Consider the following 72089-nt stretch of genomic DNA (forward strand, 5'->3'; position numbering starts at 1 on the left):
GGGAGGAAATCAGGAAGGGTTGAAGAATTATTGCTAAAGGGATAGACATGGAGATGTGTTTTGATTGTGAGACTAAATGAGAAAAAAGAAATTTTTTTGGTTAATATTCGTCAGACAATAAACCCCACAAAATTGATTTCAAAGACGAGATGGGTATGTGGACGAAGGTTGAGTGATGTGTGGTTCATGAATGAAGTTTTTCCTTTTTTTCTATGGGGGTAGTTGAAAAGTTTTAGATTTTTTGTTTTAAAATAAGGAAATTGTGGAGTAGACTTTTTATTTTTAATATTTATTTATATTTTTAGAATTCTTATTGTAATTTTCTTTATATTTTTTTACATTTTTTTGAGAAATTTTAGATATATATTTTTTAAATTTATTTTTTAGAAAAAGAATATACTTATCAATTTTTTAAATTTATTTCTATTTTAAAATATTTTTTTAAAGCAAAGAAATCGTTATGACTAGTTATCGATTTGTGCAGATTTACTCAAAATTGGTTCATTTACTTTTTGATTTGCTTATTTCCAATTCTTCGTTAATTTTTTCAATTAATTCGGTCAAAAATTAGGTACAATCACGAATTTAGTCCCTTAATTTTTACAATTTTTATCAATTTAACTTATGTTTCTTAATTTTTCTTTAATTATTAATATATATATATATAGAAAAATTGAAAAATTATAATTTTTTTCCACATGTGGCAACAAATTGAAGATAGAAAAATTCCCAAAATTTACTATCGATAGATTTTAACTTGTAATTATCATTTAGCAACAATAAGTAACGTGTCTATAAGTAATTTAGATTATAAACCACTGAATTTAACTTCAACTTTCAAATCAATCATAAACTTTGTATTCAATCAAATTACATCATTTGATTTTAATTATTTTCAACTTAAGTCACTGTTAAATTATTTTAATGAAATAATTAAATTAACATTTCTAATTTACATGTTTTTTAACATGTCAACAAATTCATACCTAATTAGAATTTTAAAATAATTTTTTTAGATATATTTTTTTTAAGTTTGATTAGGTGAAAAGATAGAGTTTCAATTATTTATTTTTTTCTTTTTAGTGTGGATAACAATATTAGAATAAATATTAGATTAACACTAAATATAAATGTTAGATTAATATTAAATTAATAAGATATCATTTAGGTGATTATTATACATACTTCAAAAAATAATATAGAAAAGATAAATCATTAAAAATAAAAGAAAATGAAAAGTTTTACCTTTAATGAAAATGGTGTTTCATTGGTTTTCAAGACCCTTGCACCAAAGAAGGTGGTGGGCCTCTAGAAAATTAGAGAAAACCATGCAAAAAAAAAAAAAGGGGCATGAAGACTTTCTCTCTTTTCTCCTTTTTGAGTTTCTACTTTTTATAAAAAAGAGAGAGTGGATGTTCTGTTTGTTAGTTTGGATTACGAAGGGAAGTCAAGAGAGTGGAGGGAATATGAAAGAAGAAAGTGGGAAGAGTTGAAAGAGATGGATTTTTATAAAAAAATATTATTAAGAAAGTTTTTCAATTGCGTAAGAATAAATTTGTAGTTAATTGAATAATAATCTCCAATCTAGTTATTGATACCAAAATTTGGTGTCTTGTATCATTAATTTCTTAACACATTTAAAAAATTTTATAAAAAAAAAATTAACTAGTATATATTTTTTAATATTTAAATATTTTTATAAATTTTATAAGGAAAAAAAAAGTATAGATCAAATTGATAACAGATGTAAAGATTGAAGAGCTAAATTTTTTATTGTACCTAAATTTTTAATAAAGTTAACGGTAAAAATCAACAAATAGATTGAAAGTGAGCAAATCAAAAAGTAGAAGACCAATTTTAAGCAAATAAAAGTAAATGAACTAAATGCACAAATTGATAAATATAAGGGCTATCATCAAATTCAACCCTTCTTTTACATGCCACGAAATGAATGAAAAAGAAGATTTGTCTTGACTTTGTAAGGAGTGATGATTAAAATTTTTGTCAAACACCCGTTTAACACTGGTTCGAATTGCGTTACCCCTAAGACTAAGCAAGAAATCGAGAAAACCAAAAAATTGATTCAAACCGATGTATTCTGTTCGACTCGAGTTTTGTATTGTTTAGTTCGTTTTCGAGTTGGTCTTATCACCCAAATCGCACAATTCAGTTCAAATTCAGTTTGTCCATGTGAAACTTGTTTTATCCAAATCAAACTGAATGAGAAAAAAAAGGGATAAGCTTTAAAAATAGTCACTTTTGTTTGTCTTAATTTATATTTTAGTCACTTATGTTTAAAATATTACGTTTTAGTCACTTACATTATCGTTTTGTTACGAAGTGATCACTCTATCGTTAAACTCCGTTACCTCCCTAGCGGCAGTCTTACGTGGTAGCTAAAATGGGTTTTAAATGCCAACTTGGATGTCCGGTTGTTGGAATGAAAAAAGGTTTTTATTTAAATAAATCTAATTTGGATTGCCATATAGGACATCAAGTTGGCATTTAAAATTCATTTGGACTGCCATGTAGGACCATTGTTAGGGAGGTAACGGAGCTTAACGATAGAGTGACTACTTCGTAACAAAACGATAACGTAAGTGACTAAAACGTAACATTTCAAACATAAGTGACTAAAATGTAATTTGAGGCAAACAAAAGTGACTATTTTTGTAGTTTTACCCAAAAAAATCTATGTTTAAAGGAATAGTCCCAATAAAACAATAAATTGACCATTTCAATATCTATATAGACTAACTGTGGGTTTATATGGGTGATTGGGTGTGGTGTGGTGCGGTGCGTTTAGCTTACTTTTTGTCTCATATTGCTATAGCATCTAATCTCACCGCCACCGCTATTTTTACACTAATCGCAAGTAAATGCATCGCCCATCCAAACTCACCCTAATTCATTTAACTCTGTTATTATTATTATTATTATTGCTATTACTCCTCCATCCTCATCCCTATAAAAAAAATAAGGATTTCTTCAAAACCCTAAAATAAAACTGATTACATATGCCGGCTCAAATACATATTTGGTTAATTCTCGCAGTAGTCCCTTTATATTTCTAATTCTTTGCAATTCAATCCATAAATTCTATCATATAATGGATTTTGAATACTTGTGTGTGTTTAGATTTCTGGTTAATTTTCTCATTAGTCATTGTATTTAATTCTAATTATTATTCAAGACTTAAAACATGGCTTTCTCCCTTATTTTATCCTCTAATTCAACCATTACTCAAACGGGTAATGCTCTCAAAGTGATTTAGATGGAATGATTTACCAAGGCTATATGAGAGTTTAGGGGATTGGTGCATGGATTGAAGGAGAGGACAACTTCTTTCTCTTTTTATTTTATTTTATGGAAACTACTTTAATTTGCCAAAATTCTGTATCGTAATTTATAAAAACTGAAAAGTTAGTTGAATTAGATAATAATTCTTGCCCTTGACCTTGACCTTGCCCTTGACAATTCAACAATTTATAATCTATTAAAGTAGCCGGAGCTGGGTGACAGAAATTGGATTGCTGGTTTTAGCAGAACTATTGGCTCCTGTATACCTTTACAGGCTGAATTATAGAGTATTGCAGGTGGGATTAAGTTGGCTTGGGACTTGGGATGTACTGGGGGATGTGAATGCCATCAATACTCCTCTCACTATGATTAGGAGCATCCATGATTTAAGGAATAGACCACAAGAGGTCACCAACTGCAAAATCTACAGAGAATCAAATCAAGCTGCAGACTACATGGTCTTTATAGATTTGATCAGCCTCCTTCAGGAATGATGTAGATGGGCAAATTGCGATTAGATTTGTCTGGCTGTAACTAAATTCTTCAGTTCAGTGATTATAAATTAACAGTTCAAGTCAACCTTGACTAATAAATAGATTAACTTTTGAATTTTTTTTTATAATATACATCGATTAAATTATGACAAATTAAAATGATTCACTTTCTTATAAGAAATTTATAAATAAATGTTTAATTTATTAGCTTTTTTTTTTACCAATGCTTTTAGGATTATTGATTCAATAAATTTTTTAATTGAATCAACCCATTCATAACAATTAATTTAGTACTCAACAATAAAATTTTTAATTGAATCAACCCATTCATACCAATTAATTTAATACTCAACGTATTCTTAATCCAACTGAATCGGTAATATAGCCCAAAAAGAGGCTGCTTTAATTCAGTCCAATAGGCTGCACTAAGGAAAAAAGCGGGACCCAAACCGAAGGCCTACTGAATTCCATGTGTCACCCAAATAACAGAGGGTGGACGAGATTTTGGTGCCTCCCTAAAACCCTATTCACGCTGCTTTCACTCTCTACACCCCCTCCATAAATCTTCACTCTTCTGCCTTCCACTCTTAAAAAACCTCGACAAACCCTAAACAGCATTTCCCAGAAGCCAAAACCAGCGTGTAATTCTGAAAATGTCCGGTTCACTGGACATGTCCCTCGACGACATCATCCGAAATAAAAGCAGATCCGAAGGGCATTCTCGTGATTCCCGACGCAAGCCACGTGCCCCCGCCCCGGGACCTGATCGTCGTGGCCCCATCCGCGACCAGCCAAGAATCAACCCGTACCCAGTCAGACCAGTAAGTTCCTACACTCCAATGACAAAAACAAATAAAATATGTAGTTTTAAGTACTATTTTTCAATAAATATACAACATCTACTTTGTTACGTATGTACATATATTCCGTTGATGGAAATTGAAAATGTAAGCTTTTTAGTGAATTTTGCGATAACATTTTTGATAAATAACCAGTTATTTGAATATTGGGATGCAGGCTCTCTCTCTCTCTCTCACACACACACACACACGCACACGCACACGCACACGCAGACACACGCAGACACACGCACACTTGTTTTAACTTCTAACTTATGAAAGTTTATTTAACTGTTAAGTCTATACGCGCTTGCGAACGCGTGTTCTTCACGCGCGCACCATGCTGCAACTGCAGATGCAATTAGAGGTGCCCGCATGGCAGGGACAGTTGGTTTCGAGTGGAGCACTGGATGTGGAGGCGAAGCTATATATATCGAACTTGGATTACGGTGTTTCTAATGAGGATATTAAGGTTGTTTTTCCTTTCCTGTTTTCAATTGTTTGTTTGTTTATTATCAGTATGTTGTTATACTTACTCTTGTATTTTTCCAATTGCGATGCTTTGTTGGTTAAAGAAAAATGTGGATTGATGTGTTTAGTTGCTAAAAGAATATGATTGAGGCTATCATCGGAACAGAGTAGTTGTTTTGGTTGTGAGAAATTATATAGAGGTTCATATTGCATGGTGATGGAGAATCTGTATAATGGGTGTTTGTCTATGGAGTCTGACTACTAGGTGATCCTGATGGGTTATCTTGAAAACATGTTTTTGTTAAACAAGGTTGTGGATTTGTGAGTTTAGTTGTTAGAACAATATGATTCAGGATCATTGGATTTGGATTAGTAGTTTTTATTGTGAAAAATAGTAGAGGTCGATGTTGCATGGTGATGTGGAATTTGTAATAAAGGTGATCATGAGAGCTGAGTCGAAGTATTTTTTTAGTACTTCCCTAGTATGGTTCGGGCAGAAGGAAAGTGGGTTGTGAAAGTTGCTAGTTATGATACTAATATTTCAGTTTAGTTGTTTGTTGCAATCTGAGATGGTTTGGTTAAGTAATGCAAGGGGACTGGCTTGTATGGTGCTTGAGATTGTGAAGATCGTTATGATAAATATAAATTTAAATTCATGGAAACTGTCAGTTAAAGACTATTGATGCATATTTTAGTGGAAATATGGCTAGAAGCTTCAATGCTTTTTCTGATATATATTTGTATTCAACGCTTGCTTTTAAGTCTGAGTAATGTAGGTGGTGTTACTGATTTCTGACAGTTCAATATAGTAATGTATTGGGACTCAGTTATATAGCAGGTTGAGATTGCGGAGATGGTTGCAAAAAGATGAATTTGAATTCTTTGAAACTGTCCATTCTTAATTTACTGGAAACATTGCTAGAAACTTCAATTGTCTTTTGAATGTATTATGTTTCCTTCTATTATCTTTCCTCTGTAATGTTATTCTGGTACAAGGAACAGTTGGCAGTCTTCTTTCAGAAGTTTGTTTGCTAGTTAAGATAAAAATGGTGCTGCAGAACGAGGAATATGGGAGTTGAGATTTGGAGATGAATTATGATAATATGAATTTGAATTGATTGAAACCATTTTTTATGGTCTATCTATGCATATTTTAGTGGAAATGCTGCTAGAAACTTCTCTCTGCAATGTACTGTACCTATCCTGCGGCTTATTTTTCTTCCCAACCAGCTTTTTGAGAAAAGGTTTACCTTTGTTGTTGTTCTCTTTGTTGCAAATTAGAGGATTTATAGTTATTTGTCTGGTTTTGTCATAGTGGCTTCTTCGATTTGTAGGTGCTTTTCTCTGAGGTTGGTGACTTGAAGAGGTACTCAATTAATTACAATAAGAGTGGGAGATCAAAGGTATCGACTGTTGTTCAAGTTTGAAGCCATTTTGAAATGTTTCATAGTTGCTGATCTCTAGCCTGCCCAATCTTTTTTTCTTTACTGCTGAAAATGCTTAGTATCTATTTTAGGGAACTGCAGAAGTTGTCTTTTTCAGACAGGCAGATGCTTTGGCAGCTATCAAGCGATACAACAATGTTCAACTTGATGGAAAACCAATGACAATTGAACTTGTGGGAGCTAATGTGGTTATGTCTGCGTCCGTCCCTCCAACCAAAAGCGGCATTCTGAGAGCACCAAATATGGCCTCTAGAAGGTCTGGTTTGCAAGGGTTTTTTGTAGCTATTTGCATGATAATCATTGTCATACGTCTTGCTTTTCATCAATTAACTTGGTATCTTGAATCTACTTGATTGTACCTTGAATGTTCTGTTTGGTCCATGTGCTAACTTAGGCAACCCATCTTATTCAGACTCGAGAGTGAGTGTTGGATACAAGAATGTGTATGATAGAAACATGGTCAGTTGTTTTCCATGTATTTGTAGGATTGTTCCCCCATACCCATGCTTGAGTATGTTTTGGATATTGGTATTAGATGCAAGTATTTGAAGAAAAATGAAAAGTTTTGGAATGCCAGATAACATGGTAGGTAATAAACCAGAGAGATGAGATGGGCACTAAAGGATGGTTTGGCAAAAAATTGGAAAAATTTCATGGAAAACTCGCTTTCATGATATGTTGTTTGGATTTGGATTTGGGTGAATGTTGAATATGGGAAAGTATATATTTAATTTGTTACTAAGTTGTTCTTTATATTTGAAGAGTCCTTGAAGACTCATATTTTCATACTCATATTTGGTTATTCGTCGTCAAATATGATAGTTGGACATGGGCAAGGGTATGCCAATACTGATTAAGTTAAGACTAAAATATGATGTTGTTTGTTCCTTGGGACAGGGATCTAGAAAAGATTGGTGTTGGAAGGGGATGGGTTCGTGGTGGTGTCAGCCGCAGATTTGGTCGAGGACGTGGACATGAACATGAACGAGATGGACCAATTGGTAAGAAATTATCTGCAGAAGATCTTGATGCTGATTTGGACAGGTACCATTTAGAAGCTACAAGAATTAAATGATGATATTTTGCTTGTTCCATTACTCTTAGTTTTTGAGGGGAAAAAAACAGAAGAGGTTATTTCATTTGTTCGATTACTCTAGTTCTTGAGGGGAAAAAAGAAGAGGTATATGGTTGGAAAATGGTCACTGACATTAAGAATGTTGAAAGTGCAGATTCTCTCGTGTTTTTTATTTTCCTCGACTTCACTAGGATAAGTTCTTGTTTGTATAAAAAAAAAAGTAATTAAATGTAATTTTCAGAAATTTAGAATTTTGTCTTTATATTTTTATTTTAGGAATTTAATTTTTCTATTTCTATTCTTAGATTTCAAAATTCAAGTCTACTGTTAAATTTTTTAAATTTATTAATGCAAAATTTTGAACTAAGAAAATTTTTGTAATATTGCAGCTAAAAAAATGATGTAATAAATTTGAATTTAACAAAATAATTTTAACAGTAAAAGGAAATAAAAATATAGAGAGAAATTCAAATTTATGAAAAAAGTTTATGGTATATTTTAACCAAAAATAAAAGTTTTCATGTTAGTTTTAGATTTATCATTTGTTATTCTCAAAAAATTAAAAATAAAAATTATCATTTGTCGCAAGGTTGATTTATATGGACTTTTTATCAAAATACGCTATTGAACTCTTTTAAGTTCTGGTATATCATTAAAAAACTCAAATCTTCTGAAAATTAATGATTTAATTTTTACATGTTAATTAAAAATAATTTGATAGAATCTTTTATTATGAAAAAAATGTCTTTAATTGATATTATAAAAGATTAAAATTAAAATATTTCTTAAACATGATTGTTAATATATTAAAGGGTAATCTATAAAAATAGACACTTTTGTTTGTCTCATATTACATTTTAGTCACTTTTGATTGTTAATCTTTGTAATCTACAAAGATTTTCTTCTACTTTTTGAAATTATTTGTAAACATGTATTTTATTTTGTGTCAGTAGACATCTCATAAAATACAACTAGAAACATGTTTTCATGAACATGTTTCATTCAAGCTAATTTTAAAATTTTTAGAAAAGGATTGTTACTTTCATTGTTATTGTTCCTAATTATTATATTTTCTAGTTCTTTTACAATTCTTGAATAATTGGTTGCTCAATTAAATTTTTTCTAATCTGAATCAATTTGTATATTCACAATCTCTTTGTGGGTATTCTAGATTATTCTTTCTTATTGCTGATTTTAACTATTTTGATCTTAATAATAATTTTTCTAGTCAAATGAAAAAAAAACCCATTGAAAAAAAATAAGAGACAGAAGGAAAATTAAAAAGAGGAGATGGACAGTTTTTTAGTTAAAGTTTAGGTTTAAAATTTTAATTAATTAAATTTTTTTAATTAAAAATCTATTTTCATCCCATTTAGAAATCTAAGTTGGCACCTAAAATCCAATTGGACTGGAGCCTAGAATTACTGTTAGAGAGATAACGAAACTTAACGGTAGAGTGATCACTTCGTAACAAAATAATAACATAAGTGACTAAAATGTAACATTTTAAACATAAGTGACTAAAATATAACTTGAGACAAACAAAAGTAACTACTTTTATAAATTACTTATATTAAATAATAATCCATATAAACATTTAGTGTAGGTATTAACATCGCATTTTTTATTCCACAAACAATTTTAAAAATTTATCACATATCTTTTTTTAATATTTTACATACCAAATATTATTCCATTTTATAATCTAAATTCAATATTCAAATTTTCTTCTACCACTTAAATTTTTTAAGGAAACTATCCATGATTACTTCAAATTCAAATAAATTCTCATTTTTTAATTTTTAAAATTATAATTCAGTTTAATATGTTATTTATTAAAATAATAAAGAAAAGAAGTTTCTTGTCAAAATCAAAATCTAGTACTATTAATGCCAACAATAGCCAATTTTACACACCCTTGAGTATAATTATAATAGCAAAATATAACCTGATAGCATTTAAACAAATTTCCATTAATACCATTTTCGAGTTTCTTTTACACCAACATACAATTCCACATAATTTAACAAATAAATAATGAAAATGATGGATGAGAATGCAGGAATTTAAAAATTCTTCAAAGAGATTAGGGAAATATTTTACAGAAATGATTTTCAGTGAAGATTATTATACAAACAACTCATAGAATATAACAATCAAAACTAATACATGAAGCAAAATTCGCAGAACAAATTTTACAATAACAGCCAAATTCACATACTTACATTGTCAAAATTATGTAAAACACTTAACAGGTATACTTTGGAGATGCACCTTAAAAACAGACATCCAAGGTGATACCTTCACTACAACTGGGATAGCGTTCAAGGTCGAACTTCAGTCCTATATCTAATGGAAATTAAGTATCCTTTGTCCGGTGACAGGCCTTCCTGAGTTAAGTCGAGGTTTTCTTTTATCACTAAGGATGGCCTTCAAAAAGTAGCCAACCATGAACCATATGAAGTTAAAAAGGAAGGCCATGCATAATCTAACCATGAACCAGGAGGAGTTTCTTCTAGTTGCCCAGAAATTCTTCGGCTTTGTGTCAAGTACATGAATAACTGTTCAAAATGAATCAATATATATTATTACAACGAGCAACCAACACAGGGTGCATTTCAGGGATTATTTCAAGTGACTTGAAAATGAACTAGTCTTCAAATTTTGATTTCCGATATTCCAAATAATTGAGAAACAACTATTGATCTAAAATCCATAGTTAAGGAGCAGGAAGGAAAGGATGGTTTAAATATTTTAGCAATAACTGTATGATGACGGAAAGGCATTATTTGATTCAAACTTTCAAAATAAATGAATGAATATGCATGAATGGACAACTTTATAGTGACTAAACTTAGATGGTAATACCTGTAGATGTGTTCAATGCCATGAAACTAATAGCTCCAGTCACTCCATTTTTTTCCCGGGCATTCCTGCAATTTTACGGTCTCAAAATTAGCACCAATCATTATATAACCTACAAAGTCTAAAAGTGCATTAAATAGTGTCTCAAATTGTAATGGAAATAAAGTAGGCACTAAAAGTCTCACCTTCTCTACTTTTATAGCAGATCTAGGAGCACATATAGCATTGTACGAAGACTTTCTGACATCTGATCACAGCTCGTAACTTTAATTGTAAGGAAGCCAGTCTTGGAATTTCTCACACTTAGCCTAAATTTGAAAATTTTGCTCTTTGAAGTTTTGAACTACCTTATGATTTCAGACAATCTTATGCAGGTTAACAGAATCACATGCATCAACAATGGACTCGAAAAATCAGGCCAAATGTTGCCGATTTGAAAAACCACGAGCCAAGGAATGTTGGGTTAATGAACACTGCAGTATGCAGGAATGTGTATTAAAATTGGCAAAGAATCATCAACTATGACCGAGCTTAAAGATCATTTGACAGCTGAAATATCCCGCACATCTGAAGATATGGATTCTCAAGCAGCTTTTCATTGTTACTCTGTAGATTAGGCACACAAAATAAAGACTTCAGTAACAGATAACTTAATAGTCATTACAATAAAGCATGTAAACCGCATACAGAAAACAATGGATAAAATAAATAATCAACCTTTCCTATCAGCACTTCAAGAAATGGACACTAATAAAATGTTCAACTGGAACATAAGCGAACTATATGTTGCAGTCATGTTATCTAACAAAAAGTACAGCAAAAACAAACCAACTACTGGCACAAGGATTGGCTGACCCCACCATAATCTATACATATAACAAGGAAACTGATTCAAGTAGAAATGTAGTTGGCAAAAATATTGTTTCTTACATAAGGTTTAATCGAATTTGAAATTAATTAGACAAGGAAAATGTAATGGAAGTGTTTCTTTCCAGTGGAACATGCCATTTTAGGGAATTTGTAACCAAACTAACCTTCCATATTCATGCAGAATACATTCTCAAACGTAAGTGCTTTTTAATTGTGATAAAGTGACTTATACTGAAAATAGAGGACTCACTTACCTGTTGAGCTTTAAAAACAAGCTTCTGTAGCATGTGTTGGTACTTTTCTGGTTTTTCGGTCATCATTCTCTGCGAGGTTCCCATACTTGAACAGTTTAGTGCAAAAGCATAACCACGAGTGGGAGGGAAAATAAGAGGAACAGAAAGAAAATCAGAAATACATGGGGACACATAATACAGCTTTCTTACCTTCAATAGGAAAGCTGAAGAGTAATATGCCACCCTGGAATCAGTATCTTCCAAAAGTGCTCTGAAAGAAAGAACAAAAAAGAATGCATAATTCTGGCATGCCATTAGGTAAGCTTCTGTCAGTTCACTCTAAAGAGCAAAGAAATAGAGTTTACCTGAAAAAATCTTCTCCGCCAACATCCTGAAAAGCTTTAGGATCTGCAGTACATTTACCAATTAGAAGTAAAAGAAGGGTGGCCCGAATATCAGAAGTAGCACCAGGTATGTTCCCTCTTCCTTTGCTTCCAACAGCAACACCTAGAGCAATGTTGTCAGTTGCAGCACCCGCAAGTTGAATCAAAGGCCAATATAACAAAGCAGCTGGTACACGTGCAACTAATTGCATTGGCACAATGGCTTGTCCTCGGAGTAGTGATGCAGCCATAGAAGCTATCTCATGTATTGGAGAATTACCGTGGTAGCCAGATTTGCTATCAGTTTCTTCCATTAATTCGTCCCAACTACAGCTTGCTTGTTTAGGTAAGCGCTCAGAAGTACTAGTATTTCTAATTTCATCTGTGCGGATGAGAACTTTAAGTTGTTTTATTCCTTCACCAAATGGCATCACAGTTGAATGGAGAACTTTCAAGCACAATTGAGAGAATAGAATGTCACACATCTGTTCACCAAAGAGAAGAGAATAGTGACACTTAAAGATGCTAAAGAGGAAATGGTATTACATATAAATCACAATACATAAATAATGGTGAAAATCATTAAAATTTTGTGAGAGTGAAGTTAACAATAAAACCAGCTAATCAATCAGGATTTTGATCAAAGATAAAAGAGAAGAGCATGAGGGGCATTTTCCTCCAACAAATATCCAAGATGGATCTTCTTACCCGTCATTAAACATTGTTTAATCATTTGAAAAAAAAAAAAAAACTCACTAAAATTTTGTGAGATGGGTTTAAAGCTCTCCAAGCAATTTATAATTATATACCTTTAAAATGTTTATGCGGTCTGTTTCATTTATAGCTACCAAGGACAAAGCACGGCTCATGATGTCAATCACCGCATTTGCTTTCTCAAGTCGGGAATCACTATGATCAAGGCAAAAATCTGTATCGCTTGACTTTTGCATTTCACTCTCATCTAACAAAAACTTGCACCGCATGAGAAGCCTTTCCAGAACAAATAAGAAGCCCCACCTAATATTGTTGTTTTTTGACTTCAAAAGACCACACATCAGCCAAATAGACAAAGGTATGTCAGAATGATCACAGAAATCATGAGCACCAGCATAAGCAATTTTATTCTGCAAGCTCTTGATATTAGACCATATACTCCCATTCCTTGACTCACTTATTTCAGCAATAAGCAGATCTCCCAACCAGATATATCCATTTTGGCGATAAGAGATTCTATCAGAATGAAGAAGAGAATGCAATATGGTCCAAGCAAGCCTTGCTTTCATTCCAGCACCATTTTGCACAGATGAACCCTCAATATCATCCATGAACTTGTTGGATTTAGTTATCTGTTTCAGATGCAAGAACTCCTTGTCCAAATGAGTAAATGAACTTATTATTGCATCCAATTTCTCTGTAATATTTCCCAACAGCTGCAAAGGAAAACAAAAAATAATCAGAAAGCATACTTTCAATACAAGGTCAATTATCAATTTATCAAAACTCTGCAAAATGCAAGTAGAGATGATGAGAGCCAGAGGCAGATTTAACATGATAATTCTAAAAAGGATCTCCCCTCCCCCTGATTAGCTATCAATTTCAATTAAAAAAAGCATTTAAAAACATTTAATTAAACCTAAAAATTCATCATACTTATAAAATTTTCCCAATTTTGCACTATTAAATGATATTTAATGAAAATAGCAAAAATATTCATGAGACATTACCATATTTAATCGCTCACTGTTAGGGTATCTAGACAATGCAGCAGAAATTGATCTTCTCAAAAGCTCCCCAATGCCTTCCACCCCCAGCTTAATAGAAATATAAAAAGCTTCAGGTGCATCAGCCAAAGCAAGCAGCGTAGCAATGGGCTGACTCTCATCATGACTATATTCAGAAGCTCCTGTTGATATGCATGTTTCATTTATTTGATGCAAAACATAGTCGAAAAGCACCAAATATAGATGTTTTCTTTCTTCTCTTGTGGTTGCCAATGAATACTGCACATGTTAATTTAAAAGAGAAAACATACATGTTAAAATATTTCTCAATCAATATGGATAAGTTTTCGAAAGTATTAATACAATGAAAGGAAATATAAATAACGATCAAGATTTAAGACCACCTATACGTATTTCATTGACCTCCATATTTTGTGAAGTACTGGAAACTCATAATGGAATTAGTGATTTGACAATCATCAATCTTTCCTAGGTTCAACAACTTTGTAAACAAGCACATTGCGAGTCGATCTTATTTCTATATATGACCATATCAAACTAATCAGCATACCTCAATGAAGATGAAATCAATTCCTCCAATCAGGTTAACCTGGTCAACAAGAAAGCTTGCAGCACTTATGATGGATGTAGTAGCTTCATCAGGTACTTGATAAAACATGTTTGTTAGGATAGAAATAAGCTTGCAGTGAACAAGTTCAGCCCAAGAATTAAACCGGCTAGTCTCTACAAGTGCCTTGACAACCTAAAGACAAACACAAATGAAGAGATCGTAATGAGATGGATTTATTGCCATAATAATACTAAGTTACAATATGTTAAGCTAAAACCTTTTAAACAGACAACTGTAACTGTCTTAAAATTTCCTCAAAAGGATGTCCAACCAAATATTAAGTCAGATTTGATTGGAAGACAGTAGTAGTATGGTTTTGAGAGAGACATTGTGGACGGGAAGCATAATGGGGGAAAAAGTGAAACTTACCATTAATCAATTCTGTCAGATTTCAGAATATTTGAGTATATCAAATATGATTCTAAAAATATTCTATCCCTAACTTTAAGGTTGTACAGTATCCCTACAATTATTCTGTTTTCTAGTGTAAAGTTACCTTAGTTAGGCTAACTATGTGTATAAATATGTATCTAATCTCTTGTGGAAAATAATAGAAAATATCCTGTTTTTCACATGGTATCAGAGCCTGTTATTTAGCTCGATTTCTGGGATTTTTTAGCCGGTTTCTTTAGCCTGTTTTTTTTTTCTGACTCCCAACCAGTCCTCAAGTCTATAGAACTTGTTCAGACACAACATGACTGAAACTGTCAAGACCAGTAACACTGGGGAGGGCTCAGAAATTTCTGTAAACAACTCAAATCCAATGAGTGAGTTTCAGAATATCCAAGTACCCTACAGGCTAAATGGAAAAAATTATCTGAAATGGTCCCAACTGGTTCGTACCTTCTTGAAAGGTAGAGGAAAGCTGAGTCACTTACTCGGAACTGGACCTAAAGAAGGGGACCCTAAGTTTGATGCTTGGGATGAACAAGACTCTATGGTAATGTCTTGGTTATGGAACTCTATGATGTCAGAAATCAATGATACATGCATGTTTCTTAGCACATCCAAAGAAATATGGGAAGCTGGGAAGCAGACTTATTCTAAAGTTCGAGATGCTGCTCAAATCTATGAAATCAAGACTAAGATTTCATCCACCAAGCAAGGAAGTCGATCAATCACGGAGTATTCCAATCTGTTGCAAAGTTTGTGGCAAGAGATGGATCATTACCAGTGCATTCAGATGAAGTGCAGTGAAGATGCAGCACTCCTGAAAAGGTTTGTTGAAAAGGATCGAATTTATGATTTTCTTGCTGGACTGAATGTTGAGTTTGATGCAGTAAGAGTTCAAATACTTGGAAAAGAGGAACTACCATCACTAAATGAAACAATTGCAATTGTTCGTGCTGAGGAAGAAAGAAGAGGAGTTATGGTGGAGAACAATCAAGTGGATAGTTCAGCCTTGGTTACTAATGCTGTAAATGAGAGGAGATTTGGCTTGGAGCAGCCAACTAGTGAAGATAATAGACAGATAGAACGTACAAAGTCTTTTAACAAGGATTCCGTATGGTGCACCTACTGCAAAAAGGCTCATCACACTAAAGATAGATGTTGGAAACTCCATGGGAACACAGACAACAAACAAAAATTTTTCAGAAAAAGGTGGACAATCAAAGGGACAAGGACGAGCAAATACAGCTAAACAACTAAATAAAAAAAACAATTCTCAAGAATTACCTATTGAATTCAATAAAGAAGAAATTGAGAAGTTAAAAAATTTGCTGGGATCATTGGAAAAAACTTCTTCAACAGGTACTTGTAGTTTGGCCTTTCCAGGTATATCCTCTCCTCAAAGTTCTAAAGTCTCAAATACAGATACCAAAAGTTCTTGGGTCATTGACTCAGGAGCTACAGACCACATGACCCACTCCTCACAAAAATTTGTTTCATATACACCTTGTTCTAGTAGTAGAAAAATAACAGTAGCTGATGGTTTTGTGATCACAGTGGCCGGTCAAGGTGATATTGTTATAAACAAAAACCTTACTCTTAAAAATGTCCTTCATGTTCCAAAATTATTTACCAATCTTTTATCCATTAAAAAAATTACCAAAGACTCTAACTGTAAAGTGGTTTTCTATCACAATTGGTGTCTTTTTTAGGAACAGAATACGAGGAGGATGATTGGACATGCTAAGGAAATAAATGGCCTATACTATCTTGAAGAATCTAGTGAAGAAGTTAGTGTTCTGAATTCCTCACCTTTATCTCTCATATCCGAGTCTATTAAAACCAATAAAGACCAAATTTTGCTCTATCACCTTCGCCTTGGTCACCCATCGTTTAGAGTCCTTAAAATTATGTTTCCTTCACTATTCAAAGGATTAACTGTTGAAAAATTTCATTGTGATATCTGTGAACTTGCAAAACATAAACGTACCTCTTTTCCAGTAAGCAATAAAAGAACATCCACTCCTTTTACTCTTGTTCATAGTGATGTTTGAGGGCCATCCACTATTTCAAATATTTCTGGAGCTCGGTGGTTTGTATCCTTTACTGATGATTGTACTCGTGTGTCTTAGATTTTTCTTTTAAAACAAAAATCTGATGTTAGGTCAGTCTTTCCAATTTTTTACAACATGATCAAAACACAATTTGGGGCCGAAATAAAAAGGTTTAGGTCAGACAATGCCAAGGATTATTTCAATCAATTCCTCTCAACATATTTTCAAGAAAGAGGCATTATACATGAGTCATCTTGTGTTAGTACACCCCAACAAAATGGTGTAGCCGAAAGAAAGAATGGTCACATTTTAGCCATTACAAGAGCCCTATTTTTCCAAAAAAAGTCCCTAAACAATACTGGGGGGAGGCTGTTCTAACTGCTACTCATTTGTTAAATAGATTGCCTACAAAGGTCCTTGAATCTCAAAGTCCTATGCAAGTTCTAGCCAAATTTTTTCCTGATTTCAATACCTCCAGTAATCTTACTCCCAAAGTATTTGGCTGTGTCGCCTTTGTCCATGTTCATTCTCAAAATAGAGGGAAATTTGGTCCACGGGCTGTCAAGGGTGTCTTTCTTGGATATTCTTCCACTCAAAAGGGGTACAAGTGCTATCATCCAGCCACAAAAATTTTTTTTGTAACAGCTGATGTTACTTTTGCAGAACAAGAAAATTTCTTCACTCGTCCTTATCTTCAGGGGGAGATCTTATTCACAGAAGATAAGGACAAATAATTCTTTCTTCTTGACATTCCAGCTCCTGTCCAGCAACCAAACACTCTCATTCCAGCTCTAAACACTCCCATTCCGGCTCCCGTCCAGCAATCAAACACTCTCACTCAGACCTTGCCTGCTACCCAACCTGCCCAACTTGAAACAATGACCCCTATACAACCTGAAACTGAGCCTAGTACACCCAAATCACCAAGAGGAATTCAGGACACTACTCGTCCGTTACTGGTTTACTCAAGGAAGAAGGCACCAGTGCAAGTTCAATCATCTTCTTCTCCTATACAACCTGAGGTAATTGCTGAACCTACTTTGAATTCTAATACTACAGATTTAGATGATTTTCCCATTGCTATTAGAAAGGGGACTAGAGCTTGTACAAAACATCCCTTGCACCTATTCATGTCTTACAAAAACTTGTCCCATAACCACAAAGCCTTTCTTACTAGCCTAAATTCTATTTCCATTCCTAAAACTGTATTCGAGGCATTAGAAGATGAGAATTGGAGAAATGCCATGAAGGTTGAAATGGAAGCTCTTGAAAAAAATAAGACATGGGACTTAGTGAAATTACCGGAAGGAAAGAAACCGGTGGGATGTCGCTGGGTGTACACAGTGAAATATAAGTCAGATGGTTCTTTGGAGAGGTACAAAGCAAGGTTGGTTGCTAAAGGGTACACTCAAATGTATGGGATAGACTATCTTGAGACATTTGCCCCTGTTGCAAAGATGAACACTGTAAGAGTGTTGTTGTCACTAGCGGCCAACCGAGGCTGGAAATTACAGCAATTTGACATCAAAAATGCCTTTTTACACGGTGACCTTGAGGAGGAAGTCTATATGGATGTTCCTCCGGGATCCGGTCCAAATACAGGACAGGCAATTTGCAGACTAAAAAAGGCTTTATATGGACTAAAACAGTCCCCGAGGGCTTGGTTTGGAAGATTTACCAAAGTGATGCTCAAGTTGGGGTATAAACAGAGTCAAGGAGATCATACTCTGTTCGTAAAACATTCATCTTTAGGGGGAGTGACTGCTTTATTAGTCTATGTTGATGATATTATTGTGACTGGTGATGATCTAGAAGGAATGAAGAAGTTAAAAAAATGCCTAGTAAAAGAATTCGAAGTCAAAAGAACTAGGTAAGTTAAAATATTTCCTTGGTATTGAAGTGGCACAAAAATATTTCCTTGGTATTGAAGTGGCACACTCTCAGGAAGTAATATTCATATCTCAGCAAAAATACATAGTTGATTTGTTGACAGAAACAGGCAAGTTGGGTTGTAAACCAGCAGAGACACCCATAGAGGTGAACCACAGACTCGGAGATGTATTAGAAGATACAGCAGTTGATAGAAGGTCATATCAAAAACTTGTGAGGAAGCTTATTTACTTGTCCCATACCAGACCAGATATTGCCTATGCAGTAGGTGTTGTAAGTCAATTTATGCCCAATCCTAAGGAATCACATCTTAGTGCTGTATATCAGATTCTACAGTACTTAAAAGGCACGCCAGGCAAAGGAATCTTATTTAAAAAAGGAGAAAATTTAACCCTTGAAGCCTATACCAATGCAGATTATGCAGGATCTATGGTTGACAGAAGATCAACGTCTGGTTACTGCACTTTCCTAGGAGGCAACCTTGTGACTTGGAGGAGTAAAAAACAAAACGTTGTGGCTAGATCTAGTGCAAAAGCTGAATTTAGGGCAATAGCTCTTGGAGTTTGTGAGTTGTTATGGCTAAAGATTATATTGGAAGACTTGAAGATCAAGTGGGAAGGTCCAATGAAGTTGTATCGCGATAATAAGTCTACTATCAATATCGCACATAATCCAGTTCAACATGATCAAACGAAGCACGTTGAGGTGGATAGACATTTCATAAAGGAAAAACAGGACAATGGCTTAATTTGCACTCCATTTGTGTCCACTGATGAACAACTAGCAGATATACTTGCCAAAGGATTGTCTAGGAAGTTGTTTCAGAAATTAGTAAGCAAGCTGAGAATGGATGATATGCACTTCCCAGCTTGAGGGGGAGTGTCAGATTTCAGAATATTTGAGTATATCAAATATAATTCTAAAAATATTCTATCCCTAACTTTAAGGCTGTACAGTATCCCTACAATTATTCTGTTTCCTAGCGTAAAGTTACCTTAGTTAGGCTAACTATGTGTATAAATATGTATGTAATCTCTTGTGGAAAATAATAGAAAATATCCTGTTTTTCACAAATTCCAAAAAACATCTTAAATCTTTTTATGACACTGATTCTGTTTCCAATGAGGCAAACCAAATATCCATTCCAAACTGGGGGTGCATAATGCAAAAGAAAAAGTGGAAACTAACTAGGGTCAATAAACTCATTCAGCATATTCAATTTTTGAACAAGACATGAGTTCTCTACCCAGTGAGAGATACGAAATACCCATCCCAATATTCTCAGAACCCATACAGATAGAAATGAATCACATATCTAGCAAATCCTACAAGCCTCCAGTCATGCAAGACCACTATGTAGAGAGAAAAATTGCTTATGCATGATCCAAAAAAAGTGGCATCAAGATTATCCAGAGGAATTCTAATGCTAAGATTACATATTGCATAGATTGGCGGTAGAAGATAATTCATCCAAAAGAGTTTAAACTATCTTGTGAGGAACTTGGCTCAGCTAAAGCATGCCCCAGAAGTTCAACATGGTAGAAGCAATAGTGGTATGATATCAAGGAATAATATTTGGTACACTGCCGGCAGAGTTTTTAGACTCCCCAAGCAGGGTCAGGGGGTTGACAAGTGTCCTATAGGCGTATAGTAAAATATTAAAATAAAATAAATATTTTAAAAAAAAAGACGCATGGCAGTTTTTTAAGGCTGCTTGTGGAAAAAAAAATAATACACTGCAAGTGTACCAAATACTAACCTTAATATCAATTGGGAAGATCAATAAGTCGACTAGGGTGTTTCAATTTTTTTCATTTTTATGTTTAAGGATACTGCCAGTCTGCCACTTCTACAGGACAAGATGCTTTCAAATATGGAATACATATACTACACACAAGTGAACTTCCAAATTTCCTCCACTTTCATACACACACAAACACAGAGAACATTCTCATTGGTTAACTCAAGGTGCAAAACAATATGGTAGATAGGCAGGGTAAACTGACTCACCCTAATGTCAAGTCCTTTTAATCGATTTCTCCGGATTTTGCCTCTATCACAGACAAAATACAGTAAGCAGCTTAGAGCAGAAGCCCAGACAGATTCTTCCTTCTCTACAGTCTGCAACAAGTATGAAAGGCATAAGACCATAAAGAATACTGAGGATAAATACAAAAGCATGGTAATAGTAATTTTTTTCTCTTTCTTTCTTTTTCTTTATAAAAAAAAAGGTGCATGGATGGGACATTCATTAAATCAAAGCAGCCAAAGCAAACAATATTCAGTTCAAAGACTGCCTGTACCTGAACAAGAAGAAGAAGTATCTCATATAAAATGTTTAAAATCCAAGATTCAAATTTATCAATGGCTGAGGAGGTGCCCAACTTCTTGGCAGAATCTATTTTTCTTATCCCTTGCATGGTAAACTGATCTTCACTATTTAAAAGCAATTCTTGAGCATACTCTTCTTCAATTGAAGATTTGTCATCATTTACCATTGGCTCCAACAAGTGAGCATGGACTCCAAGGTTTATAATTAAATCAAAAGCCCGCACCCTACAAGCTGCTCTTGGAGAACTAAGCATTTCCTGCAAGAAATTTCATTATAAAAAGGTAAGAATTAAGAGATGCTCTAAAAATTCTTAAACAATAAAGAATTGAAAATGTAATTGACACAAACCTCAAGCATAGACAGAGTAAGGGGAGCAGCAACTCCAGAATCCAAGACATACCTAAAAACAGAATTTTCAACAACTGCCTCCATACTAGTCACCAGATAGAAACTTAAAAGATAAAAACAAGCATAGGAAGAAAATGAAACAAAATCAATCACTAAAGTTTTTTTTACTTATTCACTTTAAGCAGTCTGCTATTTTACTCATTCATCCCCATATTTAAATGAATAGAAAGGAAAAAAAGAAAGATTTATAAAAATTGAAATTCAGGACCAACCCCTTGGTGATACTTATAATAACCTACTCTTGTAATGGATCAGATTTCTGGGAAAGAAAACTCAACGATACTTTTAAAAGTACAGGAGATTTCCACTACTTATCCAAAGGTGATTATTGCGCTTTCAACTAAATCTTGGGTTAATATTTCTTCAAATAGTATTGTCTTTTCAATTAATTTTCATTTATCTTCATATTCAATTTAAAATCATTAAATTAAATTTGAACCACAGATTAATTTTAAGGTGAATCATATTTCAACAAAATAGAGAAATCTCCACTATATTTTACGTACTGGAGAGGACGTTTACCCCAGTTAACACCTAAATGATTATTTTACAGAAAAATATTGTTAAATAGGATTGATTTAGTGAAAAATTCCAAGTGCATCATGATACCATGCGTTTGTGATTGCAGGATAAAAGAAAAACAAGTTTTTCACCCTCCAAACAGGGATGGTTTTGACATAACTTATGCACCTCAGGCTAAAATCAGCACCATCAACCAACCAGATCTAATATGCAGAAAGTAACTGGAACAACTATTGTAGCATTAATAATGTGTCTATAAGCAGGGCATGAGAGAGAGAGAGATGGTTAAATGTATGGCCAAAATAAAGGACAAAAGAGGTCCAAGAAAAGAAAAAAACAGAAACATACATGTCAATGACCAGCTTAATAAGGACGCTCACAGCCACATCCATTGACTGCTTTCCACTGTTATAACTTAATCTAGAAGATATTGTCAAGGTATTAGCACTTCTGGAAGATGTCTCAGAGCAGACAGCAGCAATAACCTCAGATACCTCAGCAGGATTTAATTGCAGAGGTTGTTGTTCACTAAAGCACACAAACATATTCTATGAGGAAACAAAATAAACATATGCTGGAAACCTCTTAAAAAGAACTCCTCAATATGAGCTTTCCAGAGCTCTAATGTTACACAAAACATTACACAAAATATTACGGAAGTTCTAATAGTTTTGAAATAGAGCAACGTTTTGTGTAACTAGGTAATATTTTCTGCAATTAAACATTACAAAAGTTGTAATAATTTGTGTAATTGGGTAATGTTTTGTGTAGTTGGAGCTAATGGAAAGCTTATTTTAGAAAGCTCATCCCAAAACTTGTCACTTTGCAACTCATCAATGTTGTGAATTGAAATTTCAAAATAAATACAACCATCACCAACTAAAGGATGTCAAATTGCACACCTGTAATGACGGTACTGGAAAAGTGGCCGGGCACGTGGGCGAAACATGCTTGCTGGAGAATCATCCCTGCAGAAATATCAAATGCAAGAATCCAAATTGTTGTCACACAACTTTATTCAAAGTTAAGACTTAAAATATGCAAAACTAATTTGCTATGTCTCAGGCTATCCAACTTAAACAAATTGACCAAACCCCAGTAAAAACAGTCATAATACAGTTAGGTATAGGAAAAAGTTTATTGACAGCTAGAAGACTCTTTAACATTTAACTTGAAAATCCGGTCTCTTGAAACCACTGCATTAAAGCTACCCCGTTTACCACCTTTACCAGCCATTGAAATTCAACTAAGTTACGTTTGGCACAGCACAACCATATCAGTCATACTGATAAAAATTGAAAGGATCCATATGCATGGTGTGAATAATATAATGGTAAGTGAGACTAAAAATAAAGCTGTCACCGCAATAATTTGAGAGAAGTGAAGAGCATGCCATATTTGACGAGGTCCTCCTTTACTGCGTTTTAATGCTGTTATTGCTCTCAAGTGGGAGTGAGCTGCAGCAGAATTGGTAATTGTTGTGACTGATGAGGGCTGTAAGAGTTGATCAAGATAAGGCATATCAGCAGTGCCAAAATATTTCCATGGTTGACCCTTCATTTTAGCTTCCATGTCTCCAACAAGTAAAGCAGCAGCTCCTACTTCTACAAAATTATGTGTTCTCATGTCTTGAATATTCACGGACCGATCACTGTTTTTTGATACAGACTTTTCAAGCGTTAAATTTGTCTTAGAAGCAAAGGAACACATGAAAGAACAAAAATCAATAGCTAAAACATACAAGTGACTTATAGAGGGAGAAAATAATGCCAAAACGAACTATTTCAGCAATAGAGGTATGCACAAAATCAATTACCTTTCAGAATACAATAATGACAACTGATGATCCCCAAGCCAGCGCCATTTCAGAACATCATTTGCAAGATATTCAGGATTCTCTATTCCATCAGCTTCCTCAACGTTCAACAAGTTTGAAACAGATAAATTTGTAGCATCTTTCTTCTCTGAAGATTCTCCACCGTTCACAGGGCATAGCTGGGAATTGAAAGATCTACTCAACAAAGATGAAAGTGTAGGAAGCGACTGTCTTGAAGCCAAGGTAGCTCCAGCAAAGGCTGCAGGCTGGAATGACCGCTTTGGAATATGTTTAGCCAATAGGGATCTCACATAATTTAACGATTTTACAAGTGCCGCAGAAGCAAAACTAGATACAGGCAACAAAGGCGAAGAACTTGCAGATGATGTTGATGTTGTTGATGAAATAGATTGTTGATTTAATGATCGAGACCAAGGCGGCAACCGTCGATTTAGACTAATGTCACATTCAGCAATTAAGTTTACACAAAACTGATCTATTTGCAGCAGCGTCTCCTCACTGGGCTTATATCTGCAGCCAATAGAACAAACAATGAAATCCTAAAAACAAAAGAACAATATAAAATAGAATCTACAAATCTAAGAACCTCGGGTCTTTATAAATATTTCCAGTCAGTCTGAAACTGGATAGAAACCACAGCAGGTCCTAATTTACAAAGTGACTAACCTAATTTTATGAGCACCTCGTAGGTGTCAATTCTGGTACATATCAATATCATATGCCAAAAAAAACAGTCCAACACTTTCCTGGTCTACAACAAATAGTGAAAACACAAGCTCAAAGCAAGACTAACATACCTTAAAAGGTACCGCTTCAGGAGTGCCACGCACCTTCCCACCACAGCTGGGCTGTCACAAATTATATTCAGATTAGCAGCAAAGAGAGACAAACACTGCACCGAGAATAATGCTCAAATTACAAGGAAAAGGTAAGTAATCATGCATGACAAGCAATAATAATCAAATCAGGAACCAAATGTGAAACAATTATGGACCTGAGAACAATGAGCACAACAATAGTGTACCATTTCTTATTTCTATGTTTTTCTTTTCTTTTCAATTTATATGCAATTCAGTTGTCTAATTATATTGGAATAAATATTATATTCTTCTGAGGCCATTGCCAAGAAATTTCCAAATACTTCATCCAAACATGATTCATTGGTGTTTCTAGAATGAATTACATACAAGATATGTTCAGCTAAAACTCAATGCATAAATTCAGTGTCAACACTCATATGCAAGAAGCATCAGAAGCCTTCAATAGTCAGTCAACACATCAAGAAAATTTCTTTTAAGCCTTTCATTGGTGCAAACTATTTAAGTTACCACCAAACTATTGTTAATCACCAATAGGCATTACCCATAAATCCTTAAAATCTACATCTCCAACCTCTTTTCCACCATACATGTCAACAATCCCATCTCTTTAAGCCTTCTATCAGTGCGGACTATTTAAGTTACTACCAAACTATCATTAATCAGCAATATGCATTACCTATAAATCCTTAAAACATATCTCCAATCTATTTACCACCCATACATGTCAACAACCTCATTGCTTTCAGAAACTCTTTGAGGTTCAAAGTTTGCTATTCAAAGTATAAACAATCCTCTCTGGGATAAAAATAATAATGGCACCATATGATCATTTAGCAGAATAGTTTGTATAATGGGGATAAATTAGAATGACAAATGGTATAAAATAACAGAGGTAATGTAATAGATAAAGAATTACCTGCGTTCTCTCTCTGCAATTGTATGCTCTAAAATAACGATATAAGCCTGGTCAGTTGTTGAGGGAGCTGCCAGATAGTCCTGTCATTGTTAAATAGAAGACATTCTGATTTTATAAGTTCAAATACCAATTCCAAAGTTGAGGTTAAAAGGAAGTCCTAGTACTGAAATACTAAAATATACATACACTCAATCAACACTCCAAAAAATATGACATTAAGATACCGTAAGATTCACATATAAATTCCACATGTGAAGCAAAAGGAACTTCTAATACCAATATATAGTGCATATTTCTAAAAAGAAATTCTCAACATTTACACGTGTAATATTGTGAACTGAGATTTGCTTCAGTAGCAGCCTTGTGTTTTAACAATAACAATGCTGATTCAAGTTGGATTCAAATAAGGAAAGCAAATTCAGGGTTACATTTGGAACCCTGGAACAGAGGGGAACTTTACCATTGTTCCAATACGAGATTATGAAATTCCCTTTCCTACCTCTACACATTGTTAGTGAACTGTCATCTCAGATCATAGTAGACTCAGCTTAGTTTTTGACTAAGCAACAGACGCTTACAATAAATTATATTAGAAAATAGAGATATTAAGATGCTACTTAATGTTGATTCTTAATTAATTAAAGTAGTCTGTAACTGTAAGTAAAGCAATGCTAAGAAACAATTACTTGCTCAGCCGAAACACTGCCAAGATATTACTTTGACTACTTGCTTTGTGATTCCTCAAAGCAAAAAGCAAATTACTAAAGAACTCAAATTTAAAGTTCAACTTATGCATATAACAAAATGCAACTGTTAGTTATAAACGCAACATTTCAGTAATTTGGTCATTCTCATTCTTAATGAAATACGATTTCCAGCCAATTAAAGAACAACGAAGGCAAAGCTACGAAGAAAAATCACAATTTTCACTAATATATAACCATTTTTCAACCACATAAAATCTCTAGCTTCATATAACAAATCAAATTTCCTAAATGCTTTGCCACCTAAATAAACGTTAAAAAGAATTATATATATATTTCCTTTTATTGTTCAATACACAGCATTCAAAAAATCCTAAGTATATAGGAGACAAAGATAAACAATAAAGATTCGAGATCTAATAATCAAACAAACAAAAAAAAATTTAAAATTCAACCAAAATTACGAACCCGAAGCGTCCTCGAAGCTTCAGTTAAAACCAAAGGACCCCCTTGGTGATGCGAGCTAACTCCTCCAGCCACCGCCGCCGGCGAAGAAGACGAAAGACAATCTGCCACTGCACGACGTAACGGCTCCGGTGGCTTCTTAAGCGACGAAGATCTAAGCCTCGACACTCCACTGCCTGCTCCTAACTGAAGCCTCGAACCCCCCGGGCTCCAACCCGGACTGAAAGTTGTAGCCATCGGACTTAGGTTGCACTCCGAATCTACGCACAACCGTCTGTCAAACTTAAGTCCAATTAATAAAAAAACAAAGAGTTTTTTAAGCAATTAAGATCTTCTTTTTCCTCCTCGATTCAATCGTTACTACATTTGAACAGAGAACAAAGAAAGAGAGAAAATTGTGGAAATCCTTTAAAGTTGGCTAAGGAAAAAAGTGATTTTGAGAAAAAAGTAAGTGAGTATTAGCTGTAAGTATAACTGTATAAGCCTAAACCTTTGTTTTATTTCTGGAATTGGAAATGTATTATGAGCTGGCAACCTCTTTTTCTATTTCCTTGTGGTTTTTTTTTTTTTAAAGATTAAAATGATTAATGTTTGGTTTTGGTTAATTCAAACATTTCTTTTTTTTGATAAATTCAAACTTCCTTTTTAGGGTTTTTTAATTAGAATTTGTAAATTTTAAATATATTTAAAAACGAGTTAATATTTGTAAAATACTTTATTTTTAATATATTTAAAAATAAGTTAGCTTCCAGTTTTTTTTTTAAATTTACAAGCAAAGTTTAATATATGATAATTTATTTTTAATTCTCTTAGGACACATCAATCTTACCCTATTTGATAATTTTCCTTCACAAATATGTGTCATTAGGATGTAATCTAACTTTATTCGAAATTTGTGATTCGAGCTCAATTTTTATTTTTTTTTAAATTATTTATTTAATAAAAGATATACTCCATTCTCCTACTTATTTTTAATCTCTATTATAATTTGTTCAAACTTTAATTTAAATTATCTTTTTAATATTAATTAAAAAAATTCCATAAAAATTTAGACTCATGAGTTAATCTGGGTCTGACAGTTGGCTAAATTCAAAACATAACTCATGTGGTTGATCTCAAATTCAAATATTTTTATTTAAATTTAATTATAAAAATATTTTTTATATTTTATAATATTTTTATAATACATATTACCAATAAAAAAATTTAATATAATTAAAAAAATTAAATGGGTTGGGAAATGTTGTTTAAGATTTGTTTGATTTCATGTGATTTTTAGAAATTATATTTTCAAATGTTTGATTAAATTTATGTAAAACATTTTTTACTGTTTAGAAAAATTACTAAAAGTTTTATCCAAAAATAGTTTTTTTTAACAAATAACACATAAATATTTTCACATTTAAATAATATCTATTTTCATTAATTAATTTATAAAACTAAATTTGAATATCAATTATAAATCAATAAACAACATTAATGAACAAAAATAACTTTATAACAAATTGTCAAACTATTATAATTTTTTTTATCATAATTGTTTATAATATTGCTTGCGTGGATGCTTTATAAATGTTTGATATCTCAAATGTCAAGGTCTAGAGTAATTTTCATGAGCAATTTTCCTTGACAATTTCATAAGACATTAACAATGCAATTTCACTTTAATTTCCTTAATTACAATTGTAATTCCTATAAATTTATAATTTTTCATTTGTTTATTTGCTCTTTACAAAATCAAGCAACAAATATTTTCAATAAAGTTTTCATATAAAGCATACAAATTATAAATAAACTTAATCATATAGTTAAAAATGCTCAAATGTTGTCAATTGATTCTTAAGCTCAGCTAGCATCAGCATTGTTGCCAGTGCAGGAGGACGTGAGTTTGAGTGCCCTAAAACGTATTATCCTTCTTAAATTGGGGAGGGGTTATAAATAATTCTAGGCATTGTAGAATAAAAATGCTCAAATGGAATGAGAAATATCATTAGAATTCATAAAAGCTTAGAACAAAGCTCAAAAGAAGTTTCAACACCTAAATCTCTAATAAACAAAAGTTTTAACATATCTTAAGATTCTTTGTTTTAGCTAGCAATGCTTTGGCTTGTTGCTCATTTGGTGAGATTGCTAATACCACAACCAAAGTCGCGACGTTAAGGGTCTGTCATTTCGATGCCACCTACTAAAATTACAACACCATTGAGCATTAGTTCACAACAACTTAGCATATGTGTTCAATTTAAGCCTTTTACTACTATAAATATACCTTAAGCAATTTCATTTGCTTATATTCAATTTAACATATACTATCCAAAGTACCAAAATGACCATTCACGATACAAAATGACTCAACCTTAGGTACATGCCTTGTATTGAAAACAAAAATAAACTATACAAACATTGTTGAGTCGAGAGCTACGACATGGATGATTATTCACTCTTCGAAATCTTGAAACCTACGAAAACTTGCGTATGAAATAAACAAACCGTACGTTGAGTGATAAAGCTTAGTGGTACTTTCATGATTCAAGTCAATATTATAATCAAAGTAACATGTCAAGAGATACATTCAAAACACAATTTAGCTTTCATCATCATCATTTAATATATCATGTCTCATGTATCACAACTTATATCAAACTTTATTTAACATGTCACATTCATATATACACTCCTATACATTCCATCATCATCTCATATATGTCACAACATGTCTCAATCTCATTTCCTTTTCTCATTTCATTTCCAAATCTATTGATTAATTTCATATCAATATTGGCTCTCAAGGTTTGTGTTAACCATTTTGAATGATCTTTCACATGCTTTCATTTGTCATATTTCATATATATACATGGCATACCATTTTCATCAACATTTCATAACAACTATCATTTAACAAAGTTCATGCTTTATAATCCATATTAATCGAACACAGACTCAAGACAGATACATGGATCATCCAATCACCACAATAATTCAACACCTAGTGCCTTATCAGAACGTTCGAAGTATAAATTGTGCTTTGCTCCCCGCCGGTATAATCGAAGTAAAACATGCTTTGCACCTCAATGGATATTCGAAGTATAACATGTGCTTCATGCCTCATCAATATAAAACGAAATATATCTCATACAGTAATTTCATGGCATACCAACTATACCCGATTCTGCCCGAGATAGTTAATAGCATAACTAATGAATCAATACATATATATTCATATTCATTTATCATAGTTCATATCATACTCGTTTATGCTATGATCAACTTAATTCAATTCCTGACATTCTAAATCATCATATGCCAACCGAATTATTAGACATGGAAAATACTTACCTCAAACAATCAATTTGTAATATATCATGTATATACATATATTGAACTCAAATCATAAAAGTACAAATTGTATTTTTTTCACTCATTTACGACTCTCGTCTTTCCTTTCTTTCGAGATGACTAGACGTCATCTTTAGCTATGTTGAATAATTCAATTATAAAAATTGTTAGATCTAGTGTAACAGCCCTCACCCGTATTAAACACCGGAATAGGGTTACAGAGCATTACCGGACTTATAAAACAATTAAACATTCACTTTGCATACATTTTCACATTTCATGCAATTATTATTCAATCTCAATCAATATGTCTCTAAAATGAGCCTACGAGGCCCAAAACATGTATTGGAAATGGTTCGAGACTAAACCAATAACTTTGAAAACTCATAGAACACTTAAAAAAATTTTCTCAAAACAGAGGACACACGCTCATGTGGCCCGGCCGTGTGTCTCACACGGCCAACAGACACACCCATGTCACAGGCCTTGTGGACATTCGAAATGGATGCACATGGCCGTGTCCCAGCCCGTGTCCGACCCCGTGTAACTCTCTGACTTGGGTCACACGGTCAACACACACACCCGTGTAGCTAGTCCGTGTGCCTTAAAAATGGCCATACACGCCCATGTGCCAGACCATGTGCTAGGTCGTGCCAAACTTGTAGAGTATACTGACTTATGCCACACGGCCAAGTCACATGCCCGTGTGTGAAGTCGTGTGGAGCATACTGACTTGATTTCAATTTCAACACCAGGGACACACAACTGTGTAACATAACCGTGTGTCACACATGGCTGAGACGCACGCCCATATCTCTGCCCATGTGGACAAAAATAGGCTATTTACCAAGCTATTTTTCCACCCAAACTTATGCTCACCTACATCAAACTCAAATGCACCAATACATAGCATCAATAGGCATTTAAACCAGCCAATTCAAACGTAAATCATGCACATTTTATACTTCCATTTTACATATACACAAATCACCAAAATATGTTATACTATTTGTACCAAACTTTACTTCCTCATTTCATCAATATGACCATTATCAGCATGCATCATTTGATCTATTTTCTCAAGCATGTTAATCAATCAAAATTTGGCTATTAAATATCTATTATGCAAACTATCCACAAGCATCACATGTCCAACTTTCAAAACATCACACAAGCCACATACATATATATATATGATTCAAACATACCAAAATAACCCAAAATAAGCCATCACTCATGGCTATATATACAAACCAAAATATAAACATTTACAAGTCATTTCAAATGGCACAATACATTACCAAATATACCAAAATGACCAAGTCCCTATACATGCCATATACTCAAAACATAAGCTCAAAAGGTACCAAGTAATAGTAGGATAATGGACGATGTCTCCAACGATCCTGAGTCTGAGCTAGCTTTAAAGTCACTGTAAAACATGGAAAACTAAACAAAGTAAGCTATATAGCTTAGTAAGCTCGTATGAAATAAACTCAATCTTATCATAAATATACAAATTATCAATTTGAACATATCAACATGTAGTTTATTTAACTAACAAACCTTTCACATTTCAATCACAATATTATATATGAAATTTGCAACTTCTTCGATTTAAGCTTGTATGGTTCATGTACATACCTGTACCATATCGTATCAATCTCATACACAACCATGTTTTCTATTTACCCGTTGAACCATTCGGAATACTATCAGATACATAGGAAACTTGCACCTAAGTGCCAATATCATGGCCCGAAGCCAACTAAATCTCATATCATATATACGGCTCACACTAGAGCTATCAACTGGCCACCTCACACAAGTTGTCAGTCGAGATATAGCTACATGGTGCTGCTCACACAAGCTGTCAAGTAACCGCAACACATGCCGGTATACTCAGCCACCGGTAGGATGTACAGGACCAGCACCCGGATCACATAATCACAATAATCCCCTAATGACATGTCACTAGTATTCAAAGCTATTCCTAAGGTTCAACCAGGATTTCTAATGCTGAATCATCGTCAAATCATTGTCGAATATATACGTAGTCTCGTATTCACAGTTTATGCAATACCAAAGCATTTAAAATATATTTACAATGAAAATTATTACATACAAACTTACCTTAGATGTAAAAACGACGACACGAGTCAACTAATCCGAGACATTGTTCTTTCCCTGATTTAAGTCTGTATTTCACTTTTCTTGATCTATATAATATCAAATTCAACTTATTTAATCATCACTTTATTCAATTTAATCCAAAATTCACTTTAAGGCATTTTTACACATTTTCCCCTAATGTTTTACATTTTTTACAATTTAATCTTTATTTCTTTAAAACACAAATTAATGAAATTCAACCATAACCCATACTAGAAAAATTACAAAGAGGTCCCTAGTAGCCCATATTTTTCATTTATTTCACATTTTAACTACAAAGTTTTCACATTTCATAATTTAATCCCTAATTTGCATTTTTACCAAAATTCACTTAACAAAACTTTGTATAACTATCATCAAATATTCATAATCTATCATCAATCATCAAAACACATGCTTATTCATCAATGTAAACTTTCTAAATCTTTAACAGTTTTGCAAATTAGTCCCTGGGCTAGCTAGACCTAGTTCCAACAATAGACCTAGTTCCAACAATCTCAAAAACATAGAAATCATTAAAAACGGGACAAAAACCATACCTATTTGAGCAAAAATACTTTGGCCGAATTTAAAGCTTCTCCCATGGCTATTTAGGTTGTATTTTTCGATTGTAAAAGATGAATGAAACAAAAATATAATTTGTTTACTTTAATTTACCTTTAATAATCAATTTACACATTTAACCTTAAAAATACTTATTATTTACACCAAAAACCAAGCTACTACCATCCATTATCTTAAAAATGGTCTAATTACCACCCAAGGACCTCTACTTCTAAGTTATATAACTATTTGACACCTTTAGGTATTAGAACTCAAGTTTTACACATTACGCGATTTAGTCCTTTTTGTCAAATTAAACACCCAAACGATAAAATTTCTAAACAAAACTTTCACACAATCATTCAATCATGCTGTAAACATTAAAATAATAATAAAATAATTATTTCAACTTTATATTTGTGGTCTCGAAACCATTGTTCCGATTTGACTAAAAACGGACTGTTACATCTGGTGTCCTAAGCATAGTATTTTTATCTATGTACACTTGTATTTTTCGAACAAATTGGTTTCATAATAATATCCATTAGTTACATTAATAACCTTTGTATATTTTTTGCATGTAAAGAAAAATAGAAGCAAATATTAGCTCATTGCTTATCTAATGTTTAACTAATATTAAGCGGTATTACGTAGTGGGATCGTAATACAGAAAGACAACTTATATTATTAGAAGAACCTAAACATGTCCTTAGTTTAATCTAAAATAAGAAAACTGATTGAAAGACTAATATGTCATCTATCAAGTCCAATTGGAGAGATGTTTTGTCTTGAGCATCCAAATAAATGATTCCTAGAAAATAGAGATATAGATGTGACTGACTAGACTGATATTACATCAAAAAAGTGTCACGTAGCTAGACCTTTCGTCTCACAATCCGTGTGGCCTTAGGCAAATTTTTTTTTTTTTGCTTCAAATATGCCTAAGTAAACCTAATTCTTGAAAATTGAGAATTCTTGCAAAAATTCTCTAAGGCACCGAAGTAAAGCGGAAGCAAATTCTGAAAAAAGAAGAAGCTACAAACAAAGAAAGCCACAAAAAGAAAGTGCACATAAAGTATTTGAGTAAATGCTCTCAATATATTAACTCAAAAAGAATGAACTGATTACAAATAAAGGGGAAAATCTCTATTTATAGTTGAGCTCTCCCAGGCCCAACGGTACATATCGATTTACATCAATGGCTAAGATTAGTTCTCAAGGGATTTAAATTCTATACATGTTTATCCTTTAGGATTTTACAATGACTATCCTGATAAAATACAATTTACTAGAGTGTTTCAACTTAACCAGGATCCAAGTAGATGGTTTTTACATATGTTCCACAAATCTAGCCAGTTCAAGTGGGTCGACTGAGCCCAATTTCATCTGTTGACCTCCATGAGACGTTGCATGCGCATTGGTCACAGGCTTTGATCCGCGGCTCATGATAATCTCCCTCATCCATTCTCGCAATGTTCTTACAATATCCTCAGAATGACACTGGTTTGAATTATCTTGGAATAGTCTTGATGTATCGACTGATTCCCAACTAGTCTCTCTATTGGGTAGTTTCGCACATCGGAACATTTACTTTGGCTTATGTCTTTGTCGTCACTTAACTCGAACTGTATTTCTCTCTTGTACATTTCGATCATAAGAGGTCACTGCTTTTACTTGCCCTCATTGTGACTTGCTCCGTTTGGGATCCTCTTGATCTACATAAATAGGCTTAGGCATACCCACATTGAAGACTAAGTTCACCTTGTGTCTTGCTACTAACTCTGGTTCGTAAGTCCTTAGCTTACCCACTTCAGATCTCTAAAATGACCCTTATGTCTTTGCCAAGCCAAAGATAAGTTAAAATGTAAAACACTACCAAAGTGTTTGAGATGCACCTCGCTCATAGCATTTATTTGCTCCAACTGTCCAATTTGCATCACTACTTTTCCTTTAGAGTTTGATACACAACCTACCCCTCTTTTAGGTCGTAGCTCCTCTGATGACTCAACAGGCTTCATATCAATTTTTTGCCCCACTAGCATATCCAAGGCGATTTTCATCGCACCCTTATCTACCTAGTCAATATTCCTCCCATACGAAATATCCTTAGCTAGTTGGATTGTAGATAATTTTTGTTGTTGGAATATTGTTCTTAAAAAACTTGACGTCAATATTTTGATTGAAATAGTTTACAATATTAACTCTTCAGACTAAATGATAACACTATAAAAGTAAATGGACTAAATTATGTATAAAAAAATAAAGTATATAGATTACATCTCAAGTTTCAGCACAATATAGGGATCAAAACTAAAATTTGACCATTGTCTTATAATGTTAAAAAAAAGCAAGGAAAACACAAAAGAAATGGGGGCCAAACACTAAGGAAGCATATAATTATCTATTTTTTGTGGTTTATTCTATTTCTTAATCTGTTATTGGAATCTACTGAATTATAATTTTCTTTATTTTTCATATGTGTTAAATCTTCAAAAAATATTTTTGAGATTTTATTTTTGAAGAATTTTTATATAGAATTTTCTAAATTTAAGGTTTGGTTGAGTGATAAATTTTAGGTTAAATTGTGCTATCAGACCCTATACTTTGCATAAGTTATGAATTTAGCTTATGTACTTTAATTTGGTAATTTTCCATCTTTGTACTTTTAGAATTTAAAAACTTTAGTCTTGACTAAATGGTAACTATTTTAATTCATTAAATGAAGTTATGTTGTTTTCAAAATTTGATGCGTTGAACATATTATTGAATGTGTAATGCTATGTTAATTTATTATTTCTATATATTACTCACAAAAAATCAGTTAATAGATTCAACAATTGTCGTTTGCATTAATACTGAAATTTCGAAATTTAAAAAATATAATGACTAAGAATAATTCAACTAAAGCCATTTGAGTTTTAAAACAATTGTACTATTATTTTTGTAATCTTTAAGAGAATATACATTTAATCATGTTTTTTATTTCGATTTCATGATTGGGTGATTATAGATAAAAGCTTGTGTCAAATCAAACAACAATGCCACTTGTTAAAATGATAATTTATTCAAAACTATTTATTTTTCTAAAATATGGATGTACCTTGTTTTATAAATAAAAAATACAAAAAATTAAATTATTCACCGCCTCAAGTGTGACCTGGATTTGAGTCGCGCTAGTCGTATTTGTTGTTCGAATTTTAACTTGTAATTCATCAAAAAGAAAATTAAATTGAAAATTCACCTATCAATTTAGACAACGGACCGACCAATAGTCAACATCACCACCAATCAACATTTACTCAACAAACAGTCATAGTCAACAATTTCATCATTGATGACATGAAAAATAACATTAACTTTTGGATTAAAATTTACAGTGAATCTCTGTCCCATGACCAGATTGGAATAGGGCATGACCAGATTGGAATAGGGGAAGACTCTACTACCAAAAAGGTCTGATTTAAAGATAGAAATGACAACTCCTTGGCAAACATGGTGGTTGACTCATCCCCAGCAAGCAGAGTTTCATGGAAAGACAAACTTTTGGGTGGTTCAGTTTCGAACTCTTTAGATGGCGACGCTAATATCGATTTAAAATTCGTTGAGGGTGATATTTGTAGATCCAATCTCAATGGTATACCTACCATTGATTTCTCAGATCGTACCAATAAAATTCTGATCAAAAGAATGGAACTCACTTTGGCGGTCAAGTTGATTGGGTGCAATATGGGTTATGGGGCTCTGTTTAATCGCATCACCAGCCTCTGGTCCCTTGGACAGTGTTTGGGCACTATCTCACAGTTCAACTGTGGACTGTGGATTTTTACCCTTCAAGACTCTTTCCCTACGGTGTGTTGGCTTGGATCCGCTTTCTAGGTGTGTCGTGATTCTTGTACCAAAAGAAGATCTTAGAGGAGATCAGTAGCTTGGTCGGAGAAGTTGTTAAACTCGACATCAAAACTGATAACCAAGAAAGAGGGTAATTCACCAGAATGGCTATTTTTGTAGACTTAGAAAAACCCCTTACCTCCCAAGTTCTTGTTAATGGACGACTGCAACAAGTGGAATTCGAGCCCTTACTCGAGGTATGTTTCTTGTATGGTAAATATGGGCACTTTAAGAATTTTTGCCCTTCTTCTTTGACAGGTTGAAGCGGTCATGAAGGAGAGGGAGACCTCATGGGCTCTTTGAGAACTGAAACTGCTCCGGCGAGGACGGGGGTTGCGCTGTCGGCGGTGAGTGATGCCTTTGGCCCGTGGAGGATGGTTGAGTACAAGTCAAGGTGCAAATAAGATCCATTTCGTTGGTAAAAAGCAAAAATTATGGAAAGAAACTTGGGAAGTCCCAGATTTGAAACATTATCTTCCATGGATTTTGAGCCTTTAATACCGAATTTGGAGGCGTCTTTCAAAGATATTGGAGTGGCTAGGTTTTCACTAGGGTATATTATTAAAAAATTAAAAGGCAAAAGTATGGGGCTAGGGTCTAGACCGATGGCTGAAGAAAATAGGGGAAAAAGTTTGTTGGACCTTGTTGGTGATTTTCGGTCTCGCCAAAACTCCAGGCCCCCAGAAAGAAATGGCGCAAGACAGGTCCTGGGAGCGGAAGCCTATGTTTCAACATGTGTTGCTGATCAGATGTCTGACAGTGCTGGGTCCAATTTGGTGTTAGACCCTATGCATAGTGGTCATGTTCTGGCATCTGCTAGTATTGGGCTTAATCCAGCTCTGGGCCTTCCACATAAAGAAGTAGGGTCTCCGTTGGAATGCTTTGGACCACACCAGAATTTGGGCCAGACATCAAATGTAAGCAGTTTGGATTTGGAGGCTGTAGCAGGATTTGTGAATAAAGACCTAACAGCTTTTATTTCTTCTCCCAAAGATTTGGCCACCTCTCTTCATGTCAATCCCACATTCGAAGAGGCTAAAATTGGTCCCATTTCGAATGCACTTGATCCTAAAAAACATACGACTGTTACTTTTCAAGAGAAATTAGATATTAAATCTAAATCAAAGGTGCGTGTAAACTCTCCAAATATTCCTAAAGGATATGTTGTCGAAAACAGGAAAGGAAATGGTCATAGTATAAAATATTTAATTAAATCTATTCGTGGACGTGGAGGGAAATTTAAACGTGCCAGTAGTTCACGAGTCTCTCTCCCTAAAGCTATGGGTTCTATGGTAGAGCTCATTAATGTGCAAGTTGGAATTTCTTCAGATAAATCTAAAGTTAAAGCTGGCAGTGTTTGAGTTACTGATAGCCCCCATGAGATTAGTTCTTTTTCTCATTTTTAATTTTTATGAATTTTACTATATTTTCTTGGAATTTTCAGGGTTGTGCGAGTTTTAAATTTGTTAGAGTCTTCCAGGAATACAATCGGGAGCATAGATCAGATTTGATCAGTCTCCTAGAAACTAGGGTCAGTGGTGAGAAAACATATTTGGTTATTGCCAAGCTTGACTTTAATAATTCTCATCGTGTGAAAGCGGTCGGTTTTTTAGGAGGTATTTGGATTGGGTGGAAGGATTCAGTTAACATAGAGGTGCTCCAAAGTCACCCCCAATTTGTTTTAGCCAAAGTTTCTGGTAGCTCCCTTCGGCAGCCTTTTTTGGTCTCCTTCATGTATGGCAATCCTAATAGTCAGAAGAGGAGGCATTTATGGGAGGCTTTACAAAGCTTTATTCCGATGAAAGGAATCCCATGGGTGGCGATTGGTGACTTTAATGCCATCCTCTCACCTAGTGAGAAAAATGGCAGACGTGTTTTAAGCAAAATGTGTCATTTCTTTGGTAATTTAATGGATTCCAGCCAACTTCAAGATTGAGGTTTTTAAGGGTCTCAGTTCACTTGGCAAAGATGGGGGATTGTTGAGCGATTGGACAGAGCCATTTGCAATATTGCTTGGAACGCGAATTTTCTGAACTCATTGGTTACTAACTTACCTCGGCTCAAATCTGATCACAGACCTCTTAAATTATCTATTTTACCCAAGGTTCCTTCATTGAAAGGACGTCCATTCAGATTTTTAGCTGGTTGGATTGAATATTCATATTTTTCAAATTTTGTTAAAGAGAATTGAAGGATGTTTGTAAGCATGTTGTCCCTGCATTTTAAGTTCACTGGTCAGGTTAAGATTTGGAATAAAGAGGTTTATGGTCATATTTCCACTCGTAAAAAGCTATTGACTCATAAACTAGAGTGTATCGAGATAAAACTAACTCGATATTTCTTAAGCAAGTAGATATGGATGTGAGGGAGGAATTGGAGAATGTACTTCACCATGAAGAAATCCTTTGGAGGCAAAAAGCACGATGTGATTGGTTGGTTTTGGGAGACCGTAACACAAAATTCTTTAACTTACGAACGCTTAGAAAATGCAAATAGAATAGAATTATTGCTTTGAAAAATGGCTTGGGAGAGTGGATAATGGATGATGATCAATTGAGGCTTAGAGCGGTTAATTTCTACTCTAATCTATATGGCGAGCATCCTGGGCCTAGGTAAGGTTTTCCATCTGTTGCTTTCTCGTGCCTCAAAGACGAATATTTTAATTTTCTTAACAGACAAGTATCGGATGAGGAAATTAAATCAGCTCTTTTTGATATAGCATCCTTAAAGGCTCCAATGAGTGACAGTTTCCATGCCTTGTTTCATTGGAGTCAGTGGGATCATGTTGGCACTTCAATCTGCACTTGGGTCAAAGAAGTCTTCAACAGTAAAAGCATTAATTCAGATTTGACTAATTCTCTAATTGTGCTTATCCCTAAAACCCAAAACCCCGTGGAGTTCTCTCAGTTCTGGCCAATTAGCTTATGTTCTGTCCTTTATAAGCTAGTCATGAAGATCATTGCCAATAGATTTAAAGTGGTTTTCCTGAGGCTCCTTGCTCCCGAGCAAGTTGGTTTTGTTGCAGGATGGAATATCACTGATAACATCATCATTGCTCAAGAGGTTATTCATTCGATGAGGGGTACGTAGAATAACAGGAAGTGGATGGCCATCAAAATAGACCTGGAAAAGGCCTTTGATCGAGTACGATGAGATTTCATTAAGGCGTCGCTCCATGCTACAAGTATTCCTATTTTTTTACATAATGTTATTATGTCTACTATGTAGGTCTTGTGGAATGGTGTCCCTACCCACAAATTTTGACCAATTAGAGGCGTTCATCAGGGATGTCCTATATTTCCTTATTTCTTTATTCTTTGCATGGAGTGGTTGGGTCTTAGTATTCGTAAGGCTATTGATGTTGGCAATTGGTCTTCTATTAGGTTGTCCCGTGGTGGCCCACTGTTATCTTACATTTTCTTTACCAGTGACTTGATACTTTTCACCCATGCGGATGAAAACCAAGTTCAAGTCATCAAAAGTATTTTAGATGAGTTCTACAATTATTCGGGGTAGCAAATTAATTCACAAAAGACTAATATATTTTTCTCTAAAGATGTTGATGATAACTTGGGGGAACATATTAGTGATTTCTTTGGTTTTCAAAAAGTTACTAATTTGGGACATTACCTTGGAGTTCCACTTCTACATGACAAAGTCACTAATAGTACTCTGAATTTCGTGGTGGAAAGGGTTCGTAATAAATTATCTAGTTGGGATGCCAGTCAGCTTTCTTTAGCTGGAAGGGTTACTTTGGCAAAATCTGTTCTTCTCTTGATTCCTAGTTACTTTATGCAGACTATGATGGTTTCTAAAGGTATTTGTAATGAGATCGAGTGCATTGTTTAGAAATTAGTCTGGGGAACACATAATGGCAGCTTAAAGATGGCCTTGATTAGTTGGGATTCGGTGTGCCAACCCAAGCCTCACGGAGATCTTGGTCTCAGACAGTTGAAAGACCATAATACTTCTTTTATGATGAAGGTTAGTTTTAACATCATTTCTAATATTAATACCCTCTGGATTTAGGTGCTTCGTTCTAAATACAGAGTCCCTAGTGGTTTACCTGATGACTTATCAAGGAATACGTGTTCCTTCTTATGGAGATCCATCTCTAAGGTATGACCCTTAATTCGTGAAAACTTAATCTGGTCAGTTGGAGATGGAAGCAGCATCAAGTACTGGCAGGATCCTTGGGTTCCTAATTGTGGCCCCCTATTTAAGTTTATTCCTTATTCTGCTAACCCCTCTCTTAATTGTTCCCTTAATAGTATAGTTGCAGGTGATGGTTCTTAGAATATAGATCTTTTCAGGCCTTGGGTTCTGGAGGAGATTATCAATAAAATAATAAGCGTTCCACCACCCCATCCTTTGTCAGGTCCTGACTGAATTATTTGGGGCGCTACCTCGACTGGTTACTTCTCCCTCAAAAGTGTTTACGATAAGGTTCGTGAAGACACTTTCAATGTAAAAGATCAGATCTGGAAAATACCTAGGAAGTTCCATGGCCCACATCGAATTTGCTTCTTCATTTGGTTGGCTCTAAAGCACCATCTCTGAATAAACTCTAAGAGGGTAAGGCGTGGCTTTGGGTGTAGTAGTGCCTGTAGCGTTTTTGGTCATGATTATGAAGATTTTATGCACATACTCAGAGATTGTAATGCTGCCAGACTCATTTGGGACAAGCTTATTCCACAACAAAACCTTTCTGGTTTCTATTCTGGATCTTTTTCCGATTGGATGAGGAGTAATTTTTAGAGCCATCTTACTTCTCTGGATGGAATAGATTGGCCTTGTCTCTTTGGGATTACCATGTGGCGTATTTGAAAGAACCGAAACCTGTTTATTTTCCAAGGTATTACTTGGAGTGTTGATGAAATTATTAAAATCTCTTACAGCTGGGCAAAACAGTATTCGTCCACTTCACAGTTCTCATATCATAATTGGCGAAACAGATTTGATGAAGACTTCGACGCTGATGGTGGTTGTGTGAGAGATCATAATGGTGAGTGGATCATTAGGTTCGCTAAATATTTGGGTAAATGCACTGTTTTGGAGGCAGAGCTCTCCGGGAATTCTAGATGGGCTGAATCTTATTTTGGATAGGCATTTCGAGAAGATCCTAATTCAAACTGATAGCACTAAAGCTATTAATGCAATTTTGGATGATTCTTCGGAGAGCTCCAACTCTGCCTTAGTTCAGAAAATTCACCTTATCTTAAGGAAGATGGAGTAGTGGAAAATTCAATATATTCCCTGAGAAGAAAACATAATTGCTGATAGTCTGGCTAAGTCTGTTCGTAATAAAAGAATAGACTTAAGATTGTTTGAAGATCCTCCTTTGAGGGTCTAAGCTTTTGCCTTGTATCTTTTTTATCACCAAAAAAAATTATAGTGAAAGAATACTTTAAAAAAGAAAAGAAAAATAAATACCAAAGTGAAAAAATAATTTAAAAGCTAAATACTAACTAAAAAAGTCATATTGTTAAATCTGATGGTCAAGTTGTCAAAAAATTATTCAAGATTGTAAAATCAAATAAAGTTAACCAACTGTACACTAATATAAATACATCGAACGAAGGTATTCGATGACAACACTGACCCCAATATGAACCCACATATATAATAAATCTAAACACAGGACTAAAGAGTATAAACTGAGGAAAATAATCAAATATCAAAGCAAGTTCCAAATTGCTATACATATTACATTTTAAGTAGCACGGCTCCTTGTGACATCAAGACCCATCTCGGTCGGATCAGTAGCTTGCAACTCTACCTGGATGCCGTCCAACTCCCTTTTGAACTGATCATTCGAGCTTGCATAAATCATCTTGCTTCTTACTTTCAATGTGTCTGGAGACCTTCATTACATAAAACAAATAGATGAGCAAGAGCAATTGATGACCGGAACAGTTAACAAAGATAACAATTTCATTGACACTTCATGTTTCCAGGAAATGAAGATAATTCTACTCTTCTGGCAGTTCTAATCAGTCACAAAATCAAAGTCGTAGACTGCATATCGACACTCATCAGCTAGAAGGCTAGTGGTGAAAGCCTCATAGCTATCGGTAGGTTCGCCGAGCTTTTCCACAATAACTTTCTTCTGCTTTTCCTTAATCTTGAAAACTATGAAGCGATAAGTCCGTTTAGCTTTCAATTCTAACAACTTCAGCTTGCAATCATCATGCACGGCCATTCCTGAAGCTGCATTTGCCTGCAAAACATGCACAAAGATCTCTATAAATCAACTAAACCAACTAAAAGTTAGCCAGAAAACTACTCAAAGATCGAGTATTATAAAAGAGCTTCCAAATCACTAAGAATGAGCCAGTGACAATATTTACATATCATAATTAACGGAATACTTAAAAGCAAAATTAACCATCAAACTATATCTCTTTTTCTATTTGGGTACTTAATTTTTTTTGCAAAAAGTGATGCCTAAATTATCAATTTAGTTTCATTCTACCCAAAAACACAATATCAACCAATAAAAACATGCCACATGGCACACTCTTATTGGACGCTGACTTTTTGGGTAAAATGAGACGAAATTGACATTTAGGTACCACTTTTAAGGAAAAAAAAAAGTGGGAAAGTGGTATAGTTTGAGGGCCATTTTTATAATTAAGCCTTAATGAAATGTAAAACTATATTTATCATACTCTTCATTTTTCATGAAGTAATACCATTTGAAACTCGTATCGAACACATACTTAGATAAAGATGGAATATGGCTCTCCAAAAACTCTCCTATAAAAAAGGAAACTTAGAAACAACTTAATATACTCTGACAATTGCCTCCAAGTAACACAGCTAAATCATATTTTGGCATGAAAATGTAATCTTATCTGTTTAATAGAGTGAATAACATCGTTTAGAAGTATAAGCAAAATGTATTTTCCCATTAGCTTAACAAACCGTATAAATATTACTTGGACTTGAAGGTAAGAGTCGAATACAGTATGTGTTAGACATAAATATACTTAATCTTTCTAAGTTTTATCATATATTTGTAGTCTTAAATATGAATAGGGCAAAATTTATGTATAAAGTAAATAGAAAATGCGAAATGATCAAACTGCAATAAGAAATTAAAAGAAAAAAATTCAATGCTTGAAAATAAAACACGAACCAGTCAAACGGTTAGTCTGAAGATCAAATCGAACATTTAAAATAGATCAAGCGAACTAAACAAGACGTAATAGAACTCTTTATTGGAGTAGTATTGAATCTAATTTCATGAAAATTTACCTAATTAGTAAGATCAAAAATTATTTAAAAAATATCAAAAGAAATTGAAAGAAAAAGATTGAATAATTCAAAAATAGTGAAGTAAAAAAAGAGTTCAGGAGAAGAGTGACTACCAATTTTTCCCGAGAAAATGAAGGAAAAAGCGAGATAGGCCGAGAAAATCTAGGGCTCCTTCACGGAGGAGAGAAAGGGAAGGAGAAACTGTGGTGAAAAAAGACAGACAAATTTTAATTTTTCAATTTCTTTTTGGCTAATTGACGGCTTTAAAATGTTTTGAGATTTTTAACCTTTTTTTAAGGTTTGTTCTAAAATTTGAATTGATTTATTATTTATAGAAACAATATATAAAACTCTTAATAGAAAATAAAAGTGGCAGAGACAAGCTTAAAGAGTCTTTACCGGTGTCGTTAACTGCCGTTTACTTATAGTTCTTTTCGTTTTTGTTTCGTTCATGAAAGGACAAGTTTTCTTACAACGTCTTTGTTTGCTTTTATGCACGATTTTGTATGCTTCTGTAACATAATAATTTGAGTTAGTTTTTTCAGTTATCCAAAAATTTAAGAGAAAGAGGGAAAAGCTGTGGTTCAACAATTTGTTGAGTGGTTATGGTGGTGGTTTTGGCGGTGCTGTCCATAGAGGGTGGGAAAGTTAACGAGTGGTATATCAATTCCGACGAGAGGGAAGAGGAAATCGAGCAAGGAACAAGCTGGAAAGAGGCAACGTTGGATGATAGGGGGATCGGTTATAGGAGAAACCTTATCGTTAAGCGTCGTGGTGGATCAGATGGACTTCAAATCGTGAGTATGTTGCTACTGGATCGAGGAATGGACACAGATTAGATGCTATTGTCTTGGAGAAGAACAATGGCAAATTGGGGGTGAACAGATGGTGGTGGATCTTGCCGGAGTCGGGGTCTCTCATCATTCATTTATCACGAGAGATGTGTGGTATCAAAAGAGCTTTATACGTATCTATGTGAAAATGTTGGTTTGCACGAGACAACTGATTGATGCGTATAGATCTTCTCTTTGACAAGATACTAGTCAACAAAGGGGGCCCCGTTCGTGATCTTTTTGAAGAAGACAAACGGCGAAAAGTGTTGACAGAGGTGATGTGATGAATAGGTCAAGCTTGAGGGTGATGGTGGCGGGAGATGAAGGATTGGAATGGATCTCAACAAATAGGGTACTTACCATCTGCTTGTTTGTTGTCGGATGCTTCTGCCATAGTCTACAACTAACAACAGATGTGGACAGAGGTGAGTTTGGGAGCTTTTTAGTTTCTTAGTATATGTTCTAGTTTTTAGACAATGAAAGCTTAACTGCGGCGGGAACTTATATTTTCCTTTTGATGTTTTCCTTTTAAGTCTTAGGGTTTTTATTTTTTTAATTTTTATTTCCATTTATAAAACTTTGCTTTATTGCTTCAATAAAGATGTCCAACCATTGTTTAAAAAAATAATAATAAATAAAAGGGTTATGTAACATTTGGTACATGTACTTTTATAAAAAATTTAATGTGATATATGTACTTTGAAAACGTTAAATGTGGTACATGAACTATGAATTTGTTTATTATTTGGTACTTGTACTTTTAAAAAATCTCAAATGTAGTATTTATACTTTAAAACTGTTCAATGTGATACCTGAATTATCAATTTGTGTATCATTTGATACCTATACTTTCGTAAAATGTCCAATGTGGTACTTGAACTATCAATCTGTGTATTATTATGACACCTAGATTATAGTAAATGCTAAATGTAACACCCCTATACCCCGTTTTACCCAAGGAACCTGATATAGGAATATTACATTTGGTGCCAAAGTGATTTTGGCTAATCACTAATATATTTGATCATTAAAAAAAAGTAAATTTTTATAACTTATATTTTAGTCCCTACTACTTGGAACACATTTGGTCTTCCTAAGTACATGCCATTCTAATCAAAATTTTGAAACATACCCTTTTGGCACTTAGAGATATGATGAGATAGATGCTCACAACCTCAATTACAACTCTTCAAAATCATTGTACCTAATCTGCGTATGGAAAACAAAACTGTATGCTAAGTAAAAACTTAGTGGTATTTCTATAATCCGAATATTTAAGTATAAGAAATTACAAATATACAATTGAAATATAAACACATATTAATATATAAATTTTTTTACAACAACCATATCATATTTTATTTGTTTCACAAATGTCTCAATTCTCATACTTACTATATAAATAGCTTTTCACAATTTATTTCACATTTCATTATACAATTGCATTATCCATTCCATATTCATTTCATGAGTATATAACTCGTATATTCCATATATTTGCAACATATTTCACATTCTATTTTCAATTCACTATTCCACTTCCATTTCTCATACCGTGCCATTTCAATATCAATTATAAAATTTTATTATTCATTTACCCATATTAACACGACTCAGACTCGGACAGATACACAGATCCAACCAAACACACCAGTTTGGCACCCAGTGCCTCATTGTATAATTCGAAGTAATAAATTGACACCCAATGTCTCATCGAATAAATCCGAAGTAGTAAATTGACACCTAATGTCTCATCGGTTAAACCAAAGTAAATTGGCACCCAGTGCCTCATTGACTCGAAGTCGAAGAAATCCCTGAACTCTTCCAATCCTATGGCATGTCATCTATATTCGACTCAACTCGATACAGTTAATAGGGTTTAATTTTAAATTTCAAAATAAACCAATATCCAGTATCAATTTTTTTATATATATAATCACTTATACATATGAATTCAATTCAATTCAAATAATCAATACAATCATAATATATATACCAATTCAATCAATTTCCATCAACTTTAATTCAATTCAATATCAAAATTGTAACACCTCTTACCTGTATTCAACACCGGAATAGGGTACGAGGCGTTGCCGGACTTATTTACAAGCAAACATTCAAATTTGAGACAATAATTTCCACTCAAATTTAAAACTTTCCAAAAAGATACATATTGTCACTATTATGAGCCTTCGAGGCTCAAAACATGTATTGGAAATTATTCATGACTAAACCGAGAATTTCGAAAACTTTTTAGAAAACTTAGAAAAATTTTCATGTAAAAGGGGTCAAACGCCCGTGTGACACGGGACACGCCCGTATGACGTAGCCATGTAGCCCACATGGCCGTGTCTCTGGGGCATGTACCTCTCTAACTTGCATCCATGAAGAAACTTAAGTCACACGGCCTGAGCACATGCCCATGTTGCTAGGCTGTGTGGTAATTAAAATTTCTCATTTAGGTGCAGACTTCACACAGCCATATCACACGGCCATGTTGGAGCCTATGTGTGCCACACGGCCAAGCCACACGCCCGTGTGCTAGGCCATGTGTTGAATCCTGGACATTTTGTTTCTCATTTTAAAGATGCAGGGGACACGCGGCCTTAACATATGCCCATATAGCAGGCCGTGTGTGAGACACACGCCCGTGTGTCTGTCCGTGTGAACGAAAATAGGCCATTTAAGACCACTTTTCTCACCTTCATACTATCTTCCTGCACAAAATCACATTTATATATATACTAATTAAGTCCAACCAAACAACCATTTCAAACCAAAGTATGTATATTTCATTATCTAACACAACTATCCGATTTAATTTACTTTGCATACATAATCATTCATTCTATTACATTATCATTTCAACCCCTATACATGCCATATAAATCAAAAAATTGCTTAACAAAATCTACCGAAGTAAATCTGTATAGTGTGATCATCGATGTAGATCCGATCCTTCGAATGTATATACGTCAAACTACAAGAACAATAAACATACACAAGTAAGCTTATAGAACCTTAGTAAGCTCATAAGCATAGAAAACAAATCTTACCGAACATTTTATAAAAATCATATAATATAAAATTTCACTAATTTCTCCTGTCAATCACAAATTCAGTGATAAGTTCACTTGATTGAATTTAATGTCACTTAATAACTAATTTTAATCTTTTGAGCTCATTTATGATTTACCTTTCTTAATCAAATTAGGGAATGATTTTGGAATTGAGTACTTCGTTTTCAGAATGCCATAGTAAAACTATGGTTTTGCACATAGTCACATAGCCATAGCCCGGCCATGGTCTTACACGGGTCACATATCACACTGATGTCATATCCTAAATATAGACTTACACAGAAGCACATAATCACATCACACCAATGCCATAGCCTATCTATGGTCTTATACGGAAAACACATATCACATGTTGCCATGGTACAACCATGGTCTTTTCCGTCAATTCATCTTAACCACTGAACGAAAGTACTCAAATCCGTCATTCCACCTAATTTGTACTTTTACCCAAACATTATTTCACAATTATCATAATTTAATATCATTCATATGCAATAATATACCATAGCATTTATGAAATTTTTGTAACAAAATATTAACTTTAACCATATGAACTTACCTGGGCTAATTTGCAAAAGTCGTAAAAATTTAGGGACTATCCTTACAATTTCTCCTTTCTACGATTCGCTTCGAGTTCTTGATCTATAATTATAAGATCATTAAATTATTAGCATTTATCAAAATTTTACTCTATTTCATACTTTATGCCCTTTAATTCTCAAAATTACTCTTTTACCCCTAAACTTTTTAATTTTTACAATTTGGTCCCTGCTCAATTTATTCATCAATAGAACTAATTCTTCTCAAATAATACTTTATCTAGACATTATAAACTACTTTACAGCCTTTGACATTCAAAATTTCAACACAAAACCTAAATTTCAACAAGTTTCACAATTAGGTCCTAAAAATCAATTTCTATTTAATTATCTCCATAAAATCATCACAAAATAAAATTAAAGCTTCAATTCCATGCTAAATCATCATAAACTTCCAGCACTTATTCATGACAACTTTTAAAATCTTTCATAAAATCAAAAACTAATGGATTAAATAGTAAGACTTAGTTGTAAAAGTCCCGAAATCATAAAAATTACAATAAATAGTCAAGATTTGAACTTACATGCTGTAAATATAAAAACCAGCTTCTCAAAGGCTCTCTAATAGTGTTTTTAGCTGATGAAGATGAAGAAAATTGATGAATTCTCTAGATTTTCCAATTACACCCATTTTTTTAACCTAATAATTTTTACTCCTTTCCAGTTTTACGCCTTGTTCACACTATTTCTTTGCTGATTTTCTACCCAACCGTCCAGCCCATATCATTTTGGGTCAAATTTATATTTAAGTCTCTCTTATTTATTATTTAATCCATTTAATCACTTCTCATAGTTTTACATCTTATTCAATTTAGTCCTTTTTATTTAATTGATTACCGAAATGTTAAAATTTCCTAACGAAACTTTAATACTATCTTATTAACACTCCATAAATATTTATAAAAATATTTATGGCTCGGTTTATGAATTCGAGTTCTCGATACCTTGTTTTTTATTTCATTTGACCTAATAATTTCTTTTAATTCCCAAAAATTCACCAATTCAAAAATATTTCTAAAATCACACCTAAACTTTTACTTATTAAATTCTAAATTACTAATCTCACATGTCGGATTTAGTGATTTTGAATCATTGTTCCGACACCACTGAAATTTGGGCAGTTACAAAAATGCCAAATACTCACCTCTACCACATACCACAAAGATTAAATCAAAATACAACAATTAGTAACTAGGTTCGGATTATAGAAATACAAACAGAAAATTCCGAGCTATTCCTCGTCGACTTTATCTTTCCCTTTTTAGTCGAGGACTCCGGTACAAAGTTAGCTACGGAATTAAAACAAGTAAAATTCATCAATACAACATTCAATCTCATAATTAATAGTTCAATTTTTATTCCGTATTTGCTTAAGTTTCAATTTAGTCCCTAAACCGAGACTAATTTTTATTCTTCACAATTAATCTTATATTTTCATACAAATTGCACTTTAAACTAAATTTAACTCCCTATTTTCACTTAAATTCCTAAATTTCAAAATTTCCACAATTTAGTCCCTATTACACAAAATTAACTATTTGTTCTACAATTTAATCATTTTTCATTTATAGCTTAAAAATCTATCAATTAATCCCTAATACTAAATTTATTCAATATAGACAACACTTAAAAACTCAATAATTTCTAAAATTTTGACATGGGTCGGGTAATATTTTAATATCGGGATTCCAAAAACATAAAAATTACAAGAAAAATAGACTAAATTAACTAGCCAATTAAACTTGGAACTTTGAAACCCCTAAGCCTTGTCTTTCTCCTTCCTTTTTTCTTTTCTTTCTGTTTCGTTTCTATTTTTCCTTCTCTTTTTCTTTATTTATTCATTCTTTATTTATTTGATTTATCTTACATTAATATATTATTATAATATATATATACTTAAATGTTAAGTAAATATATTTTATTATAATATATTAAATTTTACATATATTTTTGCTTATTTGGCCTTATTTAAGAAAAATGACATAATTGCTTCTTTAGTCCCTTTAATTTTTTAATCTATACTTCAACTTTCACCCTTTATGCAATTTAGTATTTATACCTAATTACTCTTAATTCATACAAATTCACCTAACCAAAATCTAATTAACTACACAACTAGCTTCGTAAATATTTTTAATAAATTTTTATGAGTCCAATTTACGGTAACGGAGTCTCGGAAATACACTTTCCGACATCCCTGACTATCGGGTCGTTACACTAGACTAACCAAAGAAAGTTTGGCACGTAGATTTTTTTTCCAAATCATCAATTCCACATAAAAAAATATAATATTATGTGAAAAGATTTTAAAAAAAAAGAAAATGCTAGTTGAAATCAAGTTATTGAACCTCCCATTCAAGCTTAATAAGTCAAGCAAGAAAGGTAAATTTTGAGAAATTTTGGCTTGTATAAAATTTTCAAAATTTTCAAAATTAAGGTTTTAAACATCAAAGAATTTTTGAGTTAAAAATTGATGTTTTTTAAGTTAAATTATGTTGTTTAGGTTTGGTTATTTGTTTTTTAATTTAATTTAATTCTATTTCATTTTTTGTTTTATTTACCTTTTCACATAATGTTGTAATATCCACGTGAAATTGATAATTTGAAGAAAAAAAATCATGTGTTGAATTTTCATTCTTTAGTTTAGCATTTACTAAGGGTGTTAACTCCATAGATTTATTAGTTCAGATACCATATTGGACAATTTTAAAGTATAAGTACCGCATTGGACATTTTATGAAAGTACAAATATCAAATAATACACAAATTGATAGTTCAAGTGCCACATTAGACCCTAGGATTGACGACACTAAGAAGTCATTTAGGTAAATATGAACTCGAAATCAGTACAATCTACTGTGAAAACCTTACCCTACTTGGTCTAAGCTATGAGATCAAGTAGACTAAGTGATATCGGGTTATTCTGGTTTCTTAGTTTTTGTTTTTTCGACTTTGGGGATATTTTGTTTTGTGTTGGGTTGCTTTGGTTTTTTTGTTTTTCCGTTTCTTGCATTAGACTTTGTATGTTGATTGGCTTGAATTTGTTTTGGCCTTGTTTCAATATAATCAATGAATTTATTCAAAAAAAAAAGTCTCACATTAGACATTTTTAAAATATAGGTACGACATTAGACATTCTATTAAAATATAAATATCAAATATGACATTATCCTAAAAAAAAATACACATTGAGATTTGGAAATTTAAAACATTATAAATTTTAATAATTGTAATATACCATATCAACCAAAGCCTCATTTATTTTGTAAATATATTTGTTATATAAATTTTATTTTCACTCACTTAGTTGTGAATCAACATTAAAAGTAAATATTGTTGTATGAAATAAATATATTTTCTAAAAAGGTATGAAATGATATTATTAATTAAATAAAAGAAATCATTAAGTATGTGCCATAAAAGAATTAATTGACAATCTTTTAGATTTTATTCAAACAAAAATAAACCACTAATCTCATGCATGGTGTTCTCCAATTGTGGAATACGAGAGTTTACTAGTGATTTGTGTTTTTATGGACATCTCAATGATGGATAGTGGATAAAAGAGCCTTCCCCAGATGAAGAAGGTGGTGAAACAGTCTCTACAACTGCAGAGCCGTCTCCGGAAAACTTGTCATTTGGCTCTTAGATGTAGGTTACGGGAGGAGCCAAAGAAATCAAAAAAGGAAATTGTTAGGGGCAAAGAGGTAATTATAGATATTGCCAGTTCTTCAAAATCTCCATTTGACATCTTGGTTGGTAGATAAGGAAGATAAATAAGGAGGTAATACCGTTAGGGAATATTGCTGCTATAGAAGGTAATATTCTCGCAGGAGGTGTCAATTTAACATTGCTTTTAAGTAGCTTTTTTGGGATAAAACTATTGCTAAATGAGAGAAATTGTGCTTTTCAAACTAAAAAAATTGGCAAAAAAGTATTTTTTTTTTAAATCCCAAAAGTGCTAAGTCTTATTTAGTATTGCTTAAAAAAAACACTCTTAGCTTGAAAAGTACTTTTAAAGAAAAGCTGTACTAAACAAACTGATTTTAGTTAAAATTTTTAGCTTTTCAAAATTTATTTTAAAAAGTAATTTTAAAGAGGAGAAGTTAAATTTTTAACTTTTCTTTCACCAAAAGAACTTTTGGTACTTAATTAATTTTTCACCCTTCCAAAAACATGGTACTTTTTTTTTCTTGATGCTTAATTACAAATGTGTTAAAATTATTAATTAAAAATAATTTTTTTAAAAATAATACAAATTTCTTAATATCTAATTACAAATATTTAATGGTTACGTTTAATTATTTAAAGTATAGTTTATATATTCTAATTAAATTTTATAAATAATTAATATTTATTGCTTAAAAATATTTAAAATTTATATTTCATATATTAAAATATTAACAAAAAGTTATAATAAATTATTTTTTATATTATTACTAAAATATAATAATATTAACTAATTTGAACATTATTTAAATACATATTTATTACTCGATAATACCATGTCTAAAATAGACATTTTATTTCTCAAAAGCATATTTTTACAGTAATACTAAATACTCAAATCTTATAACCAAACTTTTTAAAAGTAATTTTTAAAATAATTTTTCTAAAACACTTTTTAAAATCATTTCTCAAAAACTTGCTAAAGTAGCCCTTAAAAATAATCGGGTGAACGGGGTACTAGTAGCAAGGAGAATATTGGGTCAAATATTCAGACCATAGACCAGTGATAATGAACAGGTGGTCTAGACCGAACAGACAGCTCCTTCTAGGCCTAACGATTCTAACCCGTCTAGGACTATATTGGAGAGACAGTCTAACTTGTTTGGGCTCAGTCACGAGGTAGTATCCGAAAATGGTGAGGGAAGAGACAATTTCATAGTCCAAGGCTGATCAATAGATTGACAGAGGGCGTGGGAGCTAATCGACACAAAGTCCTATATTGAAAAATGTCACCAAGAAAGGTCCCAAAGTGGGAAAGAAAATGGAAGCAAAACTGCCACCTAAGCCTCTACTTGCAAAATGGGTTAATTCTTTCTCTCAACAATAAGATGCCCCAGAGAAGGATTTAATCGTAGGGCCCTTCTTCATAGCAAAATCATTTTTACACAGCAGAAACAATAAAAAAACATAATGTGTTTGACAGAAAACCAGCTATGTATAAGTGCTTTTGGACTCAAACCAAAAAGCTTGTATATAGCAGCTTCTGGCTTATGGTTTCAAGTTTGGTCATGCTTCTAACGACATGTAGGTTTGCTGCTCACTTATTTCCTTTTTGAATTTTATATTAAATATTTAACAATTGGTGAGAGAGTAGTCATTATGTGAAATTAGTGTTATATTAACAAGTATTGCTACATCTTTAATGAATTTTTATGTATCCATAAATAATTACTCAACACTTTAGCAAAATATATATTTTTTATTTTTAATTTAAAATTTAACAAGTAATTTATATTAATTATTTAAAAAGTATTTAACTTTTTTATATTTATTTACTATTATATTAATTTTTAAATATCATTTAAATTAATCTATTAACATCATGTCCAAAATAGCCATTTTAACTTCTTATCACAATTTTTGATAATAATGAATAACGCTTGAAATTAATTGAAATTAATAAACCGCATTTTTTTACAAGACTTTTTCACAACACTTTTATAAAAGTAATTTTCAATCGCAACAGCAATGGAAAACTAGAATCAAGGAGCCGTGAAAGCCCAGTTAAAGAATGTTGAGGTTTCTTCTCTGCCTTTTCTATTTGATTATGTTTTATTTTTACTTTTGGAACTATTAGGGGGTTGCAAGTTTCAAGTTTTACAAAATCTTTAAGAGTTTATGTTGTAACACCCCAAATTTTTTTATAAAAACATGGCATTATTTCGAGATCAGATATAGTGAATTTGCGAAAAAAAATGGAAAATGAGTCAGATAAAAAATGGTTAAGGAAGAAAAGTTGATTTTAGATCTGGGAAACAATGAAAAGAATTTTTGAAATGAGATCGTGGCAAAAGGACAAAATTATAAATTTCAAAAAATTTGAGGACTTAAGTGAAAATTTAACCAATATGAGAAATATGAGTTATTTATTGATTAATTGGAATAAGAATAAGTTAGAATATATATTGATGTGATAAAAATCATTTTTGGGCCAAATTGAAAAAGATTTGGAATTGAGAAGAAATTAAGCAAATGGAAAAAAAAAAGGTCACATGAGGGTATTTTGGTCATTTCTTAAGAATTTATATTGAATATATTATTTAATATGGATATTTTACATATAGTATATGTAATAACCCTGTTTTTAATGGTATCGAAAAAGGCAGTTTCAACACCCTGTTTTCATAAATTAAGTCTGTAAATATTAAATAGAGATATATATGGAGTTAGTGTATAGATGAATTGAAATTCAGTTAAGTAATTTAGCTGAAATTGTGGTTAATTAAGGCCTAGGGACTAAATTATAAAATTTTAATCACTATAGATTTTTAATTAGGAAAAGACTTTGAGAGTTAGATAGCAATTATCCAAAGGATTAAAATATTAAATAAATCAAATTAAAATATATGACAGTGGGATTTGATGGTGGATACCATTAACTTAAACTAATTAAAGATTTATGTTAATTAATTAAAATTAAAATATGTTAATTTAAGTATAAATAATAAAACATAATGGAAAGAAAGAGAAGATGTCATCATCTTCATCTTCAACTGTGGAAACCAAAGAAAAAGAAAACAAGAAAGCTTGAAAAGCCTTGGACATTCGACTACCTAAATCAAGTATAAGGACCTCCGAATAAATCTCCCAAAAATTGATTTTAGGCTGCTCATATGCCCTTGCCGAATTGGACTTCTCTCCCCCTTGTTTGGACGGTTTTGTGACCCAATTAGTTGTCAGACTTATCCTTCATTTAAACTATCTTTAATTGGATCAATGTGATATCTTCATGACCCAACTTGTATGTTTTTGCCGTCCATCTAGGGTAAGAATAGTCTTATGTCCATGAAAAATTTAAAACGAGCTTTATACATTATTAACTCCATGGTCCCACTGTACATTAAAATAGATAAAATTAATATGTAGCATGAATTAGTTAAATTATGCACAGATTTAATACATAAAAGCATAAAATTGTATATTTTATTAAATCATGCCCATTATCGTAATAAGAACAAAATTCACCCAATTAATTATCATATTCTCGGGATTACATAATTTTTTAAGTAAAAAGGTGCCAAAAATAACTATCAAACTCTATATGTTTACTATAGACAATGTACCAAATATTATTTTTTAAAATATTAAAAAAATACACATGACAATTATTTAAGATTAGTAATAAAATAAAATAAAAAAATTAATACTAACCTTTATAAAAAAGGTATAATTGTAAAAAAATCATTATACTCAATTATATCTTTTTCCTTCCCACTAAAATAGGTAATTGTAAACATGGGAACTAAAATAGGAGTTTGGAAAGCATCAAAGAAAGTTGAAACCCACGCAATGAAAGGTTTCATGTTGATGGATGGGGAGCCATGCCAAGACATGCCATGTGAAGTTATCTAAATTATTGAATTTTAAAACCAAGTAAAATTTATTCTAATTTCAATTTCAATGAATTATTTGGCCAAAAAATTAATAATAATAATAATAATACTAATTTGAACCGAATCACATGGATTCAAAAAAAAAAAAAAAACCCTAACAAGTCTAATTTTACATACTGGCTTTTTATTTTTATTTTTTAATTTATAATGAAAATAAAAATAAAAGGAAAAACCTGTTAACTGTTAAGTCCTAACCATTGGAGATGCTAAAATAAAAGTGAGGGAATTTATGAAATAAAATACAGAAGAAAAATGAATATCATTCCCGAATATTTTCAAAGTAATAATGATTCTTACTGGAAAGCGTTAAACTAACGCCAATGTGTATTGATTTTATACGATAAATTTTAAAATTATATATAGATATTAATTAAATATATAATATTATATGTAAATTATGTTTTAATTTATTTTTCACAAATTACTAAAATAATTAATAATATAGTATTTTTTAACATTTACATATTAAATATACAAAAAAAATTATATTTATATAATATGAAAAAATAATATATTTATTTCTTTAAATGTATATAGTTGAATAATAAAAAAATTCATGCATGTATTTAAATTACAAGTCAAATTTTCATATATATAGTTAGGCCAAATCAAAATTTATACGTACTTTGAGATTTATTCCAAAATTTTAAAATTAATACTTAAATTTATCATATACTTTAGGTCGAAATTAAAATTTGTCATTATATTTCATTTTCACTAATATTTGTCCTTTTAGCTTATCACTTTACTTTGATTTGATTGAATTTTTTTATTAAAATTTTATTCTTATTTAATTTATCTATTTAATTTCAATTTAAAATAACTTGAAGATAAAATTTAATAAAAAATATTTTTATATTTTATTTTAATAATAAGTTAATCGATATTATATTAAATAAAAAAGATTATTTTATAAAAATCTTATATATTGTATTTTTCAAATATTTATTTCATTAAATAAAAATCACGTGTTAAATTATTATTTTTTAATATTGTTAAATTATCTTATTCTTAAATAAAAGAATATTTCTTATTGAATTTTGTTTTCAAATCTTCAAAATTGATATTTATTGGTAAAATTTGATTTAAAACTCAATGTCGATGGTACAATTCAATAAAATTCAAATTATAGTTGAAAAAAAAATTAATTACATAAACAGTGAGTGATAATTTTATTCATATTTTTAAAATATAGTGACAAATTTTAATATTCATCTATGGTATAACAACAAAGTTACGTTTTAACTTAAAATTTTAAGAAGATATCTAAGAAAAGAATATAATTAATAAGTTCTTTAAAATAATAGGATTTAATATAATATTTGGTACTTGAGTTTGACATTTTTTTCCTAATTTGGTACCTAAACTTTTTTTTTGCCCAATTTGGTACTTGAATTTGACAATTTTTCTTAATTTGGTACCTAGGCTTCTTGGTCCTGTTTAGTACCTAAACTTGTCAAATGTTATACAAATTACACTAAAAAACTAGTAGTGTTAGTTTTTTTTTATAAGTAGACAAAAATAGCTAATGTATGACTGAAATGTAGTAGGTGACATGAAAATTAATGACATTTGAAGTTTTGTTTATTTCTCTAAACAATATGCTTAAATTTGCTTAACAAATGAATGTTGAAGAATAAAATAATAGCTTTAAAAACCCAAAATAAAATAAAGTCATCATGTTAAATTAAAAAGAAATTAAACTAAAAGTAATGGAATATTTAAACTATAAAAAATAAATTCCATGTCATCTATTACTTGTCAATTATATATAGATTATTTTTGCTACCTAATAAAAAATATTATTAATATATTAGAGTAATTTATATAAGGTTTGACAAATTAAATGCCAAACTAAAAAAATTTAAGTACTAAATTAAGAAATAGAGTTTACAGACAAAAAAAAAATATTAGACTCAAATTAAAAAAATTTACATGCCAAATAATTAAATAATTTTATAAACCAATGAAATCCTCAAGAAAAAGAATTAAACTGTAGTGAATAGTATAACGTGAATAAATTGAGGAAAACACGTTGGCATTTATAAACCTTTTATGATTAATTAATTTTTACTTAAAAAATTCCGGCTAAGTAAATAAAATGGAGTAATATTTAATGCATCTCATGCCTAATTAATAAATCACAATAAAAAAAATATTGAGTAAGACAGAAAAATAACAGAGAACTTCTAAATAAATTATAATTACTTTTTTATCATGTTTAAATAAATTTTTAATATTTTTTCAAAAACAAAATATTAAAGTAAAACAAAAATTTATCCGTTTTGTTTTGTCATTGAGTTTGGAGCATCAGCCACCATAATATCATACATCATCTAGTAAGGTTCATTAAAGACTTTCCATTCAACATTCATTCTTATGATAAGATTGACCATACTCTCCACTATTTTGTTCATCTGTCTTGATGCATGTACCACTTGAAATTCTTCCATATGTTCCGATAAATCTTCACTCTCCCTCCTAACAAATTTTGGTCTCGAATATGACCACTCAACATGTTAACTGCTTCTATACAATCCCATCTCTAAGACAATCTTCTTTACTCCCTTTTCCCACGCTACCTTAACTCCCTCAAAAGTCCTCCACATCTCAACTTCCAACACCAAGCAAATCCTTACGGGAAAACCCCATAACGAACGTCTCCCATTATCCCTGGTCACTCCCCCATAGCAGGAACAAACGAGTCCACTCCTACAATTGCATCCCCTTCCGACGTATCCCCACTCCTCCATTGTTTATGCTATCCAACCCCTTTCGAAATAACATTTATTTGGAAGTAGAGAAATATTGCATGAAATGGTACATCAAATACTATTTGTTTGATAAAGTAGGTTCAATTTGTTTAAATCCAACCTTTGATAAGAGTTTTATTATTTGGACTAGTTGGATCAGATATTTTTTTTTTATAAAAAATTAATAATATATATAAATATTATATTAATATTTGATACATTGACAAAATACTTTTTTATTTTACAAGTAGTTTTAAAAGATCATCATGTATTCTTTTAAATATTTATTTATTTTAATATTTTACTATTTTCTTGTAAGACACTTGTTAACCCTAAATCCTATTTATGGAATCTAAAAACTCTACGATACCATGCCAAATATTTTTCCTAGATATTACTGTCAAATGATTTTTATATGTATTTATTTATTTATAATGAAACAAATTTGCCTAATTAGTTTAATGACTTAAAAAGAGAGACAAATTCGCTTGTTTCACATAAAATAGTAATGAGACAAATACGCTTAATTCACATAAAATAATAGTTTATATGTCAAAAAAGCTTTTAAGAAAATATAAAAAGATCAATTAAGCCTCTATATTAAATTCCATCCAATTAAACCCCAGTCGTTAATTAAAATAATCAATTAAACCCTTCCATTTAGTTATGTTCAAACGTTCGGTTATATTAATTGAACCAAATCTTTAACCGCTAACTGTTAACTAAACTAAATTTTTTTCAAATACATTAACCAAACTGAAATATTTCAATTAATTCGGTCGGTTAATTGAAATTTATATGTTTTTACCTTTTGGTTAAAATAAATATAAAATATATAAAAATATATATTGCTAATGTTCATTTTTTTAATAGTTCAAAAGATATATTATATATTATATATATTATTTATTTTGATTACTATAAAAAATAATAGTTCAAAAAATACATTGCTAATAAAGAATGTTATATATAATATATATTATTTATTTCAGTTAATTTGATTAATTATCCGATTTTGAACCGAATTAATTGATAATTGAAATTTTAAAAAATCATTAACCGACCTCCAAGCGAACTAAATTCGACCGCTGATCGATTAACCGAATTAGATTGGTTTCGTAGGTTAATTCAATTTTAACCAAACTATGATCACCCCTTCCTCCATTAACAGCTTCCATCATTGACCACGTTGACTGTTAAAATAAATTAATAAACCAATCATACGGTGATACGTGGTAACTTTCGATTTAATCTAATATTTTCCTATAAAAATGATTAAAAATCAGGAAAAAAATTATCAAAAATATAAAATTATGAAAATTGATATAAACTTATGAAAATTATAAACAAAATTTATAAAAGCAATAAAATATATTTAAAATATTTTAATTTTTTATAAAAAAACCTATTAAAATAATAAATATAGTAGTGTTTATAGAATTTTAAACCGAGAAATTTAATTGACTTTTTTATATTTTCTTAAAGGCACATATAAACCTATTAATATAGTAGTGTTTGTCTCGTTAAGGAGTTCATATCTTCGTAATTATTTCCTAAAATATAATATTGGTTATTTCCTTCGGGAAAAAATTAATTATTTCTAAAGTACAACCCCGAAGTTTATAAATTTTTAGTTTTTTTTTGTCAAATATAATTTTTTTAGTTTCATTATAACTTAAATGATATAAATTTTTATTCTCGTGGTCAATATTTAAAAAAAATACTTACTTTTTTATTATTATTTTCGTATATAATAAAAAATATACGAACCAAATTTACACTCCCAATAAAATATAATAAGTAAATCCTATGAAAATGAGGTTACTTCTTTTCATTAATTTTCATTCCAAGTAAGTATTTAGTAATAAATAAAATATATCTATACTATTAATAAAATTTTAAATTAAATTAGTATTATGAGTCAAATAGACACCAATTAAATTAAGAAAATCACAAAAATATCATTTCGTAATTAAAATAAATTATATTATTTGAAAATATTTTAATATTTTTATTTTAACAAAAATAAATAAAAACATATAAAATAAAATTTAAACTCACAAAACTTTATATTTATCACTCAAACTAAAAACTCAAAATTTTTACTTTAATATTGGGTGCTTTTCACGAGGTCTAACATATTTTTTATAGACATGAATGGAACCTGGATGACATGGTTTAAGAATAAAATGAGTAATACGGCGTGACATCTGTGATAGAATTTTAGTTAGTAATAAATTCGCTATATATGAGTAATAAAACTAATCCCGAATATTTTTTATATTCAAAATTTAGGTATTTCATTATTTCTAGAGATGAAATTAGGAGAAAAAGCCAAGAATAAAAAGGAAGAGAGTTGAAGACCAAGATTTTGGTCCTAACTTTGAAAAGTCTTAAGCCAACACAGCTAAAGTTAATTTCTCTTATAGGGTTTTTAATTTTCTCTCCTATTTTCCAGGTATCTTTTTATTTTTCCTCCTTCCCAAACTGTTCTTTAACTTCAGTTTTCATTTCTTTTTTTCTATTTTCATCTGATTTCTCTAAAAGCAGATTATCTCTTCTGTTTCTCTGGTAAATCTGTTTCCTTTCTGTTATGATAATTATTATTTTTTAAGAATTTCCGTCTGCTTGCATCTGTTGCTGACTTTGATTTTGATTTCTTTTAATAATTTTTTTTGGTTTCTGTGTGGATGAATATGCGGTCAACTAACTTGGCTCTTTTTTTTTTTTTTTAATCTTTAAATTTTGTTCCTTAAAAATATCGATTTGATCTGTTTTAAGGAAGTGAGGAGAGTTTATGCTGTTGGACTTAATTTCTGTTGTTGTAAGCTTAAGAAGTTCTAATTTTTATTGAGAAAATTGTACATTGGTTACTTTAATTGCTAATGTTAAGGCGGTTGAATTTAATTGTTTTCTTTATTCAGTTATTAGCTTTTGATCAATTATATTGTTTAGAAATTTTTTATAACCTTGTTCTAGGCTAATTTTAATTTGAGCATAAATTCAAAGTTTTTATGTGTTTTGGTGAACTTGAACTACCAGAGCTCACTTTTATGGATACTAGATTAAGAATATTACTGATATTCGATTATAAATTCAACACTTTTATGCATTTTCTTGTATTTGAGCTATTATTAATGTTGTTGACTTTTCACATATACAGCCTTTTTAAATATATATATATGTTAAATAGGTTTCTAATTGGTGAAGTAAGAGTGTAGCGAGTGTTGATAGAGTTCTGAGAGTGGAGGTATTATACAATCTTTGAGAATTGTTGGCTCATAAATATTGTTGATTGATAGATATGGGGTGGCTTAGAGCTGGGTCAAGTGTGGCAAAGCTTGCTATTAGGAGGACTTTGTCTCAGGGTGGATCATATGCTGCACGATCACGCATTGTTCCTTCACAGAGTCGATTTTTTCACACCACCGTCTTTAAATCAAAGGCACAGACTGCTCCCGTTCCTCGCCCTGTTCCACTTTCTAAGCTAACTGATAGTTTCTTAGATGGAACCAGTAGTGTATACTTAGAGGAGCTTCAAAGGGCCTGGGAAGCTGACCCAGATAGTGTTGATGAGTCATGGGACAATTTCTTCAGGAATTTTGTTGGTCAGGCTGCCACATCTCCAGGAATTTCAGGCCAGACCATTCAGGAGAGTATGCGATTGTTATTGCTTGTGCGGGCTTACCAGGTTAATGGTCACATGAAAGCGAAGTTGGATCCGCTGGGTTTAGAGGAAAGGGAAATTCCTGATGATTTGGATCCAGCTCTTTATGGTTTTACTGAAGCTGATCTTGATAGAGAATTCTTTTTAGGTGTGTGGAGGATGGCTGGATTTTTATCAGAAAACCGACCAGTGCAGACACTTAGGTCGATTTTGACTCGGCTTGAACAGGCTTACTGTGGAAGCATTGGGTTCGAGTACATGCACATTGCTGACCGCGACAAGTGCAACTGGTTGAGAGACAAGATTGAAACTCCAACGCCAATGCAGTACAATCGCCAGCGGCGTGAAGTCATTCTTGATAGGCTTATATGGAGTACACAGTTTGAAAATTTCTTGGCTACCAAGTGGACAACAGCCAAGAGGTTTGGGCTAGAAGGGGGTGAAACTTTAATTCCTGGAATGAAAGAGATGTTTGATAGGGCTGCTGATCTAGGGGTCGAAAGCATAGTTATTGGAATGCCTCATAGAGGAAGATTGAATGTGCTAGGTAATGTTGTTCGAAAGCCACTTCGTCAAATATTTAGTGAGTTCAGTGGTGGTACAAAGCCTGTGGATGAAGTTGGGCTTTACACAGGAACTGGTGATGTCAAATATCACTTGGGAACTTCCTATGATCGACCAACAAGAGGTGGAAAGAGAATTCATTTGTCTTTAGTTGCCAACCCCAGTCACTTGGAGGCTGTGGACCCAGTTGTTGTCGGAAAAACTAGAGCAAAGCAGTATTACTCCAATGATGAGGATAGGACCAAGAACATGGCTGTTTTGATTCATGGAGATGGAAGCTTTGCTGGACAGGGTGTAGTCTATGAAACTCTTCATCTTAGTGCACTTCCAAACTACACTACTGGTGGAACCATACATGTTGTAGTCAACAACCAAGTGGCATTTACAACTGATCCAAGGGCAGGCAGATCTTCACAGTATTGTACTGATGTTGCCAAAGCTTTGGATGCTCCCATTTTCCACGTAAATGGAGATGATGTTGAGGCAGTTGTCCATGCATGTGAACTTGCAGCTGAGTGGCGCCAAACCTTCCATTCAGATGTGGTGGTTGATTTGGTCTGCTACCGTAGATTTGGGCATAATGAGATTGACGAACCATCTTTTACACAGCCAAAGATGTATAAGGTCTGTAGCCTATTTACCTTTTTGGCTATTTATTTCCCCATTAGGCATGTCTTAGTTGGTCCTACCCTTTTTTTTTGTTTTTTTTGTTTTTTAATATGTTCCTGAGAAATTACTTGAACATCACATATGTAAATTCTTCCTTCTTTTTTTTTTTCTTCAACAGATCATTCGGAATCACCCCTCAGCACTTCAGATATACCGAAACAAGTTGTTGGAGTCTGGGCAGGTGACAGATGACGACATTGGTAATATAAGTCAGAAGGTCAGTACAATTCTTAATGAAGAATTCTTGGCCAGCAAAGATTATGTTCCCAAAAGACGTGACTGGCTTTCTGCTTACTGGACGGGATTCAAGTCACCTGAACAAATTTCACGTGTTCGGAACACTGGGTATTTTGGCTTCTTTGTCAATTTCAACTTTCATTTTGGTATCTCTTACGTGTACTTGCTGATGGAACTTGCATGTTATGCAGGGTTAAACCCGAGATATTGAAGAATGTTGGCAAAGCAATCACAACCCTCCCAGATAATTTTAAGCCTCATAGAGCAGTGAAGAAGGTTTATGAACAACGTGCGCAGATGATTGAGACAGGGGAGGGCCTTGACTGGGCTATGGGTGAAGCACTTGCATTTGCTACCTTGCTGGTGGAAGGTAACCATGTTAGGTTGAGTGGTCAGGATGTTGAAAGGGGTACATTCAGTCATCGGCATTCTGTGATTCACGATCAGGAAACAGGGGAACAGTATTGCCCTCTGGACCATGTTATCATCAACCAAAATGAGGAGATGTTTACTGTCAGCAATAGGTAACCCTTTTAATGCTTTGGACTTTGTGCAATAGCTAATTTTTCAGTCCATCTAATACGTGTTCTCTGATAGTGACTGTACAAGATGTGGTTATGTATTTGACTAATTTGTCTTGGAAATCCTTTAAGAGGAAGAGAAGCCATCTATATTTTACATTTTCAAGGAAAAATAGTAAAAAGTAAAAAAGGAAGAAAAAGACACCTTTATTTGTGTAACTATTTGATATTAAGGCTAATTTGGAATCTATTTATGTAGATATTCCAAATTAAACATCAATTGTGCTCTGCATTATGGCTTAGCTTATTGAGAACTTTTGCACTTGACTGCACCTTATACTTGGAATTTGGTTTCTATGTGGTTCACTCTATGCAATGTGTACAAGTTCAGAATTTTAAGTTGATCTTTCACTTGCAAACTTACTGTTCTCTTCTTTATGTGGCGATATTTTTGCTTCTCGTGCAAATTTATGTCCCTGCTGGAGAATTGTTTGATTGTGCATTTTAGTTTTGTGTGGCATTTTTACTTTTGATCTTTTTGTTAATTTTGGATTCTTTTTCTGAGCAACATGTGGTCTTTGAGTGCAGTTCTCTTTCTGAGTTTGGTGTGCTTGGATTCGAATTGGGTTACTCGATGGAGAATCCAAATTCATTGGTTATGTGGGAAGCTCAGTTTGGTGACTTTGCTAATGGTGCTCAAGTGATATTTGATCAGTTTATAAGTAGCGGGGAGGCAAAGTGGCTGCGTCAAACTGGTCTCGTTGTGCTGCTTCCCCATGGTTATGATGGACAAGGCCCAGAACATTCAAGTGCACGACTAGAGCGTTATCTTCAGGTATTCCCCATGAAATAGCATGCATTGTTCTTTGCATCATGATTTAGCTTCATCATCCTTTATTCAAAATCAGGCTGTGCTCCCTAGCATGTCATTTTCACATAAAAATAAAAAAGGGGACTCAATGGTGCATTTATGACTACATCTTTATAAATTTTTGCAGATGAGTGATGACAATCCTTTTGTGATACCTGAGATGGATACAACTCTTCGTAAACAAATTCAGGAGTGCAACTGGCAGGTGGTTAATGTTACAACACCTGCTAATTACTTCCATGTTTTGCGGCGTCAGGTCAGTGCAACTAAAGGTTATTAATGATGTTTCAGCTTCGGGGCTAGTCTTGCCATTTCCTTATCAGTCTTCTCTCCTATTTCAGATACACAGGGAATTCCGTAAGCCTCTTATCATGATGTCCCCCAAAAACTTACTTCGTCACAAGGACTGCAAATCAAATCTCTCTGAATTTGATGATGTCCAAGGCCACCCTGGTTTTGATAAACAAGGAACCAGATTTAAGCGCCTTATAAAAGATCAGAATATACACTCCGACCTTGAGGAGGGTATAAGACGCTTGGTACTTTGTTCCGGAAAGGTATGCTATGCCCTTGGTTTCCGCTTTTTTCCCCCATGTATGACTTTCAAAAGCTGTTTAAGTGTGGAGTTGTTTCTTTTAGAGTGAAGCAGACAACTAAGATTCATAAATTGTGTTATTTTATTGGGTTTTATGCATAGTTCCCTGCAGGTTTAATGGTTTTGTGTCGTTTTTATACAATAATGATACGCTATCTGCTTTCAGGTCTACTATGAGCTTGATGAAGAGAGAAAGAAAAACAATGCTACCGACGTTGCTATCTGTCGTGTGGAACAGCTTTGCCCATTCCCTTATGACCTAATCCAACGAGAGCTTAAGCGATATCCAAGTATGTTGTCCAATCTTAGACTAAAACTTGATATATAGCAATTCTAACTGAATCTAAAGACGCAATGTGAAACATTGTCTTTTTGGGAATTTAGTTGGGTTTGAATGCTGATTAAAAGCTTGCTGCTGAAAAAATTTTGTTTGGTTTGTTAAAAATGTATATTCAATTTAGATACTCGTCTCTCTCCATCTCTCCCTCTTTTGTTTATAAAGAAACTTGATGTCCTAATGTATACTGATAGGTTTAGTAATTTTTCATGTATTGCGACCCTTTATTTCTTTTCCTGCTTTTTTGTTTTTCCTGAAACTGAGACATGATTTTGGGTTTATACTTTCAGACGCAGAGATTGTTTGGTGCCAGGAAGAACCGATGAACATGGGTGCATACAACTACATCGCCCCTCGTCTTGCCAGGGCAATGACTGCTTTGGGTAGAGGAACCTTTGATGATGTCAGATATGTTGGCCGTGCTCCATCTGCTTCCACTGCTACCGGCTTCTATTCCATGCATGTGAAGGAACAAGCGGAGCTCGTGCAAAAGGCCATTCAACCCGAACCGATCAAGACCAATACCACTATCTGAAGCTTTGCGCAAAATCATTGTTGAAAAACTATAGTATTAAAGCAATGCTCAAAAATAACATCCGGTGCAGAGCTGGAAAACTGTTAGGGTGTGTTATTTTGATGAGTCATGTTTCCGCTATTCCTTCTCTGCTAAGGCACCGATACATGAAGGTGAAGTGATTATCATAAATTTCATTTGTAATATTTTTTGGTTTTTTTAAACCCTAACAGTATAAACAATGCACCGGTTCCTTTCATAATGCAGAAATTAAACGACCTCTCAGGGCAATTATGGTTTCATTTTCATATATTCTGGAAATAAGATTTTACTCTTTTTTCCTCTAAATTTTTTAAAACTCCTATTGTCTGTATTAATTTTTATGATTTTTCAAGGATTAATGGTTATAAAAAGCCTCAAATTCTAATTTTTCAAATGAAAAAAATATATAGATAGTTGATATAATCATTTTTAAAAGTGGTACTAAAAGATTGAGATAAAAATTTCACTACTACTTGATGAGATTAGATGAAAACTGCACAAACACTCGTAAGGTTTATTTATTAACTAAACTTTAAATTAAGAGATAAATTTATCCTTTTGTTAAATTTACCTTTTTATCTTCACTTCTGTTTAATAATATTCAATTAAAAATAAAAAAATCTAATTATTTATAAAACTATTATTATTATTATTATTAAATTGCATTATATTTTAATATAAAGATATATTAAAACATAGCATATTTTCAATTAATACTAAATAATGACATGCTTACAAAACGGATAAAAAAAAAGAATAATAATCTAAAATCTAAAATATCTATAAAAACACGAGTTCGGAAAAAAAAAAACTATTGTAGTGATCAATATATTGCATTACTGATTTCACAATTTTAAATGTTTTTTTTATTATTTATAAAGTTTTATCACATTTATATAAATATATATACATATATAAGAATTTAACCTTATTAAAATATTTGGTTAATTAAATTTATTTAATAAAAAATATTTATCATAATTATAAATAATAATTTTAATTATTGTTAAAGGATTTTTAAGTTTTAAAAATATATATTAAATAATTTATATAGTAACATATAAAAGGGTTAAAATTTACATCGAATTATTTTATCTTTAAGCTATTATTGTTTCATTAACCGGAAAAAGTAAAAAAAAAAATTATATTTAAATATTGAAATCTAATTATTTGTACAATAACTTTGTATTTCATATATATGATTTTATAAATAATATATTTATATAACTCAATTAATATTTTATTTATAGCAATTATTATTATTATTATCTACAAACTATATGGACAATTTATTGATTAAAAAATAAGAAAAAATGGGAATGGAAATTATATTGCACAAACGCTGCTTAAAGCTTAATGATCAGGGATTATTTTGGATTATCAAAATAATTGATTTATTTTGATTATATTGATTAATTATTATTTTAATAATATAATTTTGTATTAACTACATATGTAAAATTATATTGTTTAATAAATTACCAAACTTAAATATAAAAAAAATCACGTGTAATATACGCGACATTAGAAACTAGTAAATATAAAAACACGAGTTTGATAATTTTGTAATATGGGATATATGCTTTAATTATAATTTTGAAAACATCTTTATTATATTTGAATTGTTAAACTTATTAAAATATTTTAATTATGTTTAACCATTGGAATAATAAATTAAAAGATAATTAAAAAACTAATTATGGCAATAAAATGAATAAAATAATGTTCCATGTGAGATGAGAAATTAATAAATGAAAAAAAAGAGAGAAAAGTAACTACATATTATAATTGTTCAAGAGAGAGATAAAATAGATTAATGATTAATGTTTGAATGAAAAAAAAGTACGTAAGAAAATTGCATTTTGAATATATTTTAATATTTCATTAGTAATACATAATATTATGTAAATTTAATTTTAAAATATTATAATTGATATTACAATAAATTTTTAAAAAATATATTTTGAATTTATTTCTAAAATATAAATATTATAATAGTAGATTGTGTGAAGTCTATTTTTATACATAGTTTCATGCTTAATTTTAATTATAAATTAGTGAATGTAGATTGATAATTAGAACTAAATATTGTGATCATTAAACAATTTATTGTAACATTATTTATATTTTTAAATATTTATTTCGTATTTAATTGGTAAAAAGAGTGATAAACTTAAAAATATTAAAAAAAATTAAAAATTAAAATTTACTGTAACTTATTATGTAAAATTGTAAATTGAATTATTGAAAATGACTTGTTACGAAAAAAATATATTGCAGAACACCATTAAGAATTATATAAAAAAGTGGAGGGGTTTTTGTTGAATTTTTCCCTCCACAAATGACTAGGATCTCTCCTTGTCACATGTGAATTCTTTATAGTGTGAACACATTAGAAATTTAATAACATTATAATATAATCTATATAATATATAAAATCAGCTCCTAAGAGGAGAAATTAGGGTAAAAGAAAAGGGACAACTTTGGTATTTTAATGAATTTAAGAAGTTAATCCTGATATTTCAAATATTTAATTAACGTTTTTTATTAAGATTTTTCCGTAAAAATTGAGGTTTTTCCATCAATTATTTAATATAAAATTTGCTTAGTTTCGTAAATATTAATCTCCTTTATCTTATTCTAGTATTTATTTATTTATTTTATATTATTAAAGTAAAATCGATTACATAGCATGATATAATATTATTTTATATGGGTAACATTTGAAAGTTAAATGACAATCATCTATTTTTGATAATTAGGTATAGATTTTGTTAAGTAAACATTTTTGTCTAAATTATATGCAGATTAACCGATATGAGAGAGTGAATCACACTCTTATTTTGCATGTTACACCCACTACTTTCTTTTATGTAGCATTACAAACTTTATTTTAATTATAATACTACATTTTTCCATTAACATTTAATGTGTAATCATGGTTATAAATTTTCTCATAAATTCTCTTTACCTATGAATATTTTAAATAAGAGCGGTAACACCTTCATTCCTTTTCGTCACCGAATTGAGTTACGAGATGCTTAATAAATAACAGCATTGGAACATGTAATTTAATTCAAGTATTTATTCAAAAAAATCTTAAATCATCTATTCATCAAACAAATCATGTCTTGCATACAAATTTGAACTTAATTCGAGCTTACGAAAGCTCTAAAATCAATTTCAAAACAAACAAGAACTCATTTAGAACATTTCAAAAAAGATTGAGCAAAAGTGTAAAACAGGGTCACACGAGCATGTGTCCAGGCCGCGTGACGAGTTGAGACCGTGTAAAGCAATGTCACACGGCCTTATCAACAAGTCTGTGGACCTAAATTTAAAATCTTACAAACATTCGCACGGTCGTGTTGCCAGGCCATGTGAGAGATTGTGACCGTGTTTAACCAAAACCACCTTGATAATATAGAGCACACAACCGTGTCACTTGCCCGTGTGTGCCAAAATATGCCTTTTAAATCAAATCACACAATCGATTCTTACTTGTGCCATAAACAAGCCTTTAACCATTCATTAGACCTGTTCAAAATGCATCAAAATATACCCAAAATACAACTTATAAAACCACCCTAAGTGCCTAACCAATATGTCACAATTGACACCTCAATTCAACAATAAACAACATTTTTCAATCAATTCATCTATACTTGTACCAACACTTAGCATTTAAACTACCTAACATACCATGTTTTAAATTCTAATCTAATACCAAGATTCAACTCCATTTCTTACCAACTAGAATTAAGTCATACTTGTGCTTAGCATGCAATATAAGTAACAATTCCTACCATGTTAAAGTTGACCATAATGCCAACCTAATAACGTATCATTTCACAATAAACATAAGCTTATTTAATATACTATAGCCTCCCAAAATCAATCATCAAAATACCACACTATAGTCATTAACCAAATCATATATTTCCAATTATTTCCATATGTAACATAATCTAACAGACCAAGTATCTATATTATTCCATCACATACCAAATTCAATGATAACATTCAAAGATACTAATTCATGTCATGATTGACCTGACGTTAAATGTGGTAGTTATTTCGGTCTATTTCCTTTGTTTTCTTACCAATTTAGTATTTATTATTGCATTTTGAGTATTTAGTAGTTAGAATTAAAAGTTAATAAAAATAAGTGTTTTTAACACATTTTACGAGTGTTGATGACCTATTAGGTCGACATGGGCCTTAGGTAGGGTTAATTTATGTATTTAAGTGTACAAGAGGCTTAATTTTAGTCCCAATTGACATAGGAACTTGGGACGAGTGATGCACAAGCTTTTCGAGCTGTGAAAGCACGAAAAAAATTTCTAAAGCCACAAAAATACTGCCATGGCATGACACACAATGTTTGTGGCGTGACATGCACCCTATGTTGAGCCATAGCTTGAACATTGGCTATAAGCAAGGATGACATTGGCAACCGTTTTTTGGCAGATTCTCATAGATTTTATTCTTTACTGGCACCTAAAGTATCGGGGGCATATCGGGCATAAAGTGTACATATTTTAACTTATAAATAAGAGGTTTTTATAGACAAATTAAGGCATCAATCAATAAAACCATCCATCCATCAAACACAACTTTTGGTTTTCTTTTCTTTTTGTTCGGTCAGAACTTTTCTGTTCCAATGTAAAGACAATAGCAAGCAGAGATTGCTCCGGATCCGTGCTTCAATATATATATTCGCGAGCATTCTCTCTACTCTACTCTACTATTCTATTTTATTCTTTTATTTATATTTTGTTAGCCTGATCAACTAATATTTGTACGAATATCAGAATAAATCTTGTGCTTTATTTATATCTTGCATGTTTCGATTATTAAACTGATTAATTAATCAAGTCGATTAGTTAACAAAAGACTAAGGGTTCATAATAAGATTAGTTGATATAGATTACACGTTCCTAAACCCTAGGCTTGATAACCCTAGGAAGTTATCATAGGAGAGATGAGGTCGGGAGATAAGTCGAACAGAGTAAATCATAGTTTATCCTGTCGGAGAAAGTGAGGTTGGGAGATAAATAAGTATCCGCTGATTAATCAATTAGTAGAGTCTAGGAGGTAATACTAGTTATTAATAGCTAATTCATATTAAAACCCGAATTTTGAAATTAGTTAATCTTTTATTTATCAATTAGGGATTTAGCCGATCATAAGTTCACGTTTTCAACACTAGGAATAGGAACTACACATCGATATAAACTACGCCGATAAAGTACAAACTTAAGAATCGAAATGACTTTGTGTATGCACATATCTTACATGTTCTATTGAGTGTATAATT

The 72089-nt window shown here is 32.0% G+C and overlaps 3 protein-coding genes and 1 pseudogene across 7 annotated transcripts; 2 read left to right on the forward strand and 2 right to left on the reverse strand.

Annotated features, from left to right (window-relative positions):
* The first annotated feature begins 4114 nt into the window (after positions 1-4114).
* LOC107959876 (THO complex subunit 4A) lies at positions 4115-7868 on the forward strand. 2 transcript variants are annotated; one of them, XM_016896043.2, is made up of 5 exons: positions 4115-4615; positions 4989-5105; positions 6439-6507; positions 6621-6805; positions 7447-7868. In XM_016896043.2, exons 1-5 carry the CDS (start codon positions 4448-4450, stop codon positions 7622-7624), a joined length of 717 nt encoding a protein of 238 aa, XP_016751532.2. In that variant the 5' UTR covers positions 4115-4447; the 3' UTR covers positions 7625-7868. The 2 variants fall into 2 exon arrangements, with proteins under 2 accessions (XP_016751532.2, XP_016751533.2); XM_016896044.2 differs by having other exon boundaries at positions 4474-4615; positions 4933-5105.
* A 1840-nt stretch (positions 7869-9708) lies between these two features.
* On the reverse strand, positions 9709-27142 carry LOC107959877 (uncharacterized). Of its 2 annotated transcripts, none has more exons than XM_041114196.1 (19): positions 26670-27142; positions 25498-25577; positions 24558-24608; positions 23740-24270; positions 23317-23574; positions 22826-22891; positions 22272-22343; positions 21342-21393; positions 20965-21249; positions 20672-20782; positions 14268-14459; positions 13700-13975; positions 12785-13405; positions 11958-12460; positions 11803-11863; positions 11614-11682; positions 10675-11095; positions 10493-10557; positions 9709-10185 (listed from the first exon to the last, which is right to left on the reverse strand). In XM_041114196.1, the coding sequence occupies exons 1-17, from the start codon at positions 26901-26903 to the stop codon at positions 11021-11023; spliced, it is 3537 nt and encodes a 1178-aa protein (XP_040970130.1). In that variant the 5' UTR covers positions 26904-27142; the 3' UTR covers positions 9709-10185; positions 10493-10557; positions 10675-11020. The 2 variants fall into 2 exon arrangements, with proteins under 2 accessions (XP_040970130.1, XP_016751534.2); XM_016896045.2 differs by having other exon boundaries at positions 22272-22451.
* A 15013-nt stretch (positions 27143-42155) lies between these two features.
* LOC107961474 (actin-depolymerizing factor 2-like) lies at positions 42156-44318 on the reverse strand (annotated as a pseudogene).
* A 16656-nt stretch (positions 44319-60974) lies between these two features.
* Positions 60975-67029, forward strand: LOC107959878 (2-oxoglutarate dehydrogenase, mitochondrial). 3 transcript variants are annotated; one of them, XM_016896046.2, is made up of 9 exons: positions 60975-61210; positions 62055-63607; positions 63771-63997; positions 64081-64413; positions 64999-65245; positions 65409-65537; positions 65623-65838; positions 66043-66166; positions 66504-67029. In XM_016896046.2, exons 2-9 carry the CDS (start codon positions 62057-62059, stop codon positions 66746-66748), a joined length of 3072 nt encoding a protein of 1023 aa, XP_016751535.2. In that variant the 5' UTR covers positions 60975-61210; positions 62055-62056; the 3' UTR covers positions 66749-67029. The 3 variants fall into 3 exon arrangements, with proteins under 3 accessions (XP_016751535.2, XP_016751536.2, XP_040970131.1); XM_016896047.2 differs by having other exon boundaries at positions 61058-61323; XM_041114197.1 differs by having other exon boundaries at positions 61058-61210; positions 61946-63607.
* Positions 67030-72089: the final 5060 nt, after the last annotated feature.

This window comes from Gossypium hirsutum, chromosome A05, assembly GCF_007990345.1.
Source record: "Gossypium hirsutum isolate 1008001.06 chromosome A05, Gossypium_hirsutum_v2.1, whole genome shotgun sequence".
Classification (NCBI taxonomy): Eukaryota; Viridiplantae; Streptophyta; class Magnoliopsida; order Malvales; family Malvaceae; genus Gossypium; species Gossypium hirsutum.

Bases quoted from the DNA above. Each gene is read 5' to 3' on its own strand.
- LOC107959876 (XM_016896043.2), top strand. From the start codon at position 4,448: ATGTCCGGTTCACTGGACATGTCCCTCGACGACATCATCCGAAATAAA. The intron at 5,106-6,438 runs GTTGTTTTTCCT...TTCGATTTGTAG, and splicing joins TTTCTAATGAGGATATTAAG to GTGCTTTTCTCTGAGGTTGG. The intron at 6,508-6,620 runs GTATCGACTGTT...TATCTATTTTAG, and splicing joins ATAAGAGTGGGAGATCAAAG to GGAACTGCAGAAGTTGTCTT.
- LOC107959877 (XM_016896045.2), bottom strand. From the start codon at position 26,903: ATGGCTACAACTTTCAGTCCGGGTTGGAGCCCGGGGGGTTCGAGGCTT. The intron at 14,460-20,671 runs GTGAGTCAGTTT...GTTTGTCTTTAG, and splicing joins TAAAAGGACTTGACATTAGG to GTTGTCAAGGCACTTGTAGA. The intron at 13,976-14,267 runs GTATGCTGATTA...TAACATGTGCAG, and splicing joins TTGATTTCATCTTCATTGAG to TATTCATTGGCAACCACAAG.
- LOC107959878 (XM_016896046.2), top strand. From the start codon at position 62,057: ATGGGGTGGCTTAGAGCTGGGTCAAGTGTGGCAAAGCTTGCTATTAGG. The intron at 65,538-65,622 runs GTCAGTGCAACT...CTCCTATTTCAG, and splicing joins TCCATGTTTTGCGGCGTCAG to ATACACAGGGAATTCCGTAA. The intron at 65,839-66,042 runs GTATGCTATGCC...ATCTGCTTTCAG, and splicing joins TGGTACTTTGTTCCGGAAAG to GTCTACTATGAGCTTGATGA.